This window comes from Talpa europaea, assembly GCF_964194135.1.
Source record: "Talpa europaea genome assembly, chromosome: 9".
NCBI lineage: Eukaryota > Metazoa > Chordata > Mammalia > Eulipotyphla > Talpidae > Talpa > Talpa europaea.
In genome coordinates, this window is record NC_140076.1 from 28,876,380 (window position 1) to 28,948,150 (window position 71,771).

The 71,771-nt window shown below is 46.1% G+C and overlaps 3 protein-coding genes across 6 annotated transcripts in view; all 3 read right to left on the reverse strand.

Moving 5' to 3' along the window:
- Window positions 1-4,211: 4,211 nt before the first annotated feature.
- On the reverse strand, window positions 4,212-29,087 carry MKNK1 (MAPK interacting serine/threonine kinase 1; the record flags this gene model as incomplete). The annotated part of the gene is given in 13 exon segments (XM_084243178.1): window positions 4,212-4,238; window positions 4,240-4,450; window positions 5,753-5,796; window positions 6,966-7,130; window positions 7,758-7,952; window positions 9,767-9,862; window positions 14,640-14,695; window positions 17,907-18,011; window positions 20,037-20,110; window positions 21,649-21,728; window positions 23,763-23,860; window positions 26,723-26,824; window positions 29,072-29,087. Coding segments are annotated over 13 exon segments (1,269 nt in total).
- A 20,952-nt stretch (window positions 29,088-50,039) lies between these two features.
- On the reverse strand, window positions 50,040-53,349 carry MOB3C (MOB kinase activator 3C; the record flags this gene model as incomplete). 2 transcript variants are annotated; one of them, XM_084242915.1, is made up of 3 exons in its annotated part: window positions 50,040-50,107; window positions 50,463-50,624; window positions 52,932-53,349. In XM_084242915.1, the coding sequence occupies 3 exons, from the start codon at window positions 53,347-53,349 to the stop codon at window positions 50,040-50,042; spliced, it is 648 nt and encodes a 215-aa protein (XP_084099041.1). The 2 variants fall into 2 exon arrangements, with proteins under 2 accessions (XP_084099041.1, XP_084099040.1); XM_084242914.1 differs by having other exon boundaries at window positions 50,078-50,107; window positions 50,422-50,624.
- A 14,976-nt stretch (window positions 53,350-68,325) lies between these two features.
- ATPAF1 (ATP synthase mitochondrial F1 complex assembly factor 1) overlaps window positions 68,326-71,771 on the reverse strand; it is a gene marked incomplete at both ends in the record, with an annotated part of 20,264 nt that continues 16,818 nt past the window's right edge. For all 3 annotated transcript variants that reach the window (XM_084243914.1, XM_084243915.1, XM_084243913.1), the window contains one exon: window positions 68,326-68,520. In XM_084243914.1, coding sequence (XP_084100040.1) covers window positions 68,326-68,520 — 195 coding nt within the window. The remainder of the gene's footprint in view (window positions 68,521-71,771) is intronic.

Here is a 71,771-nt window from a genome sequence, read left to right on the forward strand (position 1 = left end):
CATTGTAAATCCCTCAGGGCAGAGTCAGAGGAGAAAATATGGAGGAGAGACACATTAAATCATTATCAGTTACAAGCTCACAGGCCCCCGGAACCAGCTCAGCTCATCATAGAGTGGACGGGGAAACCAAGGCACAGGGAGGCACTTCCCCAGTGCTCCAGGCAGGGCCTCTAGCTCAGCTGGGAAGTCCTCTAGCATATCTCTGGTCCTGAATTTCTAACTTGTCTTTTTTGAGGTGGGAGGAATTGGCAGCCCCACCATCAAAAGGAGGCATTGTGTTCAAAAGAATCATTCCAGCCTTCATCTTTTCGTTCATGACAGGAGGGTGTCATTAAAAACTGCTCAAAACTTTTGTGATGCCTGCTTCTCCTTTGATTACAAATATAGAGAGCGAGGCTTGCCAATTCTTTCCTCAATATAGGCTGTATCATTTCTGAAAAATAAAATACATGCTTGTCCTTGGGTGCTGCGTTTATTCTAATAGGTAAATGAGTTAAAAGAACCCATCTATGTGGGTGATGGAGCTGGAAGCCAAGGCACTGGAGCCTGACCACCCATACACTCCCCCTCACAAGCCTCAGAGCCCTCCTCCCTGAGGCCTGGCCCCCCACCCCCCCACTCCCTCCCCCAACCCCAGCTCAGGGTGTGGTTAGACCCTGGGTCAGGCCGAGCTGTCACAAAATCTCTCTTTGTCTCTGGGAGAGGCCAGGGCTGGAAGGTGCCTGCCAGGTTCTTTCCCTCCCATAAGCACCAAGTCCCAGTGCGGGTGGGGGTAGAGTGGGTGAAAAGTACTCGGCTTGGTTTAGTTCTGTTTATTTTCCTTGAGGGTTGAGGACCCTGGAAGAGCGTGATTAATTCACTGATCCCCCGGGGCCAGGGCTTTCCTGACTGCTCTGAAGCTGAAGTCAGGAAGCGGCTTCCAAGGCAACTGCTACCATGGCAACAAGAGTGCCAGCTATGGTGGGGGGTTGCTCCTCACTCCCCTCCAAACGGAAACAATCGGAGCAGTGGGCACAGGACCAAGGCACCCCTGGTCTCGCAGCTGGCCTGGGGCGGGAGAGTCGGCCAGCAGGTGGACACCAGAGTCTTGCTCCCTGTGCCTGGGGCCCCAGAGGTGGCTCAGACAGGAGTCCTCAGGGTCCATTTGAACCAGGAGGGGCTGCGGCCAAGGTCCGCTGACTAGATTTGAGGCAAGAGACCTAAGGTCTGGAACATTCCAGCCAGGTGGAACCAGCTCTCCCTTAAGTCTCAGTCCAAGAGATGGAAGCCCTAGAGACAGGAACTGGTTGCCATGGTTCTAGGTGCCACAGCCTCCTGCAGTGTGTCTGCCACACCTGCCTCTGCCCAGCAGTCAGACATACAGCCTGGTTCTCAGAAAGGTCACCTAGTGGACAGTGGCAGGACTAGAGAACCCAATCAGGCTCTTGCCTGGCACCACCACTGCCCCTGGAGGACAGGGGCTCCGGCCCACAGGAGCCGAGCAGCCAGTCAGCAGCAGCAGCCCGCAAAGGACAGAGGCCAGCCCATCTGCAAAGTCCCTATCCATTTCCACCCACACAGCCCTTCTGTAGACAGAGGGCTCTGGGAGCCAGAGGAGGCAGAGCTCGTCTCCATGACAGCAGGAGCTGAGTAATTCTGCCCCAGGATACAATAAAAACCACCATAGCTAACATTTACCAAGCACTCACTGTGTGTGCCTGGAATTGCTCTAAACACTTACTAATTTGCAATTTTCACAACAGCGCCATGAGGTAAGCATGGTGAGTCACTCAGAGATTAAGTGACTTGGTCAAGGCTTAAAGTTAGTAGTGAGAGAGCCGGGATTTGAATGTAGGCCACTGGGTGCTGCGATTCTCTGGGAACTCTATTTCTCCCATCTTTAGGTGTAGAGCCCCGGCAAGCTGTTTCTCCTTTCTCTACTTGGTTTCTATGTCAAGCGGGATAATAGTGCCTTACCTTAAGACCGCTGTGAGAATTAAAGCCAATGAACTTCTCAGAATGGACCTTTTATCTAGTAAGTGCTAGCAAAGCCAGAGGGCACAGTGGCGTTCAAACAGTGCCTTGGAGCAAGTGAGTGGACAAGATGGGGGAGGCCAAGTGGTAGAGGGCACAGCCTAGAGAAAGCAGAGGCAGGAGAGCCTGCTGCAGCCCCACACAGGGCAGGGAGTGGGGAGGGCTCGGTCCAGGCAGCTCTTGGAAGGCACATTCCTGCTGGGCCAACCTGGACGAGGACTGAGCCGTGGCTGGAGTCTGGAGACAAAACTCATAGCCTGGTTCTGATTCGCCAGGGACTAGATTTTGCGCCAAAGGCTCGGATCCCACAGGCGTATCTTTCCAGCCCATCCCGCTCCAGGTAGATAAAGAAGGGAGGTGAGGGTTACTGCAGAGGGGGGTCGGTCACCAGAAACGATGCCATCGCCAACAGGGAGGCACCACGGTGGAGAAGAGCAGTGGCCCAGTGCCCCGCCTGCCCTCAGAGCCAAGAGCGCCAGCCCCGTCTCCCCTGCGCTCTCCAGGGAGAAGGGCTGCCAGCAGGGCCCAGTCTACTGCCCCCTCAGACCTTTCTTGCCGCCTCCTTGAGAACAAATGAAGGTCCTCCCCACTCCAGCCCTCTCCCCTGGCTATTTGGCGCCACACAGGAGTTGTCTGCCGTGCACACGGGGCTGTGGATGTGAGGCGCTCTTTCCCGGGCACACAACATCGCCTCAGGAAAGGCTGTGTGCCTGCCAGGCAGGGCCCGTCTGCTGACGCGCTTTTTAAAGCTGGTCTGTGAGATGGTGGCTGCACTGCCTGGTCCAGCACTTGGTGGGGAGATCCTGAAGGGCGGAAGGAAGCCCATTCTCATTCATCTCTGAGCCCTGACCCGGAATAGGAGATTGATAAATGTTTGATGAATTTCATGTCCTCATCTGAAAAAGAAAAGCAGTGATGTCTCCTTCACCTTGTTTTATGGATCCAGTGAAGTGCTATATTTAGAGGGTCCTGACAGGGGCACCTTCTCCCCGCCCAGCTGGTCTTGGCCCCTCTCTGGAAGGTCTGTCTCCTCCTCAGCTCTGCTGGTAAAGAAAGGACTGCCAGGAAGACCAAAGCTGGAATTTAAAACAGTTTTATTAAAACAAGCACAGTGTACACTAGCATCACGGTGTTACACAAACTTCTGTCTGACTTCTGTGGATCAGTTTTCTCCAGGCCACTGGGCAGGGCAGCTAATCTGCATGGATGTGCCCTCGGGCTCCCTGGTAGCGAACGGTTCCCCTAGCGGGCGCCACATTGCTCAGACCAGGCAGCCAGGCTGCCTCTGACCTGGCTCCACATCTGGCACAGAGGCCTTGCACTGCCCCTGGCAGGTCCCACCCTGTACACCAGACCTGAGGGACATGGCAGACATGGCCTCTCAGTTGCCTATCTTCTTAATAACTTAAAATCCGGGTAAGAGGGAAGACCTGATTAAAACCCCGATGCAAGAAAGTCCAGGAAAGAGTGACCTACATGCTCTGGAAAGTCTGGGCTTGCAGTGGGAGTTTAAAGTCTCATCTTGACTGGAAAAGCATGGTTTAAAAAAAAAAACAAAACAAAACAAAACGAAGTAATACTGACTTTAGCAGCAATCCCAAACAAGGGAGATGATGATAAATGAGGGATTCATTCTGGTCACGGCAAAGAAAGATTATGTGCTTCTCCGTGCTACAGACTGGAAGACTGATCTGGCTTCCGGAACGCAGATGCTCCCTGCCCTTCCCTGAATTGAGGGTAGCTTTGCTCGGCAGAGGGGGAGGACATCCAGAGGACAGAGGAAGGTGGAAAGACTGGAGGGGGGCAGGCTGTGTGACAGCAACGAGAGAGGGAAGAGGCCTCTGTCGGACTTCTCAAGTCCAGCTCCCTGAAGGCTGCGGGCGCAGCCCGCCACTGCCCTGAGCACAGGCTCCATTCTGGATCTACGGGCAGGCAGGCGAGCTGGTGGGCAGAAGCCTAGCACAGACAACACTGCTGCAGGCGATTATGCAAAGTGACAAGTGATTGCTTTCCTTTTCAGAGACAATCCCTTTGGAAAAAGCCTTTTCCTGAAGGTCTCTGGGGCCTTTGTGGACAAAAAGGCCTGAAAGGTGTTATGGACCAGGTCTTTCTGCCTGCTCTGCAGACTCTGACCACACAGTTTTCCAGAAGGGCAATGCCTGGACGGGCCTAGGGCCTGGAAGGTGCGAAGGAGTGTGTCAGAGGGCTGGGGGTGTCGGGCACGGTGACTGCCGTGTCTCCGCTGCGGCCTGCCTGGGCCAGGGCTCTCCGGCGGGCCAGGCGTGACTTCGAAGGAGGGGAAAGTTTCACAGAGCAGAAGCCCTCAGTCAGTGCCTCTGACTCTTCTGCCAGTTCGTTCTCCTCGTGCTGAGATAGCTGGCGGTTAAGGGCTATGGCCTCAGCTGCAAAGAGAGTCAGGTCCATTGTGCTGCTGTTTCTGCAGGGGCAGGGCAAGGGCACAGAAAAGAGGCGATGGGGCTCAGTGGGGTCAGCCGGGTCAAATCCTGACACCACCACCAGCTGCTGCTTTTCATACTCCCACCAGATTTGTCTGAGCTGGCACAGACTGCCCTGCAAAGTAGTTCTTTCATGGGGTTGACTCTCACTTCACTGAGGCTGAAGTGGCTTTGGGCCTTAAGTACAGTCCTTAGCCTGGGGAGTCAGGCCAAATGCCCCCTTCTGTTTCACGCACCCGCCTCTGAGCTCCCGTGGTTGTGCACACAGCTCTGCCCAAGGAAGGGCCCTGGCAATTGAAACTCACCAGGTATGCCCTGCTCCTCACCAGGGAGGGAGTGCCAAGAGCTGGGGCTGTGCCTTTGTGTCTGTGTCTCCAGAACCCAGGTCAGGGCCAGCATATAACAGGCACGTTGGACTCAGCGAGTAAATTTTCTAAGGTGGATCTGAGGTTTGGGGTCTTAGGATATCCGGAGGTGTAGCTCTAGAGAATTAGGTGGGAACCCAAGCAGGGCAGTGGCATTTTGGCTCAAATGAAATTGGAAATGTAAAGGTGTAAGACTTCTCTGTGTAGAAACTGGCTATGAGGTTGGTTCCCACAAAGCTTTAGCCTTGGCCCTTTGGGATTAGGGCACTGCAAGCTGGAAACACAGTCTAGTGTTAGAAGGCACCAGAGTCAAACAGATCTGGGTTCAAAGTTTAGCTCTCCAGACTAGTGTGTGGCTTTGAGTAAGTTAGCTGGAGCTCTCTCTGGTTCGCTTTTCTCATCTATAGGAGGGATAAATGTGCTGTAAACACCACAGAGGTAATGTATGCAAAGCCCTGAGCCCCACATCTGGCATGTGCTCTATGCTGTACAGTGGCCAGCGTTATTGTCTAGCAGTGTCTCTAACAATTGGTCCCAGTGGCTTCTACGTTCCTGTTTCCTGCTGCTTTCACCAACCCAACGCAGAAGACAGCTTCAGTGTCAGTAGCCAGAGAGGCCTCTCTTTGGGTGTAAATGCTGATTAATAGTTAGGATTCAAGTGGATATACACCACAGCACAAAGAGAGGCCTGAGAAGTACTGGAAGGCAGGGGAACCAACCAAGTAGAAGAGAGGGCGACAGATCTGTTATAGAGAGAGGAAGAGAAACGGGCAGAGAGGCAGGGAGCCCCTTCAGGAGGAGGGTATCTGAGCGTAGTGATGTGTTCTCTGCCCCCACCTCCACCCCAGTGTGTCTGAGAGCAGGAGGGTAAGTCACAGCCAAAGAAAGAAGAGTGCTGAGTGTCGTGGGAACATTTACCTCTGGAGGACTTGCGGCGTGGGGAGTCCCCTTTCTGGAGCTTGCTAGAATGGGAAGGATAGATGTGTGGGTCAGCAAGGCTTCCTCTTCAAGAGCTGCCCCCACCCAAGTCAGCACAGAGGGGGTAGAGGCCCTGGCCCAGCACCAGCCTTAGGCCACATGTGCTCCAGGTCAGACCTTCCAAGGAGGGAGGGAGCAAGGTACATCTCCAAGCCACCTGCCCCTGCCTGCAGAGCATCTCTTTGCCAGGCAAGGTCCTGCTCCAAGATCCAGCTCAAGGGTCACTTCCCCTGTGACATATTCCCTCTTCCCTGCTACCTCCCTAGATCCTGGTCCTTTGGGGCCCCTAGGACTTTTGATGAGCATCTGTCATGTCCGTCCTGTCATTTATCCCTCGTCTCCTTCTCCCCATAAGAACATGAAGGCAGGGGCAGGGTCTTACTCATCCCAATGTCTGGCATGTGGTTGCTGCTCAGTAAAGAGAATAACTCCGGGGTGGCTGGGAATGAGCTGCTAAGAGACTCTTGGATTGGGTCCGCATCGGGTTGTAACACAGGGCAGGTGATGCTTGCTTTCTTCCACTGGCGGGGCCACAAGACAGGCTAGGGCCAGGAGACACAATAAACCACAGCAGGTCTGGCACACCCCCTGGAAGGGCTGAGGCCAGGAATAATGATTAACCAAGGAGGGATGGTTAACATGGTTTCTAGTGAAGAACTGGAGGCTTAATTTGGGGATAATATAACGTGTCCTTCAGGAATGATGTACCCAGACCCACAGGATGAGAAGAGCCAACATGCCCACAGTGTAGCCACACAGCAGGGCAGCAAGGCCGTGCTTCTGGATGTCCCCAGCTAATGATATTTTTGCATGAAGGAATGGTACTACAGGCCTCAAATATTGAAGCCACGCAGTTTTCTGGGCTGTGTGCCTCTACCAAAGTGTGATGGACATGCCAATTCCCCAGAGACCTCTGTCCATTCCAGAGAAGCAAGGTTAGAGCCAAGTCTGTCACAGCAAGGGGATCTGCCTGGGCTAGGTTAGTCCCCAGTCCACCCAGGTGCCCAGGAATGGAAGCTGCTACAAGATTTCCCTCAGTTCAGCTGATATCAGCCACCTGGGCTACTGGTCAGCGCTCCCTGGTATGCGACTTCCTCATGGCTGTGCCACAGGCCTGAAGAGGTGGACCATCACCCCTCCCTGAGTCACTCACCCCCTGCACCCATGGGTGCTGCAGAACTTGGGCAGCACTCAGTCTCTGCTTTGCATCGCGAACCAGTAGCTTGGAGATGAGATCTTTGGCCTCCTTGGAGATATGTGCCCAGTCCTTGTCAGGAAACTCATACTTGCCTTCTTGGATGCTCTCAAACAGCTTGTCCTAGGTAAAGAAGATTCCTCCTGAGGCCAGACTGCCAGGGACTGGGCAGCTGACCTCGGCTGAAGCTGCAGCTCATGTCTTGGGTGCCTTCCCTGACACCCACCCCCCAAGTCATCAACCATACAGCACACCCTCGGAGGGCCAGGGTGGTCATGCCACTTGGTGAGTGAGGTATCGGGACTAGAGAAGAAAGCCTACACTCCTTGGCCCTTCGTGCTGGCCCACCATGAGAGGGCCGTGGCCTCCTCCCAGGTCTCGTCTCCCACCATTAGCTTTATCCCACTCTTCTTCCTGCACGCATGCAGCTGTTGACATCTCTGTGCCTCTGCTGTTCCTTCTTGTATTTCTCACTCCTTCCTGGGGCCAAGACTCATTCTTTACGACTCAGCTCAGGTGTGATCCTCTTGAACAATCCTCCCCTGAACAACCAGATGGGTGGAGGGCACGATTATCTCGACTTTGCAGCTGTCCTCGGATAGCAAAGGGAAGTGGCACTATAAACCCCCTTCCAGATCAGGAACAATTCCCAGTCCTGTCTGACATTGGACAACCGCACTGAACGCCCCTCCAGGCCCCCCACTTTCCCCCACGCAGGCCTATGCAGTAGGGTCCCGGGGCTGCACTCACCTGGCACACCCTGCAGACCTCTCCCCGGTCCCAGCCACAGTCAGCCCCACAGTGGCCCACGAAGGGGGGGTAGCCGCTCAGCATGATGTAGAGGACCACGCCCAGGCTCCACAGGTCACAGCGCTTGTCATAAAAAGTGGCCTCGTCCCTGAAAACCTCCACCACCTCGGGGGCCATGTATTCCGCAGAACCGCACTGTGGAGGTTAGGGTTGGGAAAGGGAAACGGCAGAGACGAGAGAGGCTTAGTCACAGGGGGAGGACATGGCAAAAAGCAGAATGTCACAGGACTTGAACAAGGGGATGGCGCTGCAGAGGAAGCTGACAGGAAAGTCAGAGTCTGCCTGTTACCCCAAAGCACTTAGAAAAGTTGGATCGGCTCGACATTTGTAAACTGAGTCCTATGATGCCCCACAACTGGCGATCTTGTCTTGTCCAGTCCTTCCCCTAAGTAGGCGAGACTTAGTCAAGAAGCTCTAGGAATCTGTCCCTGCCCCAGTTCTCGGTAAGCAGATACTTCCTGTCCAGGTACCTCAACAAACCAGGGGCATGGCTCTGGGAGGGAGATCTGCAGACACCCAATTCCGTAAGGCAAGGGTTTCTTAAAGTGACGTTCTGCTAAGTTTCCCTGCTAGCTCAGAGCAAGGAAGTATATGAATTTAAATTTGAGGCTATCAAAGCTAGGTGAGCTCTTGGAACAAATCCAATCTCCCACTCTTCTCACTTACAGATGGGGAAAACCCAGGCCTATGAGGAAACAAGGCAATTGGCTCAAGCATGTCAGTGGCAGACCCAGGACTGGAATCCAGGATTCTTTCCTTCCACCCTTGCAGAGAAAAATACTAAGATGAAAAATCCAATTCTTTTTGCTCACCTCTTCATTATTTCACCAAGAGATATCTTCCTCTCCCACCTACCCAACTAATGTGATGGGAGGATGGTAAGTGGAGAAAGGACGTTTTCTTTGTTATTGGCAATTAGAGTTAATAACTTTGAGAACAGGGCCTCCCCGGTGGCGCAGCGGGTGGAGCACAGTGTTGTGGAGCTGTACACAGCCTCTTCAGCACCAGTTTGATTCCCAGCCAGCCAGGGAACAACCCACATGGTGCAGCCGACCTCTCCTGACTCTCCCGCTCAGCAGTGTACTTCGGTCAATCTGCCTGTTCTGTTCCCCACTCTGTCTCTGGTGAATCCTCTCACCCCCCACATCTTGGGCCTGTACCCTAGCTCTTGTATGCATAAATAAATAAATCTTTAAAAAAATAACTTTGAGAACAACGTAGCTCAGTATAAAAGCTAATACAGAAACATTTCTAATAATGTTGTTCAGAATAAAAATACGGGCACATTTAAATGCATGCCTTAAATAAAAATTATCAGGAAAATTTACTTATGAAGCATATGAATCTCAAAGAATCATGATAATTATAGTGTATCGAGCATGTACAAGAGATGTCTTAGGATGAAGGAGCCCCCAGCAGCACTGTGTGAGTGTGAAATGTGAACTGAAAGCAGCATTGGATTGGAGCAAAGATAACAGCCAAGCAATCCTGCATGCATGGAGCCTGGGAACTCAGTTCCCACCACAGAGAGACCATGCGCTCCGTGCCCCACACAGGTGGATGTGCCATTTGTCTGAACGTGAAGAGGACCTGGAGCTGTCTGCATGCTTGTATGTGAAAGGGCTGGCCTGGGAGCAGGGCCTGTCTTTACCTGGTCAGGAGTCAGAGCTCAGCCTCTTCTGAGAGGCACAGTTTGTCCGGTCATTGCCAGAGGACCCACCCCCACCTAAAAGCTCTAATGTCAGTTTCACTAGCAATGAACCACTTAGGAGGAAGGGTTTTACCAACATAAAGCAGTGAGTCAAATAACCCAGGTACCAGGAAGCGATGAAGATACACCTGATTTTCCTTCTTTAGCCCACTGTCTGGGCTCCGAAGCTTGGGTCAGGGGTGCTCTAAATGCACAGGAGCCCAGAAGAAAGTGGCCCAGAGGGCACGGCCATACATACTGGTGTAGTCAGCTCTGGTGTGGTGATGGGGGTGCAGGAATTGTTCAGTTTCACCTCACTACCCAAGTCAAAGTCACAGATTTTCACTGGAGACACCTAAAAAAGAAAGCCGAAAACAAAGATTACAAATAAAAGAAACTAAAGGGCTTAAGGAGCCCAGCATGACCCTGGGGGCTCAGGACTGCATGCAGCCACTGCAGCTTCCTGTCACATCACCGCTCCCCTCTCTGGGTTGACTAGAATCACCTGCGGGTTTATCCTAAGTCCTCTTCCCCACACTCTTTACTTCCTATGCTGTGTGAGCTCATGGTGTCAGACTGCTGCGAATTTAGTATGAAACGTAGCAAACCTATGGAACTCTTGCTGACCAACAACTTGTAAGCAGAGAAATTAATACATATTCCTGAAAGGTGCACTCCTACAGCCCATTCAGTGGAGGGCAGAAGAATCTGAGTAAAACCCCTGACCATCTCAAGTGGCTTAGTGTGACTGACTCATTCTGGTTTGCTTGCTTGGCATTTTGTGGGTTTAAGCATGGAATGTCCTGAGGTCCAGGAAACCCCTTGGCTGCAGGCAAACTGGGATGGTTGATATCCAGGTGATATCAACACAGCGGCCAACCCCCCAGAATTGGATGTGTGCTGCCCACAGACAGCAAGATTCATCTCTGGGGCCAAGTGGGAAGGCAGTTTGTGTGCACAGAAAAGTTGGAAGCTATATAGTGAGTCAAAAATGCTGGTTCTGTGAGTCCCAGCTCAGCTATTTACCTGCTGGGGAAGCCTGGACAAGTCTCTCAATTACTCTTTCTTTCCTTCCTTTCTCCCTCCCTCCCTTCTCTCCCTGACATTCTTTCTCTTTCACCAAGCTTCTCTTTTAAAAAAGAAATTGGTAAGGGCCTCCCCGGTGGCGCAGCGGTTGAGCGCTGGGTTGCGAAGCTCCCCGCGGCCTCTGAGATGCCGGTTCGATCCCCGGCTGCTCCCCGCCCACCGGAGGAGGGTCCCACATGGCGCGCAGACCTCTCCTGCCGCCCGCTGCTACCCTCAGCAGTGTGCTTCGGTCCTTCTGCCTGCTCTGCTCCCCGCTCTGGCTCTGGTGAATTCTCTCACCCTCCCGCGCTTCTGACTGTACCCAGTGCTTGTATAAACAAACAAACAAACAAATAAATAAAAAAAAAAGTAAAAAAAATTGGTAAAATATCAATATACAGAACATAAAATATAGCATATTTCACCATTTTTGGTGTACAACTCACTGTTGTATAACTTGTACCACTGTCTGTTTCCAAAACTTTCTATCACTCTAAACAGAAACCCTGGATCCATGAAGCAACAACTCCCCATGCCTCTTTCCCCAGTCTCAGTAACATCGAATCAACTTTCCACCTCTATAAATGTGCCTATTCCAGATATTTCATACAACATTTGTCCTTTTGTGTGTAGCTTTTTTCACGTAGCACACTGTTTTCAAGATTCCTCCATGTTGTAGCTTGTATCAGAACTTCATTTTGTTTTATGGCTGAATAATGTTCCATTGTGTGGTTATACCACATTTTGTTTATCCATTCATCTGTTGATGGACATAGGTTATTTCTAGCCTTTGGCTATTGTGATTCATGCTGCAGCGAACACTGGTGTTTAAGTCTGTTTTCAAGTCTTCTGGGCATATACACAGGTGTGGATTGCTCAGTGCTGTGCAATACTGTGTTTAGTATTTTTTTTTATAAAGTTGGGGCCCCAACCCCATAAGACTGGTATCCTTTTTTTTTTTTTTAAAGATTTATTTATTTATGCATACGACAGCTGGGGTATATAGGCCAGAGATGCGGGGTGGTGAGAGGATGCACCAGAGACAGAGTGGGGTACAGAACAGGCAGACTGACTGAAATACACTGCTGAGGGGAGCAGCAGCGAGACAAGAGAGGTATGCTGTGCCATGTGGGTTGCTCCCAGCATGCTCCTCATGCTGCAGAGGCTGCGGATTGCTTCATAGTGTGGTGCTTAACCCCTTGCACCACTAGAGTGGCCCTATGTTTAGTTTTTTGAGGAACTTACAACCTCCACACAGATTATACCATTTCATGTTCCCACAAGCAATGTACCAGGGTTCTAATTTCTCCACATCCTTATCAACACTTGTTATTTTCTATTTTTCTAATTATAATCTAACTAGTAGGTGTGAAGTGGTATCTCATTGTGGTTTTGATTTGTATTTCCCAAATGACTAAGGATGTCAAACATCTTTTCATATGATTATCAGTCATTTGGATATTTTCTGGAGAAATGTCTATTCAAGTACTTTGTTTTTAAATTGGATTTGTTCTTTCGATGTTGAGATTTAGAAGTTCTTTCTTTATTTTGGATATTAAATTCTTACAGATAGATGATTTCCATATATTTTCTCCCTTTCTATGGATGGCCTTTTCACTTACTTGATAACGCCCTTTGACACTCAGTCTCTCTTTATTTGTTTTTCAACCACAAGAAAAGGGCACCAAACCTGTGCTATGAGGATCAAATGAAACAAAGGACAAGAAAGTCCACTGGCAACCAGGTAACATAGTAGTTTAAAGCACCTCTGGAGTTCTGGGGCTAGACTGTCTTAGTTTTAATCTTTATTCTACAACTGGCCAGTTGAGGTGACTTTGGGTGCATTTCTTTTTTTTTTTTTTAAAGATTTATTTATTTATGCATACAAGAGCTGGGGCACAGGCCAGAGATGCGGGGGGATAAGAGGATTCACCAGAGACAGAGTGGGGAACAGAACAGGCAGACTGACTTAAATACACTGCTGAGGGGAGCAGAGGGCGAGACAGGAGAGGTCTGCTTGGCCATGTGGGTTTCTCCCTGGCTGGATAGGGATCAAACTTGCGCTGCAGAAGCTGTGGATTGCTTCATAGTGTGGTGCTTAACCCCTGGCACCACCAGGGAGGCCCTGGGTGCATTTCTTAATCCACCTGAACTTCAGTTTCCTCATTCATAAGAGGAAGATGATAATCATAACTACACCATGAGATTTTACAAGTACTGAGTAAAATGAGTGCTGGGCACAATGAAAACATTCAAGAAAATGTTAGCTATAATAATCATTAATGATCATCATGATGATAAGGATAAATCATACAGTTATATATGCTGGAGTCACTGACAGGAAGTCATAAGATCTTATTTGAACCAGCACATTACTGTTCCCTAAAAAAGGGTCTTGAGCACCAGATGGCTCACACATCTATGCAGTCATTCCTGATTTAAGAGGTATCTCTAAGTCCAGACCAAGATGTGTGTGTTCATGCACTGGCACATGTATACACACACAGAGCTATGAATATGGGCTATGGGAACCGCCACGGCCTACCAAACAGAATTGTTGAATTCACACATGCTAATGGAAATACAAACACTCCCATTTACTACCAGACTGAGTTAAAGTTTAAAATAGGTTGCATTTGTTCAATACCAAGTATAAGTGTTTGTTTGTTTATTTATTTATTTACTTAGATTTATTTATTTATGCATATGAGAAAGGGGGTACAGGCCAGAGGTGCGGGGGCTGAGAGGATTCACCAGAGACAGAGGGAAACAGAACAGGTAGACTGACTGAAATTCACTGGTGAGGGAAGCAGTGGGTGAGTCAGGAGAGGCCTGCTGTGCCTGGCCCGGGATCGAACTCATGCTGCAGTGGCTGCGGATAGCTTAACAAGCTGCATCTTAACCCCTTGCACCAACAGGGAGGCCCAAGTGTTTTTTTTTTTTTTTAATGAAGGAAAAGATAAACAGCTGGGACTACATTAAAGTAAAAAGCTTCTGCACAGCAAAAGAGACAATAACCAAGATGAAGAGACACCCCACAGATTAGGAGAAAATATTTGCACTCCTATGTTCATTGCAGCATTATTTATAATAGCTAAAATGTGGAAACAACCTAAATGCCCCAAAACAGATGACTGGATCAAGAAAATGTGATATATATATATATATATATATATATATATATATATATATATATATATTTACACAATGGAATACTATTCAGCAATCAAAAAAGATAAATTTATGCCATTTAAAGCAACATGGATGGAGCTGGAGGGGATTATCCTCAGTAAAATAAATCAGAAGGAAAAAAAATCAGATGGTTTCACTTATAGGAGGAAAATAGGGAAACCATACAAGGGATTGGAAAAAAAATGACAAAACTAGCAGGGAAACTATAAATCGAGACATTCATCAGGGGAGGGGGAAGGAGAGGGATAAAAACAGGAGGGAAGAGCACAAGAATCTGTGGTGATGGTTCACGGGTGCCTTGGTGTGGTAATTTTATGGGGACAACACCTGAGAGGAGAAATCAAACACTGCATAAAAATGAACAATGATGTAAAATTATAGAAATGAAAATGGGGAAAAAAGTTTTCTTATTAATAGGTCACTTTGAAAACAAACCCTTCTCAAGAAACTGCTTCCTAATTATTACTTCTGGTGGTAGACACCACCTGGCATATATACTACAACAAAAACATCATTTATAGGCAGAGATTTGTTTAATATAAGGTTGGGTGATTTCTTTGTGACACACATCAACCGCTCTAGGTAGATGCCTTGGACTAGAAAACATTCATTTTGTGAAGGTCTCGTATATTTTAGAAACTCTCAGACTTAAGCCAATCACACTGCTGCTAAAGAGCAAAGAAAGGACAAAGATTAGCCCTGCTTGGAATGTAGAAACACTATACATCAGGCATAATGTTCCCACGTATTATTGCCATGATACTCAGTCAAGTTGGTCACTGAGGCTGAGAACTGCTAATGGCCTAACACTGAAAGCAACGGTGGCTTCCCTGCATCGGTGTAAACTGTAACATCCCAAATCGGGCCCCAGGTACCTTTTCTGGAGATTCACATAATATATTTTCTGGCTTCAGATCACGGTGAGCAATGCCTGAGAGGACAAAGAGCAAAGAAATGGTTAACATATGCACATAATTATCAAACATTCCACACACAATTAATTTTTTCCAAATGCTGCTGTTCGCAGATTAATTCCCAATTATGGTACATTAAAAAATCAACGAGCTGCAGGAGGCAGAAGGAGCCAGAGACACAAACCAAAAGCACAGTTGATTCTGCAAGTTCTTGAAGCAGAAGCTTTAGAAGCCTGGCAGGGATAAGAAAGCTAAATGAATCCCAGCCAGTCTACCTTTCAGCAATGTCAACCAAGAACAAGAAAGCCTAATACAATGACACAGAGCAAAACGCTCTGCAAATGGCAATGCTTGGAACAGCAATGCAGAAATAATTAGTGCCTTGTTTGAGAGCATCTCAGGGGGCTGAGGCTGCTCTACCTCATTTCTTCTTGTGTGGCCGATTAAAAAAAAAAGATTCCTTCAGTGGGACTCCCTGAATGTTCAGAGGATCAAGTGTTAGTTAACAAATGCCCCAAAGCTTGTCTGATTCCCTTTCTCACCTGCTCTGCAAGTCCAGGACAGTTCTGCCAGAAGCTCAGCAAGGACAGCTTTGGCCTGAGAGTGCTGTTCTTAAGAGAGGCCACCCCTGCATTTTGGCCAGAGACCTCTGAAGGAGTGGGCAAATAGCAGCTTACCCTGTGAGGGGTTTAAAAGCTACTGATCTGACTAAGGTGGCACCTGGGGTAAATCACCTTCTAGACAAAGACAGGGAAAAAGAATCGACTCATAGGGTCATGGTGATCAACTGGCAGACACAGGAACCTCCAATTCCTCTTTCTTCCTGCAGAATGTACAGCTCAGAGACAGAAGGGTGGGAAGGTTGAGCAAAAGCCAAAGAGCTACTGCCTGGGAGTGCTGGAAAGCAGTAAGGGTTTCCTGGGCTAACAGGAAAAGCAGAATCTGTTTTATGAAAACTCCCTCATTCAACTTCTCAGGCAGCCCTCCCATTCCCTACAGGAGGGCAGCGGCCCAGCCCACCTGAGGCACTTCACTAGAGAGGAAAAACCTGAGCTCCAGCAGCTAAGTAACTTCATCAGTCACCTAATTGAATGAGAACCCAGAGCAACTCTGCCCAGGCTGCACAAATTGAGTCAGGCTACAGCTCGCCGCACTAAAAGTGAAAGATATTTTCCATTACAGCAAGTGCTCCCACAGAAGGATCACGAGCCACACATGGCGCCTTACTCTCCAAATAGGTGCCGATGGCCCAGTCGGCCTCCAGCCGGAGAACTGAGAGCCACGCTGTAATAATGGGCCTGCCTCGGTGAGCATACCAGCCATCGAGCGGCTCTGGTTCATTTCCCAGAGGTTAAGCTGCAGTGTGTCCAGTATTTAAAAGTATGGAACTTGTTTCAGGGCTGACCCATTCTTGCCCAATTCATCTTCCCAGCGTGAAGTTATTTAGAAAACAGCCAAGTTCGGCTAGAAATCGTTTTTCATCCCCTCCAACTTCTAGTCACGTGGGCGGCTGGCCAGCTAAATGTTAACAAGCACTTCAGAACTCCTAAGACACCACCAGCCTCGTTCCCTTTAGTGCATTATTGTAAAAAAATAAATAAATAAAAAATAAAACCGCCTTTACCCCCCTCCGAGGTATGGATCTTGTAAAAAGCGTGACCCAGTTTTGCAATCTACAGAGGCAGCTCGGGGAGCAGTTGTAAATCTTTGTCAGGCAGGTGTTACCTACATGCATCCCAGCTTTCAGAAACAGAACTACTGCTATTCATCATGCTGTGGAAAGTACAGGCACCCCCTTCTAGGAATTTTCATCCCATGTGCAAGTCAGGCCCCCAATGTGGGTGCTGTCAATATGGAGATCTCTTTCAGCCACTGGAGGAAACAAGATGGAACCAATGAACGTGAGCCCCCTGCCCACATGCCGCATCAGCCTGCACCATGGGGCTGGCACAGGCGGGACACACCAACAGCCTGTCTGCCAGCTGCACTGAGCATGCACACCTAGGGCGGCTGCCAACATCCACAGTCGTGAAGGGGACAGAGCTAAGTTACAGGTTATTTGCTCCATCCCACCCCTTACCAGGTAGAGTGCTTTATTCTAAGGGAATCTGTGTAAAGAATAAAAATGCTGGGCCTCCACTGGTGGCACAGTGGTTGAGCACTGGGCTGCGAGGCTGCCTGCAGCCTCTGCAGCACTGGTTCGTTCCCCCGCCTCCGGCGAGGGTCCCACAAAAAAAAAAAAAAAAAAAAAAAAAAGAATAAAAATGCTTTCTGCCTGTAGGGATGAGGGTGGAGGAGATGACGTTATTGAAGAACTACTATGTGCCGGGCACATAGTGCTAAACAAAGCAATACATGTGTATGATGCACACAAGGATAAAAGGGTTAGAACAGAGCATTGCACATCACAAGGGTGACTAAGTGTTAACTACTGCCCATGATTGATGTTATCATCTCTCCTAATTCCCATCATAACTCTGTGGAGCAGGCATTATTACTGAGTAAGCACACAGCTGGTAAAAAGGTGAAGCCAGAATTCACTTTTTTTCCCTGAGAGTGCTGTTGGGTGAGTTTTAAAAAAAATGCATGGAACAGTCCAACATATTTATGAAAAAGTAAATATGTCTATCTTGCAAAAAAGATTTAATTTACCACACAAATACATATATAATCAGTTCTGGATAAGAGATTGTAAACCTAAGTGTATCTCAAACTATAGCAGTTTGCTAGTTACTATCATGATAGTCAACGGACATCTCTAACTTTACCTTGTTAGTAGAAAAATGCATTTTCTATTTATTGTGAACAGCTATGGAACTACATATATACCATCATGTCAATTTTGAAAAAGGAGATAAAGGTGATGTATTTTAACAGACTAGGAGGAATAACACCCAAGTAGTTATATTAGAAAAGTCGCATTATGCACAGGTTTGCAGTCCTCGTTTGGCAAGGAAAAGGAGATCATCTATATATGCGCACATGCACATATACCTTGTTCAACACAAAATTTATTCATTCTCTTACCTGCCCTTTCTCCTGTGTTTCTACCCTGCTCATTAGCTCCACATCTAGCCACCATCAACACCAGAAACCTAGGTCTTCCCTTGCTCTCAGGGGTGGTCTGCCAGCTGCACCAGTTCCCAGTCTAGCTGAGCCTGTCCCTCTCCCGGGGGCCCTGGAAGCTGGCCAGCCCGACCCACCAAGCAAGGCAGAGGCTTGGCTCACCTTTGGTGTGCAGGAAGTCAAGGGCAGCAGCAACATCCCGTACCACTCGGCTGGCTTCTCGTTCATTGAAGTGCTTCCGCTTCTGGATGTGGGTTAGGATGGAGCCTGGAGAGCAGAGGGCACAGGAATGCCTCTTCTGGTTCTAGGCAGTATGACTTCTCAGAGGCCAGGCATTCACAAGTTTGGGATGGGGACATAGGTTTATTCATCTCTAAATGTCCAGCACCAAGTGCGGTATCTGGCACAGAGGAGGTGCCAGCACAAAACTGTACTGAACAGATCTGGACTGCTATCTTCTGCTATCTATCTGGTATCAGCTATGAAGAACACAGAAGGGAGAGAGAACAACTATTTAAATGACCAAAAAATATAAATGTCATTGGGGTACATTTGAATTCTGAAATTAAAAAGAACTAAAAGCGAATCCACACAGGGTTGGGGGACCTTAGGAACTTTTCCTCCTCTGCATCTGATCTTAGATGCACACAACAGTACAAATTTCTAAACCGAAATATGAGAACCTCACTGGATATGTAAGACTCTAGAAAAGAGAAAAAAGCTATGTTTCCCTCAACTTTCTCATATTGTTATCACTATCATCATTATGTTAACAATGACTAACATTTAGATAGTTACTATGTGCCAAGTACTACATAATACTCTTTAAATAGATTATCTTATCCTTACAACTGTACAAAATATAGTTATCCTCATTTTATATGGAGAACCTGAAGCCATGAATGGCTAGGCAACTTGCTCAAGATCACACACCAGTCAGTGGTGGCATCAGGACTCAAGCCCATTAAGACCAGCCTCTGTGAAGATGGCCCTCAGCGGATTTGTGCCCTGATTGCTGGGGGGAAAGGTTGCCTTGAGCCAACCACATTCCCTTTGCCCACTGGGTATGGCCTCAGTGGAACTGTACTCTAAGCGATAAGCTCCCAGATAACCCCGTTGCATCTCGTATTCAGACACATCATTCACAATCCTAGTGCTGCTGGGCTGGGTGGAGGCGGACCCAGGAGTGAACATATGGTTCGTTCTGTGGCCTTTGCTCACGACCAAAAGTCAGGGTTCTTATCTCTGTATCCTAGAAATGGCACACGTTTACTTATTATCTCTGGTTCTTGACATAGGAAGGAGATGAAAGATCTTTCATGTGTCATATTAATTAATCAAAGGACCCAACATGCTAGGGAACATTTGGGGGAAACAAGCTCTTGGCTAGTTCTCAGGCCTAGAGTCTCTTGTTTCCAGCATACCCAATTGGTTTAAAAATGTTAAAGGCTAATGTGTCACTATACAAAGGATTTCACGTAAACTATCTTCTTTCATCTCCACAGCAACCCAGGGAGGTAGGTGCTGTCATCATCCCTATGTTACAGATGAGAATACTGTTTAGAAAGATTACATACTTGCCCAAGGTCACACAGCTGGAGTTAGACTTAAACTTAGCTTTGATGGTTTCCAAAGCATGCTCTGCACCGAGCCCCTCTGCAGCCCTCCACTCAGCCCCAGACATCCTCCTTAACATTCACCTTGCAAACATGTCCTAGGGGTTGGGTGAGTGATGAGGAAGAAAAGGGCATTTCTATCCCTTTCTCTGTGTCAGGAAAGCAACTTTAATATCCATCCCAGTGATTACATATGTGGGGGTGACAGCAATGGTGGTGGTGAAGAATGGCAGCTCCCATCTGAAGGATGGCGCATTCTCAGGCCTCCTCCCTACTCTGGGTCTGTGTCCTAAACAATGGGACCTTCCTCCCCTCTGGTGAGCCTTCCTGGACTTCGCAAAGTATGCAAGAGCTTCCGGCCCATAATTAATTTAGTTAAATAGTGAACACACCAAAACAATGGATTGATAAATTGATGACTGAATGTATCTATATATGAGCTCTATTGTAATGAGAAGGTTTTTGTAGAATGCCCACACAGGTGACATTCTAAGCTCTGCAAAATGCTAATTATCATCCTTGCCTCCGGCCTCCCTTCTCCCAAATCAAGGGCAGTTTTAAGTCCTTCATCCTTTTTATTAGCTTGACTCGTTTTAGAAGTCTCTGGGATTCATGATGGATGATCTCCATCCTGGATCTTAATCAGAAGTCCAAACACATACTCAACAGTAAGTACCTCCTTGCAATTTCTCAAAGACCAAGTAAAACCTTGTATCATCTTCAAAGAACTCAATCAGCTCCAAAATGTTCCTTAAATAGGGGAAAATAGGAGGAAGGGGAGAAATGGTATTACATATTAAAGCTTAGAAATATGCAATGAAAATATACAACACCCTATAGCAGGGCAGAAAACAACTTAGAATCAAAATGCTTATTAAAGGCCCATGTTTGAGAAGTAGCCAGTGGTGTTAGCAAGATTCAGGTCACCTTATCTTTCCATAATGTTTAGTCTCTGGTGTTTTCACCAAGTCTGTGCTGTCAAACCCCAACCCTAAAACCCACTAGGTAGAGTTATAAAAAAGTCTCGGTCACATTAAACTGAATAAAATCTGCAGCCGACTGGAAGCAATTGCGGCTAATAACACTGAATAGTAGGTGTGTGTCCTGGAGGCAAGCAGCAAATAATTACTTGCCCTCCCTCTTGCCCATAAATCACGGGGCAGTATTTACATTGCCTGGAGAAAATGGAAACATCTGTCAAATAGACTTGGGGCCTAACGTGGGCACCGCTAGACCCTAACTGCTAAGCGCTGCTTAATGAAACAGCCGCGTTCTGGCCACCACAGCACTTGTGGCCTTCCCCCGTGAGCACTCTCTGTCTGCCTGAGCATTACCGTGCTCTGCCAACAAGGTCGTCTTGTAACTCAGTAGGGAAGTCACCAGCCTGGATATCGGAGGTGTTGGGGGCTTTTTTCTTTTAAAGAATGAAATAAACCAAGTAGAGTCTCTAATGCTGAACTCAGAAGCTGCAGGGTTGAAAATAAAAATCTGTCCCTCATAAAAAAATGCTGACCACTTTGGGAGATACCAGGCTTTTACTAGTGTGAAGGCGTCCAAATAAGATGGCCAAAATGGCCTAATTTGAAAGAAGATTGTAGAGGCACTGCCTGGAGTTAAATCAACAGCAGCCCCCATCCTCCAAGCTTAATGACAAAGCCATCAATACTGGGCAGGGCCACTGGCTCCCTGCTGACCCTGCTGTGGAGGGAGAGGGAGTGGGAAGCAGAGTCTTAGAGGTGACCCTGATTTAAAGCCACAGTGGGAGAGCCACTCATTTGGAGCTGGAGGTGAACAGACTAAGAGTGGGCTAAAACTACCTTGGCCCAGTTATTGAGTACAGGGTGTTACACAAGGGTTCCTAACTCGGCAGTAGATGCACGTATGTATATATTCTAGGGACAGAAAACATCAAATACTTTTAATGGTTCTTTACATTCCAACTTATTAAAACAGGTCCCAAAAGATTTCTACCAGGTAATACTTAGTCTCATTTCCAGAGACACTTGAAAGAAATAAAAGCCAATTCTGCCCCCAAACAGACACCAATTCAGATTCCTCACTCCTTTAACTTGCCTGAATTGTTAATACTTACAGTATCTCGGCCTAAAGAGTTCCTTTGCTGCTGCTGCTTTTCTCCATCTCTCATTGAAAGATGAAAGGAGCTATATGCATTTGGGGCGGTGTGGGGGGAGGATCTAAATGCTAGAGTAAGCAGGTGGTAATAAATAACCTTTTCTGTGTCCAAGCATCCCCTCAGAGATGCACAAGTTACCCAAAATTGTACTCACTCGTTTCCTTGACACTGATAGAGCGTCTCCACCTCTCGAAATACCCTGCTCCGGCTGTGCCCTGCTTGTTTTTCGATGATCTGTGGGAAGAATAAAATTTGTCATATACACTCACCTGACCTCAAAACACCCCCCAGCAGGGGCCCTCTGGGAGAAAACATGGCCAAATTCAGGCCAAACCCTGAGTAGGCTTGGAGTAGCCTGGAGTAGGCCTGGGTGACATGGCACTGTGGCTCCCTCAGCAGAGCAAGAGACTGTCCGGAGGGCTTTCCAATCTGTTCTACTCTGAAAAGTTACAGAGAAAATTCAGGATCAGATTACCTTGAAATTCCCTCCCAACCCTGAGACTCTAGGATTCTTCAGTTGGATGCTGGTAGGGAAGACCCTAACAAGACCAAGAACTGGGGAGTCATGCTGGGAGAAGAAGCCTGTCTCCAGGGAGCTTTCAAAGACCAGGAAAGGCATAGACAGAACTTCTAAAACCAAAGAATGGTCAAGTCAGGGGTCAGTGTTTGCACAAAGAAGCTAGAGGGCAAGGAGGAAGATTTTACTCTTGTGATTCAACTTTGAAGAAAAGGTCTATCATCCATAAATGTATTCAGATCTTTGAAAAACAATTCATATTTTTAAAATGTGCTTTTTACCATGCTGACGCATATTTTAAAAATAAATTAGTAATTTATACTAATCTGTTTCCAAAAAGGAATTGAGATGACATATATTTTTTTTAACCTATGAAGCAACGGCTTCAGCAAAAAGGAACACAGCTCATCAGAAGTGTTCTCCTTTATAAATCCATAGCTAGAACGATGGCCACTTGGTTAAAAGGAGAAAAAAAATGCCTCTTTTAGGAGCTGAAATTTGGCTGTGCTTCGACCTGGTGGATTTGAAATAGCATGAACCCTTCAATTCTAGTTCAGTGGTTCCCATACTTTGGTGGGCATCAGAGTCTCCTGGAGAGCTTGGTGAAAATAGACTTCAAGCTCTATTAAGCCTCAGTTCCCACATCTCTAAAATGAAGATACTAATACCCGCCTTCCTACTATTTCATGCAGTGGTTTCAGAGATGAAGATAAAGTGAACTGGTTGAAGTAGAAATATTTTACAAATTACAAAGTGCTATATTCTATATCAAGAAACCAGGGCCTCTGTGGGCTGTGTTAGCATTCCAGGTAATTCTGATATACATGCAAAGTTTAAAACTGCTCTACACCTGGGACTCTCAAACTTTAGTGATTATCAGAATCATCCAGGGAGCTTGTTAAAATTCATATTTCTGGGCCCACCCCTAGTTTCTGATTCAGTAGGGTTGGGACAGGGCCAGACTCCCAGTACTTCTAGTCAGTTCCCAGGCAATGCTGATACTGCTGGTGCTGGGGCCACCCTTTAAGAACCACTGCTCTAGCTCCATCCCTTCTTCCATGGGGAGTTGGCAAATGGGAGCACAGAGGGGCCAAGTGAGCCACTCCAAAAAAGCCATGCAGCTAGAAGCCACCTTCCTGACCCAAAGCGGAGTGCTGGGTGCTCATTATCATGATTCTGCACTTCATTTGTACAGCAATTTGTAATTTGTAAAATGTTTCTACTTCTACCAGTTCACTTTATCTTCATCTTCAAAACCACTGCATGAAACAGGGAAGGAGGGTATTATTATCTTCATTGTAGAGATGTGGGAACTGAGGCTCAAGTCAGTGACTTGCTCAAACTCAAAGAATAGTAGTTTGTCCGAACACATATTCATTCTAATTCCACATCTGGTTTTCTGTTCCCTGAAGCTGACTTCATCTGTCAGAATAATAAACAGCAGCTTACCATGAGTCAGGCACTTTATACATACTAACTTACTAAATACCCACAAAAATACTATGTAGATTCTATTATCATGACTGTTTTACAGATGAGGAAACTGAAGGACAGAGAGGTTAAACACATTAATTTGTCCAATGTTACACAGTAAATGATTACAGAAACCAAGATTTGAAGCCAGTGAATATAGCTTTGGAGCTCTCGTTCTTTCTGGCCACTGTATTATGAAATACTAAATTTATCTGGCTTAGAATGAGCTAGGACTGATCATTTTCAAAGTGAAGCCTGGCATCCAGGGAGACACTCACTTTGACAGCATACTCTTTGCCATTCTGCAGGCTCACTGCACCTTGAACTTTGGCATAGGCTCCCTCTCCAAGCAATTCAGAGGTCAGCTTGTACACATCTAGAGTTGAAATGGATGAGAGGAATAACAAGGTGAGTCACCCTTTTGTAAGCTAAGATGGAAATAAGAGTTTCTGTCACTCAGCTTCCCTGGCCTGACAACACAGGCACAGGGTAACTCCACTACACTCTTAGACCAAAGATGACTAGGTCTTCCAGCCTCTCAGAACCCCGCTTCTCAACAACCAGACCACATGGTAGGCATCTTGTTCCTCATGTCAGAAATGAGGTCAGTGGAAGGGTTTCAACTTGACACACACATCCTGAGCACCTACCATGTGCCAGAAAACATATTAACCTCATACTAGGGACAGAGTGAAAAATAAAACATAGTCCTACCTTTGAGGGTCATAGTCCACTGGGGAAGATAGATAAATACAGAGGTGACCCCAGAATAAACCAGGCTGGGGTAGGTACTACCACACAGGGATAAGACACAGTAAAAAGAGCAGGGGGTGGGAGAAGTTATATCTCTTCAGGGAATCTGGAAGATCCTCATTGATGGGGTATGATCAGTTGAGCTCTGTACTAGCATTGGTGACACAAAGGGGGATAAATCACCATTTTATTTTATATTACACTCAAATGAAGTCATTGGAGATTTTTAAGAAGTTTCTAGAAATCAACCACAGGAAACAAGAGACAGAAGATGCAAACAGATGCTTTGAGGTTTTTAGGGTACTGAGTCAGAGGTTTTAACAGAGTAATAGGTCTGGGTTGAAAGAACATTTAGGTGACCTGTCCAAGCTCACAAACAACACAAGATCTTTGAGTTCCCTCCAAAGGCAGTCACATTTCCATCATGGCCTCGGGGGAGCTGACCTCTTCTCCTCCTTTGGCCTCCATTCTTCAATGTTTTCCTCTGGAGGTGGCCTAGCTTTTAAACCCACAGACTGAGCAGAGTACTTTTTGACCAAGAAATTAGATTTTATCACTCTTAGTCATGGGAAGTACTATAATTGCAAAAGCTTTCCTTGAATAACAGGAAATACTCTTGTGTTCATCAAAAAAGAAAGACCTGTTGATTTGGAAACCATTCTAGAAACCTTTGGGTGTTTGTACAATCCCCTGCATCTTTCCCTGCTCCAGCTACTATTTAAGTGAAACACAGGCAGCCAGACAGACAAATGCTGCACTATCTTCTTGGTTCCATCACAGTTTGGTCTTGCAGCTGTTTATAAGAACATACTACTATTTGTGAAGTATTTTAAATCACATGCTTCTCTCACCAATGAGATATGAGCCTTTGATATGTCAGGATAGGCTGGTGGTTGAAGGGCCAATATTTCTGACTCATAAGAGGTTTGTTATTAGAATAACTCTACAAAATAATCCATTCATGGCTGGAGAGTGAAGAGATTCAGGAAATTTACAAGCTGTACCTTTACAGTGGGGAAGACTTTTGGGTCACCAGCTAGTCATCCCCCTGATAGTCCTTATCTCTAAAGGGAGTAAAACTGTGGACTAGAGGATGACATGCGACATGACTTGGGGATACAGGTGCTACTGTATTGAAGGACTGACTGGCAGCTTGCTTTTACACTTAAAAGCATTTGTCTAATAAGGCCTGCTCTCACCTGAGAAGGCATCCACCCACTAAATCGTAGGGCCATCCACCAGGTGCTTCTCAGTTCTGAACTGTAACATGCCCCCTTAGTGTCTGTGCTTTCCTATCATCTACATTTTTTGGGCATCTGCTCCTACCTGTTCTTCTTTAACCACACTTGGGGACCTGACTGAATGCCACTGTTTAGGAAGAAACACAGCCCCTCCTCCAAAGGAAGGGTCTTTTCTGACAGCAACTGAGCATGAGGTTCCTTCCCCCACAATTTCCAAACTGTGACCCAATACCTCCTATATCTCATTTTTTGTCCTGACTTCTTTCCTCAGTTTCACCTACCTGCCAGGCACCCCCTTCTTTATGTTCCACTTCCTGTTCCCTGCATCAGCAGGCAGCACCTGCCCTCCAGTGATCCGTGCACAATCCTCCCCATGCACCAGCCTCACCAGGATGAGGGGAGGGCGGAAGATAAGAGAAGGTCTTGACTGTGAACTGTAAGGGCCCCTGTCTGGCCATTCTTGTAGCCCCTACTTCTGGCATGGAGCCAGAGAACACAAAACTAAACATTTACTAAGTGAGTGCAGAAACCAACCAACCAACCCAATCAATTCACTAGTGTACCTGCAGAAGAGGGACCACAGAGGGAAGCTATTTCAGGTCTCACAATGAAAAAAAAAACCAAAAGAGATGAAGGGGATGTCACATCTAGGAGATGAAGGGGCTTGTCACAGCAGTGCTTTGCAGGAGTGGCTGGCGATTCACTTTACCTATCACATGTCCAGTGATAAGAGGACCACCACTGGCTCTGGTGCCTCCCACAAAGAGAGAGTTCAAAATATCTGAAGACCCAACATCATGTCCCCCCAACACGACATATATTCTTAAAATGGAGTCAAACTCACAGCACAAGTTGCTACAATCTCTAGAAGCCAAATCCTCTGATTATAGAAGACTAAAATTTTATTTGCATCATGGCGCATGCTATCCTCCTCTTATAAGGTTTCAGCAGCCCCTCCAGGAACAGCTGAGGAAAAGATCACTTTATATACGAATCTGATAGATTGGTCTTACTGTCACTGATGAAGGGCTCGAACCATTTAAAGGAGGCCTGTGCATCACATGAGAGCTTTTCCCATCCCTGCTCTCTCTCTGCCACTCCCTCGTATAAACACTCTGACCCTTGTCACACAGATAACCATGAACTGACTTTAAGATGGTGCACTCCATGATCTAGGCCCACTGGCTACCAGGATGCTCCTCTCACGCCTGGGGAGTCAGATGTAAGAAAGTTGTGTGACCAACCTTCAAACTTTCCTGGCAAGGAGTCAGTCGCTCGGGCCTTCCGCTTCTTCTTCCTCCTCTTGTCGCTTTGTGTAATGGGGAGAGGTTCACTGCTGCCCATCTCTGTGAGAAAAGAAGAGATGTAAGGGAAATATCACGGCACTGCTCCTGCTATAAATTCACCCAAAAGGGGGAAAAAAAAGTGTGTGTATATGTGTGTGTGTTGGGGGGGGGGCAGGGAGGACCTTTATGCTGATGGTTTTTAAATATCTGTGAAAGGTATTGATTTGTTTTGACCCAGAAGGCAAAACTAAAGGCAAAACCATTATAGAAGATCATTAACTTGTGGAAAGGAACTCAGAAAGACAGGTTGGATTAAAAGAAGATAGCAGAAGTCTGCTTTAATTGAGCTCATCAGCACATGGATTTATCTCTGCTGTTGATCAAACAGCGGCACCTAAACAGAACCACTGGTACTTAAAATGACTCCATAGGCAGAATCCCACCTGTGACATCCTCCAGTCTCAGCACCAGTAAAGCAGCACCCAGGGAGCTAAGCAAAAGCTTGCGTGTACATATCTGTCTTCCTCACTGGCTTGGGAGAGGGGCCACACAATGAAACCATACGTTCAGCACCATCCCTATGGATGTGCACAGGGAAACAAAAGATCTTCGATGTAGACCACCTCTGAGGAGGTACAGGAAGGCAGGGGATGGGTTTGAGAATGGCTCTAAATTACCTTCTGTGGAGACTTGAGTGCCTATGGAGCCTAGAACATACTCTCCCTACCTCAGATCCTTACATAAGAGGAGGCAGGTAGAGTCCCTTCAGAAGTCTGTAGTTAACATGTCTACACTGAATTGCTGGATGAAGTCATATACATATAGCAAAAACATTATTATCTCTCATGGGCAAGCCCCTGGGTCCCCATGTTAAAGGAAGGATTCGTGAGGCAAGTATTCAGACGTCAGGCAGACTGGGCAGGAAAGGTGAGGGACAGAAAAAAAAAAGCAGGAGACTGAGAGGGGGAAAGAGAAAAAGGAATAATGAACCAGTGCCCAATCATAGTACTGTTTCTAAGACACTCTAGTAAGGGCTTTCCCCTGTTAAAGATAAATTACTTATAGAACATGTCATGCCCCTGATCCAGAGTGGTGCCTTAATACTCTTTGCCTGCAGTTAGAAATAATAAGATTTCTCTGAAGTCTCTGGGTCTAAATCCCCACCAGGGTGATTAAACCTTTACATCCTTCTAAAATAGAGGCACTCGAGTGCTGATGGGGCATATGATGTGAGAGACTTTTAGACCAACCTTCAATAAACACAGGCTCTGGATTGTTGAATTTTTTTTTTTCTGAGATTTTGAAATGGAAGCTGGCTCTTTGCCCATGGAGGGGAAAGGCCCACGCTCTTCTCAGAGGACCCCAGCTGAACACGATCAGAGAAATGGCAAGTCTGCTCGGAAGATTGATTAGAGCCGGTGCACGTCTATACACTGTTCTCAGAAGCAAGTACACAACAGCCATTAGGAGAAAGCACACAGGACAGGACTTTCAACACCACAACCCAAAATGCATGGTAGGCAGCCAAGTGTCTGACAGCTCAATTTAGGTGTTCTTTCCTTCCAATTCCTTTTTCCACTTTGGGTACCCGGTGACAGCCGGTTTTCATTTATACTTTAGAGAACAGACAAGCACCCAGATAAAAGGAATCCACAGAGGATCTCAAAATGTTACTCTTACCAACAGCTTTAAGCATATGGTATATCTGGGGACTGCAACACACTATAAATTAAAAGAATTAAACTTAAATATCGGCACTGAACTATCCATGCTCACCAAAGTAAAAGGCAAAAGCTGCCCAACATAGTGAGGAGTCTACAGAAACAAGACACATGGTCACTCATCTCCAGGGGTGACCACTGGGGGAGGGGGCAGAGGCCACTGGGACAGCAGGCTGAGAAGGAGGAGCCACGTCCCTTTGCCTTGCCCTTGCGTGCAGTCTGCGTCAACCCTCGTCCCCATCTATTTTCTCACCAGCCCTGGGAGCCAAGTGCAGAGTGGACAGATTTTGGGTTCACTTCCCATTCTCCTTTCTCTGCCCACACTCTGATGGAGAACCTAAGGACAAGCAAAACAGCCAAAGGCTGGCAGTGTAGACAAGCAGCAAGAGAGCTGGCGGCATTATATTTCACAGGGGATGCTCAGACATACTTATGATTCGAGCTAGAAAACCTGTTAGCGGCAATTTACGCTTGGTTTTTACCACAGCAGGACTGAGGGAGCCTCTTGTGGAAGAAGCATACCTCTGAGCACTGCCATACATTCAACATTAGATTTTATGACTTCACACACAAAAAGATAGAATACCTGGTCTATTCTGCATGGATTTCAATGGAAGAGGGTACGCCAGGAGGGACAAATGGTTAAGACTTTCCTTGGAAACAGAATTTGTTGAAGGAAGAGTTGTGTTGGAAACTAGGAAAAAAAATGTAGGAAGACGGTGAAATGAAATAAACATGTTTAACTTCCTTTTCTAAACATTGGTGGGGAGCAGTTGATAGCTCCCCATCTGGATGCTGTCCACACGCTCTATCTTAACACAGTCCACTAGCAGGGTCTGTGGGACCTTAATTCATTATGCTGCAATCATTTGATAAATGTGTTTTCAAGATGCAAGTCTCCGCAACCAAGCTGGCTCTTAGCTTACCTCCTTCACTTGGCCTAAAACTTCTCAGTCATCAAAACCCAGCTCAAAGTCTCCTCCCCTATGAAGCTCCCTGATAATCCCAGATGAATTAAGGTTTGTGTAAACACTTCAGAAATCATCTAGGTGCTATGCAAATGGATGGTGTTAGTGTACAGAACTAATCCTCTGCTCTCAAACACCCTGTTAGAAGCTATATTAGATCACTAACTTTTTAAAACTTGGCCTTGAACTCGTCCCAATGTTCCTAAAGCACAGGACTGCCTCCTGGTCATCTTCATCTCCCGTAAGTCATGGCATTGTCAGATACATAGCAGCAGCCATCACTAAATGAAAATGATATGAAAGGATGTACTTACTCAGTGCTGGGTGCACTGGATTCACCCAGGTCTTTTAAGTACCAAGTGCACACACTGAAGGAAATATGGGTACATCTTTGCCCTGCAGACAATGCAGAGTGAGGTTATTTGGTTCTATGAATTTCCTGATAAGCTTCCTCTCAAAAAAAAGTCCTATAATCCAGAAAGTTCTTAACTTTCTAGTCAGAAACCTTGTCCTTGCTGGAGGATTGGGCAATGTGTCTGTTATTTCAAAAGAGGAAGTGAGCACTTCTTTTGACACACCCCAGTTGGTGTGGAGGATCCCAGCACTTCCACTGGTCCAGCTCTTGCTTCTTCCTGGGCAGGGCACAGAGGCCTGCATTTGCATATACAAGTGGAGTTAGAACTAGAGAAGAAGCACAATGCCGACAGGAAAGGGCTTGGCACCAGGAAAGGCAAAGTGGAAGTCCTGGTTCGGATACTTCCAGACACAGGACTAAAGTCCACTTACTTTTCTTCTAGAGTTTGTTTCCTTACCTATAGAGTAGGTTTAAAAATAACACCTGCCCTTTTCCAGAAACCTTGTGAGGACCTAGTGATACATTTATTATAAATATGCTGCAAAAAAACGTGTATGTGCACACATATGAACACACAACACAGCAGCAAGGCTACAGAAATAAGCAAAAATGTTGATACTAACACAATTTGAAAGCATGTCAATTGTGTGCCAGGCACTGTGCTGGATATTTTATATGCCTTATCTCTAATTATAACAGAAATCCCAAAAGAAAAATATTTTATCATATTTCAGGTACGGGCAACCGAGGCTCAGAAGTTAAATAACCTATTAAATACTGGACATCTCTTAGAGTTTTAACTGGGATGCAAACTGAATGCTGCTCTTTCAAGTCCAGGTCATTCTAATCAATTGTTTTCTCTGTATGATGAGTGGTCCTTATTTTCAATATTTGTAATATTCTCCAAATTGTATGCAACTGAATTGATTACTTTCATTATGCTATTATAATTTTAGCTGTTTAATTTTTCAATAAAATATACAATACTTTTTCTACAATGCACACTAACAATACAGTTTTTTTTTTAAGATTTATTTATTTATACAAACACTGGAGTACAGGTCAGAGGTGTGGAAGGGTGAGAGAATTCACCAGAGACAGAGCAGAGAGCAGAACAGGCAGAAGGACCGAAATACACTGCTGAGGGGAGCAGCAGGGGGGACAGAAGAGGTCTGCAACACCATGTGGGAATCTCCCTGACCGGCTGGGAATCAAACTGGTGCTGCAGAGGCTGCGGACAGCTTCACAGTGCTTTGCTTAACCCGCTGTGCCACTGGGGAGGCCCCTAACTACACAGTTTTTAATATCTTATCTAAATTTCCTTATAATGAAATTCAACATTCAGCAAAGAAAAACATTTTAGGAATACTGGTGATTTGAAGAAAATATTTTTTTAATCCTGAAAAACAACAGATGCTATTTTTATCTTTTTTAAATGCTATTTTTTAAAAGAAAAACATTTTGTAAAAACAAAATAACACAATGCAACAGTGAACATTCAAGCCTCAGAAATACCAGTTTAAATACTGGCTTTCTACCACTATGTGAGTTTTGGCAAGTTTCTTAGCTTCCCTGAATATCATATACAAAATGAAATTAGTATAAGGCCTGAGTTGTCTACATCATGAGGATCAAATAAGAAACTAGGTGTGAAAGTACTGCAGACGTATTCATTCAGTAAATGCTGTATTTATTGGACACCTACTGATTGCCTGGTGCTAGACAGTGAAACTATAAGAGAGGGTGGGGATGGAGAGGCTGGATTAGGGTCAAAATAAGGGGGGATGCAACTGTATGGGGAATATAACCAAAATAAAAATGCATACATTGTGCAAAAATGAAACATGATGTAAGAATTATACAAAGTAAAATATTAAAAAAATATATAAGAGAAGTCACAATCTCTGTCTTCAACTCTTATGGAGTTGAAATCCACAGGGACAAATGCAGTGACAGGGAAGGGCAGGAGCTGTGGAGCAGAAGAGAGGCATGTAACTCAGTTTGTAACTAAAGGAAGGGACAGCGAGGCTGACAAAGGATGAGTGGGAACTGGCCAGGGTGGGATCTGGGAGAGAAAGAGGAAGAGTATGTGCTAAGGTCTGAAGGAGAGGCAGCAGGGCTGGTTAGCCACTGAAAACCACTGGGGCCAGCTGGAGCACAGAGAATGTGAGGAGAGAGAATGACACATCAGAGGACGTGGTGAGCAAGGGCAGATCATAAGCAGTCTCACCATCATAATATTGTCACCGTCATCAATAATAATAGATATTTCTACCTCTCCACATATGTTCATCTTATTTCTCTATTAAAATAAGAGTAGGGGGCCTCCCTGGTGGTGCAAGGGGTTAAGCACAGCACTGTGAAGCTATCCGCAGCCTCTGTAGCACAAGTTCGATCCCCAGCCTGCCAGGGAGCTACCCACATGGGGCAGCAGACTTCTCCTGTTTCGCCCGCTGTTCCCCTCAGCAGTGTATTTCAGTCAGTCTGCCTGTTCTGTTCCCCGCTGTCTCTGGTGAATCCTCTCACCTCCCTGCATCTCTGGCCTGTGCCCCAGCTCTTGTATACATAAATAAATAAATCTTTAAAAAAAAAAAAGAGTAGGCATGCATGTGCTTCTCTTTTTTGTAAAAATGTTAGCCAACAAATATTGATTGTACTAGAAGTATAAAAGGTGTGAAAGAGACAGATTCAAGAACCAACTTGGCTCCTGCATGGGAAGAGGGTCCCAGGGAACTCACAGGGCAGATGAGGAGGGACCAAGGAGTCTCACCTGTTGGGCTACAACAGCATCAGATATTCCTGACAGGTAAGTATCTATTTACTCTTTTCCCCATAAGGCCTGCTTCCTGAAAGACCAGTGGCATTTCTCCATAAACTCTTGTGAGCCACACTGCCCCCAAAGTTGCCAGATCTGTTCTCCATATTCTGGTAGGGATTTAACCAGCTCCTATATCTGGCACGTGATACCAGATTATCATTTTCCTCTAAGAACATGCCTTGCTGGCTAACTCAGCTCTGCTAACTTAGCTCACGCTCCTCTCCCAACCATTCTAAAGTTGTCTTCAAAGCCTATCATATTCCTCTTCCCAACCTATAAGAGTTATTTCCCCCAGTCATGATAAATTTCTAGAGAAAGATTAGTAGTGAAACCAAGCTGATGAATATAATGATCAATTCAGCTACCTTCTCAGTCATCAGCTGGTTGAGGGACCCAAAACAAGTGAAAAGCTGAGAAAATGAAAGAAAACTGAGGAAATGAGAGGAAGGGGAATAGACACTCTTTTTTTTTTTAAAGATTTATTTTATTTATACAAGAGCTGGGGCACAGGCCAAAGTCATGGGAGGGTTAGAGGATTCACCAGAGACAGAGCAGGGAGCAGAATAGGCAGATGGACCGAAAGCGCTGCTGAGGGGAGCAGCGGGCGTTCTTAAGGAAGAGGCCAAGACTAAAAGGTGTGAGCTAGAGAAGGCCCTGGGGAGACTGAGGCCAAGCCACTTACCTCTTTGAAGTAGTAGCAATAGTAGTTCCACTGTACACTATTACTACTAGTTATAGAGAACACAAAACTTATATGATGCTCACCACATTTTATATAAACTAACAATTCTATGAGATAAGTATAATCATTACCCACATTTTATAGATGAATAAACTAAGGTACAAAGAGATTAAGTAATTTGCCCAGGGTTACACAGCTAGTAAGTAGCAGAGCTGGGATTTAAATCTAGACAGTCCAGCTCAGAATTCAAGTTTTTACTTACTGCACAAAATTTAAACATTAATGTTGACAGGCAGAAGGAGGCAACCAGAGTTAGACAGGCACATGCTAAGATATATAAATCTTGTGATGTGCTGGGATTGAGATATTGATCATCTCATCAGGCTGAACAATATCATTTTCTGTATGTGCTGTGATGTTAAAAGGTTTTGCAGCACTGCAACAGCTTACATAGATATAAGGGCATTGTTACCACATTATCATTACTTCATTAATCTAAAATCTAACCAGAAGTTTCTTCTTGCTCTGTGAAAGCTTTGTACTTGGGGTTTGGGCATATTATTTAGGATGAACTACAAACCAGTCCAACCACACTATTTCATGGCAGTTCTGGTATCACGTACATGGCTACCTTCTTCTTCTGCCTAACGTTTTGGCTGCTTGTGGTTTCTGATGATATCAGTACTAGGTAGGGGACAAGGTCAAAGAAAGGATACACTCACGCAGAAGCTAGTCAAACTTAATGCATGATGGATGAAAGGAGCTACGTGTAAAATAAGCTCAATCAAAGGATGGTCTGTCTGTGATTCCAAGGGGTTAAGATAGCTCACAGTTCTTTCCTGAGAGTTCTGTGTGTAGTGAGACTGGGTGGTAGCTGCAGCTTGCAGTGTCTCACTCAAAAGTGAAAGCGGGTGGTCTGAGGCCTGCTAAGGGGCCAACAGGGTGATGATTCAAACAGGCCTCCGCTAGGGCTTGGACAGAAAGAATCTCAGAAGCCGGTCTTCTCCCTGCTTTCTGATTCTGGGGCTACTAGCTCTAAAGCAGCCTTCAGAGCTGCCACTGCATCTCTTGGTGGAGGAATGGCAAGGAGAAGGACATGGATGGAGCAAAGGAAGTGTGCATTTGGAAAATACCAAGCAGCAGCAGAGGTCTAGGCTTGTGTGAGCAGTATAGTATAAAAATGCCTTAAAAAAGGCAGGCTGAAGTCATATCACCCAAGGTTATTAATATGGCCTACAAGGTCCTCCAACATTTGGTCCCCATCTACTTCCTAGCCTCACCAACCAACAGTCAGTCACTCTTTCAAATAAAAATGAAAACGGTGGCTAGTGCAGCTTGCAATTCAAGCAACTGCACAAGTACTTTTCCTTAAGACAACGACTGTGCTTTAGTATGAGACGTGCTTTGTAAGTACTTCCATTTAGTCACACAGAATATTAAAAAGATATGTACTCAAAGGTTAATATTCAATAAAATTTTTACAGTGTCATCAAAGACATTCTTAAGTGAAATGACATTTCTAGGGAAGAAAACAACAAACTCTAAATGTGTAGCAATAAAGAATACAGTGATGGCTAGTACAGTTCAATGCCACTGCCTTGATTTGTGATAAGGCACCAGCAGTTTACCCACTGTTGCTTTGAAACAACAAATAACATCTTAGTACTATCGTGAAAATAGTTTTGACCTTGCAGATAGCCTGAAAGGATTTCTAGGACCCCTGAAGTCTGCAGAACACATCTGGAAACCACTGTTGCAGGCAATGGAGGAACTGGGTATGACAGGAATCATGCTTTAGGGCCATCACACTGGCTGTGAAGTGCAAAAAAAAACTGGAGACTGGAGAGGGGCTGCAGGGCTGAGTAAGGAAGGCCTATAACTTAGGAGGGATAGAGAAAGAGGTGAGGAGTCTTACAGAAGAATCACTGTGGTCAGAATGAAGCCAGAGAGGCAGAGCTGATCTAGTCCTGCCAAATGATATGATGGTAGAGAAATCACAGACTGCTTGCCTCTTTGAAGGAAGGGATGGTGTCTAATTCTTCTCTATACTCACTAACCAGTATGGAGCTAGGCAGAGTCGAGGACTGGGTATATGATTATAAATATGTGTGTGTGCATGAGTGTGTGTGTGTGTGTGTATGAATATATAACCAAATATATATATATATATATATATATATGGTTAATTTATTAACCATTCTGATAATCAAGAGAGCAGTAGTACCATCAAAGAAGAAGAGAATTCAGGGGTCTCCCTGGTGGCACAAGGGGTTAAATCTCAGCACTACAGAGCTATCCACAGCCACTACAACACGAGTTCAATCCCTGGCCAGGCAGCTACCCACATGGCACAACAGACCTCTCCTGTCTCGCCGGCTGCTCCCCTCAGCAGTGTATTTCAGCCTATCTGCCTGGTTTGCTTCCCACTCTGTCTCTGGTGAATCCTCTCACACGCCCCTCCCCCCCACCTCTGGGCTACACCCCAGCTCTTGTGTGTGTAAATAAATAAATCTTTGGAAAAAAAACTGTGCCTCTGGGAAGCTTCAGAAAAAGAAGGGCAACAGCAAAGGAGTAAGAAGATTCACAGATCAGGTTAAAACCATTTTTACCCAGTCCACATCTGACCCAATCTACAAGTAAGGCATTATTTGTACTTGCCAGGCATGACAAAAACTTAGGTTAGCATGTAAGGTGGAACAGATGATATCAAAATATCATCTATATATTAAAAAAATTTTAATAACCTGAAAAGATGTATCTCAAACTATTATTAACAATGGTTGCTTAGGGGGGATAAAATTGGGGGGATGTGGATGTACAGAATTTTACTTTTCACACTTCTGCTGTATTTGTTTTGTTATGATATATTTCTTTTACTTTTAAAAGTAAATAAATGTTTTACCTTGTGCTCTTCCTTAATACCCTCTCTTTCCTTTTATTCCTGGTAGAAATGTGCTCCTCTGTACTGAGTGACTATCTTAGGCATGTCAGGAAGCCCAGTGAATCCTGTCAAACTGAATACTGAAGTCTCTGACCTACCCCTTCTTCTGGAAATATCAGATCATTTCTTGACTTGAAGTAATCTACATGTTTAAGTAAAAGGTGCATCCACTCTTACCTATAGTGTTGCCAACTTTTGAGAAGTGAATTCTCTGTAAACTTGGAATTCCAGATGAAATAGCACTGGTTGGGGGTTGCTGTCTCCCAGCTAGAGAAGTGTTTCAAAGTCTTTGTATGAAGCAGACATTCTTCAGTCTTCCATTGTCCTCTGCTTCATCATTAACTGGCATGAAAATCTTCAAAATGCAGAAATAGAAAGGATATCAAAATGCTGACTTGTTTAAAAGGACCAGAGAAAAGATCACCCTAAGTGTTCCCAGGCCTATGCCTTATCAAAGTAAATAGATATACAAAAGACAATCACAGATTTCCGAAGTCTTTAAAAAATCACATTTGAGGGCCTCCCCGGTGGTGCAGCGGTTGAGCGCTGGGTTGCGAGGCTGCCCGCAGCCTCTGTGGCGCCGGTTCGATCCCCGGCTGCTCCCCGGCCACCAGAGGAGGGTCCCACATGGCGCGCAGACCTCTCCTGCCGCCCGCTGCTCCCCTCAGCAGTGTACTTCGGTCCTTCTGCCTGCTCTGCTCCCTGCTCTGGCTCTGGTGAATTCTCTCACCCTCCCGCGCTTCTGACTGTACCCAGTGCATGTATAAATAAATAAATAAATCTTTAAAAAAAAATCACATTTGAACATGCCGAGAATATGCATTTGGAGATTTAACAAGGGTCTGGGTTTAAAGTTCTCAGATTCTGTTTCCTTTGTGGGATTCTAGACCCCAAAAGTCATAACTGGACCCAAATGATAAAGACACCCCTGTTCACTGAGGAGTCTCATGCAGAAGGTGAGGTAAAAGCTGACACTTCTGCTGTCCACTTTTAGAGATGAAGGAGCTCTGGCTCTGTCTCCTAGTGCCCAGGTCCAGGTCTCACAGGGAGGAGGGAGCTGAGCCAGAAAGATAAAGTACATGCTGAGAGCCGCAGTCTACCAATAGGAACAAGGTTTCATGCCAAATGCACAATTACTGCTAGTTTTCTACCCGAAGACTTAATTTTCTGTATGTCCACTGCTTTTTTAGAATCTCTTGTCTCTAGCTATCACATGTCAAAATTAACTTGTCGACTTCTCTTCCAAATGAATATGCATGTCCCCTTTTCCCAATGGAAAAGCTCTGAAAATGTGGTTAACATCTGCACTGTGGCCCTTGTGCCAAGATTTCTAAAAAGGTCTTCTAATTGGAAGCAGGATGTGTTTCACCATTAACTCAAGTCACGAGTCTCAAAGTGCACTTGTCCCCAACCCCCACCTACTGATTCCTTCCTCTTTGCTCTTCTTGGTCAGATGATATCATCCACCCAGCCACAGAACCTTTAAATTATTTCCAATGTCTCTTTCTCCTCCAACCTCATAAGCTCCAAACACTCATATGGCCAGATTTTTCTTCAACCTGGAACACAGCTCTTTGAAAAATAATACACATTCACCTTGCAAGACCCACCATCCATTGCTGGAAGTCCCACAAGTCACAGAAGCAGTGTTTGACTCTCCTTTCTACACTATCCGGCATTTAGTCAAACCCATAGGATACTATTCTGATACCTGAAGCTGGCTATACACACAGATATGTGACTCTCCCACCAGACCAGAGGCTTCCCAGAGGCAAGGACTTAACCTTTTTTATCTTTGTATTTATGTCTAATGTAGTATTGGCACAAAAAGGTGCTCCAGTCAATATCTAAACTACTTCATCTGCAAACTATTTCTTTACTGTAGAATAGAGAAGTTAGCACATAGAATGTAATTCTTCTTACTGTGTTTTCTTATCTGTTTTTGTTTATTTTTATCTAAACAAATCCTGCAGTCCAATGGAACTATTTCCCATGCCTAAAAGCAGCTAAGGTCATACTTCTTGTCCTTAAGGCTGCAACACTTCCAGGAACAACTTTAAACACTCTGAACTTTAACTTTTTGTCTTTAGTCTTGCCACAGATTTAACTCTCTTGGTCCCTTCTTGTTGCTTGTAGTAGAGTTTGGCAAGTTTGTTCTGCCAAGGACCAGAGAGTAAATACTTCAGGTTTTATGTGTCACATGGTCTCTGTCCTAACTACCAGATTTTGTTTCTGTAGGATGAAAGCAGTCACAGATAATATGTAAATGAAAAGTTGTAACTATCTTTCAATAAATGTTATTTATGGATACTGAAATTTGAATTTCATGTCACAAAATATTCATCCTCTTTTGATTCACCCCCCAACTATTTAAAAATGTAAAAAATATTCTTAGTTTACAGTGCATACAAAAACAGTCAGTGAGCCAGATATGGCCTGTAGGCCACAGTTTGCCAACCCAGCTCATGTCCAGGCTCACCAACAACATTCCTCCTGCCCACTCCTATTCTTTTCCACCTCTGGTAGGCCCACAGCGAAAATAACCCACATAATTCCTCTATGGACTTTGTGTTCTCACATTTGGAGTCACTCTAGGGCCGAGGACATAGAAAGCTTGTGGACTTTCAAGTCATCAGGAACTAGATTCCAATTCTGGCCTTATCATCTACTAGTGAGGTAGCCTTGGACATAATATTTAACCTCTCTGTGCTTCCCTGGAGGCACTAACACGTCACAATGTTATTGTGAGAATTTAATGGTCTAATATGTGTCAAGTTCATGGTACAACGCTTGTCATTGAGTATGAGCTCAGTAAATAATCACTATTATTCTAATTAGGGACATGGCTTCCCATGACAACTGTGGCCCCAGAAAGAAACCCAGCTACTCTGTATACCACGACTGGGAAGGCGGAACATACTGAGAGCAAAGTACAAAGGCAGAGAAACAGGCTATGAGTAGGAGGTTTTCAGGTATGTGACATAGGATTCCCAGTGCCTGGTCAGTGGTGATTCCTGCTGGCACCATTCCAAAGTCCTCTGACCTCTTTTCCTCCTCCACAAGAACTTCTGATTCTCGTACTACCTAAACCTTCTTAGCATCCCTTATCAAATACACAGATGAGCCCTGGAAACCACTCCTCTCTCTTGCACCTCTTCTTGTTATAGGGCTGGAAGAGGGTACATGGGCCAGACCAAACAGATTGGCCTGCAGTGGGTCTTACATAGGATGGGTGGCCAATTCTCACAATTCTTCATGAATTTTCTGATATATAAAGAATGGAATTTTTCGAGAGCTCAAGAACTACACTTTCTGTAGAAGTTTTATGGCAAAACAAAACAAGTATACAAACAGGGGAACTGTCATACTACTTTTAAGACCAAACATCAATGCAAGACAGATAAGACTAAGGCTTGAGATATCTTGGTCCTTGGTCTAGAAGGTTACATCTGAGCCTCCCACTTCCTTGCTCCAAAATCTCTAAAAGATGTTCACCACCTCTGGAATAGCCAAGCTCCTATCCTCCACAGTCATGGCCCTGGTCCACTCCTCTTGCGTTATATCTTACCACTCCTCCACAGGGCCTTGCCCTATAGTCCAGACAAAATGTACTATTAGTTTCTACCTACCTGCCCTAAACAATTTCTCACTCCCACACTTGTGCATAATTCACTCACAGCACTGTAACATTTTAGTGCATGGTAATAGCTAGTAGTAGGGCAAAGACCGGGTAACCAAAGGTTAAAGAATGAATGGAAACACCTGAAATTATCTTTCCTTAAACTGTTTTAAAAGTTGTACTCTTATTAGCAGGCTAAGCACAGTCTGGGTCACTGCCAAAAGACAGAGAGAGAGAGAGAGAGAGAGAGAGAGAGAGAGAGAGAACGAGAAGAAGCATGACCAATGTGATCCAAGCAATAGAAAATAGATTTTAAGAGTGTAGTAAAAGAAACCACGGCTGTTGTTTAGCCTGGAGAAGAGAAGATGAGGCCTAACTCAGTTCTGGTTTTAAGTACACAAAAGGCTCTTATGAGAAAATCTTGATCTCCTCTTCCCTTTATAATCACCAGGAACTTCTCCATATTCATGGAAAATAGAACAAGAAATTCTTAAGCTAAGGTCAGATGGGTTTATGCTGACAGGAAAGAAGAACCAAAATTAGGTACCATTTTTCCAGAAATACTGCTATTGTACTTTTTGGCAAGTGAACTGGAGGGGGTCTTGCAAGGCACTTTTGTTGAATGCTGTGCAAAAGGGAATAAATATGCTATTGTAGCTCTGTTCCTTTTCTGTGGAAAGAGGTGTGTAAAAACCCAAGCCATGTAAGATTTTCTAATCAACCACTAATTTTTTTTACTGACCCTTTTCCTACCTGTATTTTCTGGCATGTCATGACGGGATAATTTCATATTTCGAAGTTCACTGATGAGTAAATGCAAAGAAGAGAAGGTAACACTATCAGAGTAAGACAGTAGGGAAAAAAGCCTAATACTCTCTATCAAAAACAATACTTAACTGAACATTAGAATTAATATTACTATTAAAGTTAAAACATTCATTGAACCCCTCTTCTGTGTTAATTGTTTAACATAAATTATCTCAATCTTCATAACAACCCCTCATGCAGGTAGTATTTGTACCCCCATTTTATAGATGAAGAAACTGAGACAGGAAGATTAAAAATTTTCCCAAGTCACACAACTAGGGAACATAGAGCCAGGACTCAAACCTGTGCAGGCCAATTCTAGAGGCTATATGCCTACCTGCTGTCTCTAAATAAAAAGGATGAGAGGCTGGAATCTGAACCCTGGTTTCACTGTGTCCAGGTTCATATTCCAAGTCATTTTCTTATACTTTCCCAAGGCAGGAAGAGCACAGCAATGCATGACATTTGCAAGAGAAGAGATCTCAGAACCTATATTGTGGAAAAAGTATCTGAGATTGAGGACTCAGAGATGATAATAAGCAGAACCAGAACCTGAATGCCAGCCTCTTGATTCCAAGTGTAGTCCTCTTTCATTGATTCGTTTGTGGAATTTAAGGGGAGAAATTGAACAGTATGTGCCAAATGGGTTACCTCTCCAGACATTTTCATTATAATCTGCTAATCTCACATTAGAACCTGTGCCTAAAAAGGGTGACAGCAGCCTCTGCAAGCCAATTATAAGATTCCACCAGCTAATAATGACAATGAACTGATTTATGGTACAAAAGGAGCTACTAAAATACATACTAAACCAGTAAGCAGATTTAGACCAGGAAGCCCCCATTCTATGTCAGTGGTTCACAGTTTAAGCCCGAGACTGGACTTTTCCAACAGCCTCCTCACTGATGGTGCCCATTCCGGGACATTCTTTGCTTCAGTCCAGATTCCATTCTATAGCCAGAGTAAACAGTATCCTGGTCATTTGGAGCCTTGCCTAGAACGGGTCTTGAATCCAACACTCAGTTTGGACAGGGCCACTAGTATGCTAGTAAATTATAATCATTTAATAGCGACCTGACCTTGGGCAAGTCTCCTTAATCTTTCTGAGGTCTGCCTTCTTCATTTTAAAATTGGAGCTAAATATCCCCATATTACAAGATTATGAGGATTAAATAAATTATAGTGTGCAAAGCATCTAATGTACTGCAAGCCACAAAGTAGAGCAAACGCTAGATAGATGTTATTTCTGCTCTCCACTTCCCTGCCTACATTGTGGCCACAATCTAACAATTCAGCTTATTTCTCCTCTCCACCAACTGCCTTTGTTTCCTCAAACACACACACTCACACTCACTTCATTTCCACCTCAACACCACTGCTCAAGTTGCTGCTTCTCACAGGACTGAACTATCTCCAAAGCCCAGCATAATTTTTCTACTTTCAGGAATCCTTCTCTAGACCCCCTTAGGTGGTGTCGGGATTGATTTCTCTGTTTCTCAAACTCCCACTTTGTTTACATTCTTTACTACATCTGCTACGGTCAGTCTGATTTCAGTTATTTATGTACTTATCTATCCTCTCAACTACACTGGAGGGAGAAGCTGAGAAGACAACTTCTTATGCGGCAGGAAATGTGTGCTTTCCTCTGTGTATACTTCTCAAAACCAGGGTCTTGTACATAACAAGAGTTCAATTATGTGTTTATTGAAGTGAATCTTTCCACCCTTGTCTGGTAATATTTACAAAAGAATCTTGGACTGAGTTTATTAGAAAATTCTGCATTTGCTGCCTGATTTGATAAACATACAATTTTTAAATGTTCCTAAACTAAGATCCACTAATACTCATGTTTACTCGTTTCATTCCTTCATCCATTCTTTTCAACGTATTCTAGACTCCTCTCAAAACATCCTTCCAGGCTATAGAGACACTGCTAGAGGATGCATCTGACTTATAGAGGCAAGGTGAGCTGGGAGCAAGTTCTCTGGAGAACTGTTTCGCCCCACTAGTTAGGAGGACTACCATTAAAACCATACTGAAAGTCAGAGCTATGGAATCAGAAAGTAGATCCAAATGATTTCTATCTGCCTCAGTTTCCAAGACTATAAAATAACAGTTTTGAGATGATGCATATAAAGTACTGAAAACAGTCTCTGCCACATAGTAAGAACTCAACAAACGCTAGATATGATATTAACAATGTGGAAGAGTAGAAAAAATAGTCAGGACTTCTTACTTCTAGTGCTATCTCCACTGCTGATTCCTTGTATAATCTATTATTGATCATGTCCTTTCCTTCTCTAGGTCTTTCCCGAATGTGTAAAATTAAAGCAGTAGAGCCAGAGGGCTCCCAAGGCCTTCTACCTTGAACAATGTATCTATCTATGATTAACAAAGAGCCCTCTAGTCTCTATGCTAAAGCTGTCAGCAAGGGAAAATGTGAATTTGTAGCTGCTGGACCCCAGATGAGAGTCCCATTCCCAGATGGGATGGCCAAGGCAGCACCTGTGAGCTTTCCCCGTGTGAACTGGCTCACACTCGGTGCAGGTCCCTGAACAGAGCCCCACCTCCCTTTCAGGAAAAGTAGGCAAAGCAAGACAAGAGCCTTAGAGCAAGAACAGCAATAAGAACAGCAATTTAAGTTCTGCCTTGCACAGAACTCCTGCATTTTCTTGCCTTTTATTCTTATAATTAGGGCATCATCAATCTAAAATAGGGTTCTCCTTAGGCACAAAGAGAAGGAAAAATACAAAAGCCCACTCTGAACCTGAAAGCTCATAAAACAAAAACCAAAGCAAGTAAATAAAATATGTCACTGACTCATTCAACTATAAACACTGCGGAGGACTATTATGTGCCAGGCAGAGGAGGGAGGAGAAAGACGTGGGCTCTTGCCACCAGTGTTATCATTATATATGGGGTGACATCCCCAAGGCAGACAGTGATAAGAGTTATATGCTTTGCTATAGAAGATGGAAATTGGAACAACTAACTCAGTAGGAGAGTCAGAGAAGCTTCAAAGATAACAAGGCCATCTGAGACACAGCTCTTGAGAAAGAGGGAACTCGAGGAAGAGGGAATACAAGCAAAGGAACATGTAGGGAGTGTTTGAGAAACAAAAACTAGTTAATTTTGACTGGGGCACAAGGTGCAAGTTTGGGAGAACAAAGGGAAACAATGCAGAATAGAGGTTTGGGAATAGATTATGGAGACACCTGTCTATGAGGCTGAGGAGTCCAGCCTCTACATAGTAGGCAATGAAGCCCTCCAGGGTTTCTGAGTGTATATATATATATGACGAAAACACCATCTCAGCAAGATCACATGGGCACCCACCGAGAAGATGCAAAAGGAACCAGGTTACTAGATTACTGTGGGACCACATAACAGGAGGATCACATGCACTTCCTAAGCACGCACTGGAAACCAACAGTTCACGTTCACAGAGCTTCTCTCTCCCGCTGTTTAGTTTCATGCAATCTGAGTTTAAAGGTACTCACATGCCCCAGACTCTAACCATCAAAATCTGTTAGGGCACTAGAGTGACAGGCCTCCTAGACCAAGTCAAGAACTCAGCTAACCCTTTAGATTACAAAGGGAAGAGCTGAGGTGGGAGAAGTTGAGGGAGGGGACACCAAAATCTCTAGCTGGCCCAGCATCTTATACAAAACCCAAATACTAGGTGTCCTCCTAACATCACATGCAGCCTAGTTCTCTTTAGAGCTAACGCTAAAGGGAGTAGGGCTGAAAGTACCTGGCTGATGGCTCTGAGGATCCAGTGAAACAATATACATCAACTGCCAACCACAGTGGTTGGCACACGGGCAGTTGTCAATGAGCATTACTTCCTTTTCCACCCTGCAAAGTCAAACTGTCAATCCCACACCGGAGCTTCAAGACCTAGATCGCCTCACCCTCCCCCCAGGGCCTCTCTAAAGTACCTCAATCCAAAGTGACCTGATTCCTAGAAGTCACAGCCACCATGTACTCAGCACTCCTTTCATGACAGGTGCTACACTAGGTGACACATGGAATCTTATTCAACCTCCGCGATGACTTCCTATGCCCTTTCCCTTTCCTAAAAGCTCTGTGAAGGGAAATGACTTGCCCCAGAACACACACCTAGGAAAGGTGAAATCTGAAGCCAGGACTGCCTGACCCCAAGGTCAAGCACTTCCAATACTTCATTCCTGTCACCTTGGCCTCTGATCTGCTACTTTCAGAGAGGTAGCCTGCAAACTCCCAAAAAAGAGACTGCATCTGACACTATGATTCCCCCCTCACTGAGCCGCCCACAAGTCAGGAGGTTTTAAATGAAAACGGATAACTTTAAAATTAGGTAGCACACAGATGCTATAAATTCCTCACAGGAAAAATTAATTCATGTTTTGAACTGCCTGAGCCTTAAGCCCAGCCAGAGAGCCCGACAGGGACAGAGCTTCAAACCGGCCCCACACTGAGCTCCGACCTCGGACACCTGTCACAACCCCAGCCCCGGGCTCGGCACACTCGGCGTCGCGGAGACAGCCCTAGGGAAGCGTCCTTCGGCTGTTCCCTGGGCAGCAGAATCGGGTCGTGACCTCGGGCGGCTCTGACGGCCCTGACAGCCCCGTCCCGACTCGCTCACAGAGCCCCCCCAGCCCGGTTTGCTGAGAGGGCTACCTCGCTGGCTCGCCGTTACCTGAGCTGACTCCAGGCGGCACGGGTCGCGCGCACCCCCACCTGCAGCTCCCGCGGCCGAGAACGCGGAAGAGGCGGTCCTAGGCCCGGGGGGTGGGCCCGACCGCAGAAGGGCGTGGGGAGGCGGAGCCGCGCATGCGCCCAGCGGCCACTCCGGGCGAGGTCTCGCTACTGCGCAGGCGTAATCGTTGAGGGGTGGGGCGAGGGGCGGGGCGAGGGGTGGGGCTGGGAATGGGGCTGGGAATGGGGCTGGGCTCCTTTGGACGCTGTCTTTTCGGTGCGAACGTGGGGAAGTTGGGGAAGCGCCTGGAGGGAGGAGACCAGGCAGCAGCAGGTGTAATTAACATTTTCCGAGAGCTTCTGCAAGCCAGGAAGGAATTTTTCAAGTGCCTTTTATCTCTAGGGGCTTCTGCCAGTCTTTTCTAAAGTGAGAGCTGATTCTGTAAAATTTCTCAAAAGGTGTGGGCGCCTGCAGCTTCACTCCTTGAGTAAAACAGTACCTTTAAAAAAATTGTAAGTTCCTTTCTTGGATAAAAACATGCAAATAAATGGATGCCTCAGCCAGCCCCTGTCACGCCCTTAGGCTGCAAGTGTGATGAAGTAATGTGAGTGTTGACTTGGGTTTATTTCAGGTCCTGACTCCAAGTGTGTTTCTTCCTTGGTGAAATGGAAGTAAACATCCCTTCCCTGCCTGTCTCAGGATTGTTGGGGGAGCCTGGTGAGCAGTGCTAGTTAGAGAGACTCTTGGACTTCCTTCCCATTATCCACCTGATGAAAGTTTGTTCCCTTGGGTTTAGCCTTCTCATCTGTGCTATGGAAGGAGGTCTGGAACTTTAGGGAACATGCAGGGCTTTGCTAGATTTCCCAGTCTGGGTGAAGGCTAGAGAAGGAGGCCTCCTGGGCATCTGTTCAATCAGCTCCAGAGTTCCTCCGTCCAACCTAAGGTCCCTGTGTACCCTGACGTCTCCCACCTATCACTTCCAAGCCCACCCAAGCTTCATGTTATTAAGACCATAACAGCCAGATTCCCCCTCTGTCTCAATGTCTCAATAGCCAGCTGGTCCTCAGTCACACATGTCTGTTCCAATCTAGGTTCTCAAAGGTGCTATCTCCTCCACGGGGCTCCCATTAGCCTCTGAGATCAGGGTTCTGGGAGGGCCTCCCAAATCAGGCAAAGCACCAGCCAAGCTGTGACTCCATTTAACACACCACGCAGTTCCCAGGGGTGGGGTAGTGGCAGCAGGACACCTCAAAGAAGCTGCAGGGTTCATGAGGGCCAAGGGTGTTGGGGCATCCTTTACTCAACAGGTGGATGCCCTGCCTAAAGGTGGGGACAGTGGCTTGCTTCCTCATTCCCTGTTCCAATTATTTTTATGGATTTTGAGCCAACAGAAAAACAAAGTCTTCTACAGTCTGTCTTTTTACCCACAACACATAATCTCTCCTGCAACACATAACCCTCCCCTGCCGTTTTCCCATGTGGGAGTTCTTTTCTTTGTATTGCTGAGCCCCAGCTCTCTCCTTTTCCTCTACCTCTGTCCTTTCTAAGCACCCCTCTCTGAGCTTCTCAGAAGAGTTCTGTGATTGGCTTCTTGATGTATTCAGACATCCCCATGTAAGGTACAGATGTTGGCCTCCCAGTTCTGAGAAACCTACCCTTACTGCCAGGTATATTTGAAAACAACCCAGAGCCTGAACTGAGAGTCCAAGCTGCCCAGTAATTGAGGAGGCAGTGAGTGACCTGTCATAGGAGGTCTGTAACCAGAGTTGCCTCTTAGAATGCTGGACTGGGGCCTCTGATGAGCCAGAAAAAGGGACGGCAGAGCGCAGGGCCTTACAGGCCCTAGAACAGTGAAAAAGGGCATACTGGGCACCAGGGAGACAGGCAGATAGTCAAGGCCCAACTTGATTCAGTAAGCTATTTTATGTTGAGCATTTAGAATTATACCGAAAACATAGTGAGCACTAGCTATTATTATTGTCAATGAACCACAGACTTTGAGTAATGGAGGAACTTAAATCAGCTCCTTACCCGTACCTGTCAAAACTAGATAAGAGAAACTGAGGAAAGGCAAGGCAAAGAACCTGCTGTAGTACCTTGGGGGCTGGGCTGTAAATGGAATCCCAGCCTCTGCTTCCCAGGAAGATCACTGCACAAAGCCTGCTGTCTCCTTAAGTAGAGGGGAGAACCTTAGGTTGACCTTGCTGGCTCTTGACAACCAAGTCATTTTTCAACTCCTGTCTGGGTAGCCTGTGGGTTAGGGCAGTGGAGTAGCAACAAAAGCTGAGCTAAGAGAAGCATATATTTGCTGGGGAATAAGCTCAAGGGTCAGCCCCATGTCCAGCCATCCCCATTTTGAACTCTAACAAGTACCCAACAAAGAGCCTTCTCTTAAGCAGGGTATCCTCTGCTGTGATTAGGTATGGGACTGCATTTCAGCCTTGTCCCTTAAACCACTAGCCCCTATAAACCACCCATATTAGGGGATGGGGTGAAAATAGACCATGAGTGGTAAACAAGGGAAGACTCCTCCAAGAGACTGAGTTTCCACAAGGCAAGGGCCAGCCCCCCATGGGTCCTAGCCCAGCCTGGCCCAGAATTTCCCGATCCTTGGGAAAAGCTTGGTGTCTCTACCCTGGAGAGCTGGGCCAGACATGACACACCAGTCAGCCTTTCATGTGGCTTAGGATCTCAGGACAAAAAGCCCTCCCTGCCCAATTCTGCCCAGTTCCTTTCAGGGTCTGCCTGGAGCCATGTGGCACCCAGACCACAGCAGTGTCACTCCAGTTCTCCTCCTTTATTTTACCAAAAATAACAACAAAATCTTCTGTTTCACAAAATTAGCTCATCCTCTCCCCCCTCAAGATTAGCACTGACCACAGCCTAGAGTCTATCATCCAAACCCCAGCCCACCCTGGGGGAATCTGATTCCCCACTCCAGAGCCTCTGACAAAACGACTGGGTCAGTGTGTTTCTGGAAACTTCTCTGGAAGCAGCAGTCCCAAGTCCAGCTGGCTGGTCCCAAGAGTCCCATCTGCTTCCTCAGAGTCAGGCAGTTGCTGGGCCACAAAGAGAGGCATGATTTTGGAGGCATGGGCTCAGCAGACATCCCCTGAAGACCTGAGGGGGTGGTGGGGCTCACTGGCCTCAGGCTCTAAGCAGGAACAGCTGTGTCCTGGAAGGGGGCTGTCAAACCCTCTTTCCATGTGCATCTGATCACCCCATGTGGCATGCTGCAAGCCCTGGGGTGGGAGTCAGATCCCTGGTTTCTATTTCAGTTCCACAAAAAAGCTCTGCTGCGAGGTCTTGGCCAGTTTCTTCCTCCTCTCCTCTTGGCTTCAGTTTCCTCCTCTGCAGGTGGATGATCCTGCGAGTGAGACTGGGTGATCCTCACACATCTTTGCTGGTTCTCCACGCTAGCCTCCCATCATGGAGGCTCTGGAAAGGGAGGGCCCATTCCTGCCCCAGTTTCCCCCATGTGGCTCTGGGCAGTGGGTTGGGCATGGGGTGCTGAGTATTGGAGTGCTGAATGATCATTCCAGTTTCTCTGGGATAGCTATACTCTGATATCCAACCAGTTGATATGCCTCAGGGATGATTGGAAAGGAGGAAACTACTTGTAGCATGGGGCTCTCCAAGCCTAGAAAAGTCCACTTGCTAGCTACAAGGTCCTTGGTGTCCTGAGATGGGAGACAAGACTCTGGCGTTTCCCAATTTCCACTAGCTCCTTGGGTTGGAGGATTATCTTGTGGTAGGCTTCAGATCCTGGGAGCCAGGTCTATAGATTCTGGGAGTTAAAATGGAACACATGCTTCCCAATCGAAGGGTCAGGAACATGAGGGACCACTCCCAAGCCCCAGGAGGCTCTCCATAATCAGGCCTTCCTGGAGGCAGAGGGATGAGTGAAATGACAGTACATACACATCTCTGGCTCAGCAAAATCAGAACCTGTGTCTGTTCTGGGCCAGAGGTTTGATTATTCATGGCAAGGCTCCCTTTTCTATCACCCCACAGCAACCCAGAACTCATGGTGACAGGAGACGGCAGCCAGGAAGGTTAGAACATAGAGATATATCTACAAGCACATCTTATGCACTTACACACATGGTCACACACACCAGGCAGGGTCGCTGACCTGTCATTACTCCCACAGTGGCCATGGTCTAATGGTCCCAGTCACTCCTCCTTCCATCCATCCACTTATGGAGTGCCTACTTGTGCCAGGGAGGGTCTAAGGTGGCTGGCTTTCACAGCTAACACACCTCACAGTCAAGATCTCTCTCTCACACTCCCGCGCATGCACATGCACACACATACACACACACACACACACACACACACACACACACGGACCGCTCACTCATTTGTTCCTTTCTTACCATTACCTCAGCCACATCCAATAGGCTTGGGAAGCCCCATGCAAGGGTCAAATATCAAAGCAAAAACTCCCGAGCCAACCCTGCCCCAGACTTCATGCCAGAGGTTTGACTCCTCCTTCCCTTCTGTTTGCCCACCTTTATGTTCTCCCCTTCTCATTCACAAGTAGTTAGAGGACACGTGGACTCACTCCTGACAACCAAAAGTCCAGGGGCTTTGGGTGTATGGAGGGGTCCCAGGGCATGAGAGTCATCTGCCACCAGATTCCTGAGGGTCCCTGGCCCTAACCACTCTGTATTCGGATGGTCAATCCAACAGGCAACAAGGTCCATGCTTGGTCCATGTCAGTGACAGATCCGTTCTGTCATCTCCTTCTGCAGAGACACAAGGGGGGAGTCGTCAGTTACAGCTCAACTGCCAGGCAGCCCCTTCCCATGCCATAGAGTCTGGCTGCTCTTCTGCCTGAATCTGGCCCCTTCCTGCCCCCAACTCTAACTCCAGTTTGCAGATCTGAGTTTGTAAACTGACACGTGAATGAATTCTCTATTAAGTACTGAATCCATGTTAAGTGAATTGCCTTCAACTAATTCATCATGAGTATTGGATTTTCTTAGAGCAGGTAGCCTTTGGATCTAAAACTCATGGAACTTAGCCCTGCTGGGGGAGGGGAGTGTGGGCTGGGCCTCACCAGTGGCTCCAGCTCCCGCTGGTCCACCAGGCTGAACTCTCGGATGAAGTAGTAGAAGTGCTTGTAGCAGGTGTTGACGTGTGCCTCGGCGCCCATGCTGAGGATGCTGTCAAAGTGGTGGATGTAGACGTGGACAAACACTCGAAAGAGGCGGGTCAGGATCTTGGTGCAGACCTGCTGGAAGTTCTTAGGGAAGGGAACTCCTGGAGATGGGGATGGTCACAAGTAGGGGGATCAGCATCTTAGTGATGAAGCTCCACCCAGCTCTGCCTTCCCCTCTGCTAGGCGGCCTTTACCCAGATGGCCTCTTCCCTAATATACTTCTCTGTGGGAGACACGAGAGATCATGGTTTGCTTTCTCCCACACTTCCCTTTTTTAAGGAAGCAGGCCTCTCCCCTGCTAAAATACAAATCATTGTCCACATTTTCCCATCAAGCAAAGCAGGACTTTATAACCTTGTTGGGGTGACTAATCAACCCTTCTTAGATTATTATGAAAGTTGTGCCTAAACTCTCCCCAGAAATATATGCATCTGCAGGTAAATGCACGTGACACCATTGGATACACTTCCCAGGTGGAGTTCCTCAACACCTGAGGTCCACTTTTTTTTTTTAAAGATTTATTTATTTATACAAGAACCGGGGTACTCGCCAGATATGTGGGAGGGTGAGTGGATTCACCAGAGACAGAGCAGGGAACAGAACAGGTAGACTGATGAAATGCACTGCTGAGGGGAGCAGTGGGCAAGACAGGAGAGGTCTGCTGCTCCATGTGGGTTTCTCCCCACCCCGCCGGGATTTGAACCCGCGCTGCAGAGGCTGCGGACAGCTTCACAGTGCCACGCTCAACCGCCTGCGCCACCAGGGAGGTCCTGAGGTCCATTTTTAAAAACATGGGCCATCAGAATTAAATCCTAATTTCTTCAAGCAATGCCTGATCAAGACTTTCGTGATCTGAGCCTGACCTCCCTCACCAACCCTACCCCAGACCTTCCTCTTTTTCCCTGTTCACACAGAAGGTGCTACACCCCAATCTTAAATATTAATATATCTTCAAGAACTAATTCAGATAGCTCTCATTTCTTCAAATATTCAATTGCACTTACAAAGAACCTTCTATTTATGAACCTGGCCCTGTGTTATGTGCCCTTTGCACCTGTGGCCTCTAATCCTTAAAACCACGCCACTGCTGGAAAAGACAGTCATTCCAGAAATGATAAAACAGCAATGCACAAAGATAAAGCCACTTGTTCAAGGCCACAGGACTATTAATTAGAGAGCATATTTAAGCCTACTTTGACTGCACTGCAGCGCCCCTCAGAGATAAATTATATAAACCCTGCTTGAGAGAAGCTCTAACATCTGAAAAAAAGACACAGTTTTCGTACAGTCCCCCCATTCCTTAGGTTGGGGATCTTTTGGTGACTATGCTTTCTTTTTTGCTGTGGCACAGCCATTCAGGGTTAAAGCACAGAAATCTGGGGTCTCACTGGCCAGGGAGTTAAGGCCAGGAGGGAAAAAGGGCCCAGAAGCAGCCCACACTGGCTCAGCTTGCCCCAGAGGCCTTCCCCTTTCTGACGGAGTCCTGCCTCCCTGTGGGCCCTTCCAAGCTCAGCCCAGATCCCTATGACTCGTCCTGCCCATCAGACCTGGGATCTGAGCTCCAGTTCTGAATCCCTCCTAGTTCGGTTTGCTGTCCTTCTCTTGGCCTCAGTTTCTTCCCATGTGAAATGAAGATACTCATTGTTGGGCATGATAGTGCAGGAAATAGCTGGGGAGGGGCCGTAGGCACTGAATTGTGACTCAGTGCCCGGCTTTCCTCAGCAGGCAGACTTCTCCCCTCTGGGCTTGACCACTCTGCCCCACCTATGTCTGATTCTCATAGCTGTAACAGGGAAAACCAGAGGCCAGATGGGGCTGGGGCAGCTGTGATGCACACAGTGTCATGTCTACTCTGCTCCTGGGCCAACACTCCCTACTGCTGCTCTGGGTTGGGGATGCAAGGCCATCACTCATCTCTCCTCCCCACCCTTACCCGCCTGTGCTGTGCAACTCAGATAAGAAAAGACCTGCGCCTGACAAAGGAAAATTCTGCCCTTCAAGCCCCTAGAGGTGAAGATACCATCCCATCCGGCCCACCCAGTCCCCACCCTTCCTTTTCCCGGGGCCAGGACTCAGAAGGAACTCCCAGGAGGCTGCAAGTCAAACAGCCCAAGCAGGCTAGGAACACACTGAGGCACCTGTACTGGAAGATTCTGAAAATCATAATATACATGGTCTTGCGGGTGGGGGCACACTCAAATTTCAGACAAGAGCCCCAAACTGAGTGTCAGGAAGTCCTAACTCAAGATGCCAGCCCTTAAGCAGGCCACCTGATTGAGCCTCAGTTTCATCTTCTATAAAATGGGGGTGAAAATCACACCCCTTCCCCCATTATAGAATTGTTGCATCATACTACACGCTTCAGCTGACCCCAGCTCCCTCCTGCCTACCCGCCTGCGGGCACTCACCAACACGCGTGGGAAAGACATCCTCATCGTTGATGAGGCCCTCGATCCAGTCCATGAGCAAGGCCATGTAGCGCGGCGCGGAGAGCTTGGCCGGCCGCCGATACTGGCGCTCGTCCTGCCAGCGGTACTCATAGCGGGGCCCTCCGGCCATGACCGGACAGCTGGTCTCGCTGCAGCGCTCGGCCATGGTGCCATAGATGAGGTTAATGCGGTTGAAGAAGTCCACCACGTGCACGGCGATCCAGTCGTCGATGTTCTCCCCAGGAGGCAGCCTCACCACACTGCGCAGGTCCAGGCCGGACTTGAGCGATGCCTGGGCCTTCTTGTACAGCTCAAAGCGCTGCGTGCCCGGCTCGAAGCGCTTCCGAGGCCGGAACGTCTTGTCCTTGGCGAACACCTGCTTCAGGCACAGGGCCATGGCCAGCCAGGGCTGAGGGCCAGGTGTCCAGGGGCAGGACTTGCGGCTGCCCTGTCAGGGACAAGAGCCCGGGAGCATGTTGGTTGGGTTCTTACCAAATGGGCTTCCCACCACACTTCCCTCTCACCTCTCAGCCTTTGGCTAGACTCTGCAGGGAATCTAAGTCCTCCCATCCCTCAGTCCAGCATCTCAGCCTTATTTCCAGGTGACCCTGAGAGTCCCCCACCAAGCACGCAGAGCCCTCCTGCTTTATTTTTTTGCCCTTTCATTGCATCTTACAGAGGCCGGGGCTGGGTTCCAAACAGGTGCTCCTCCACTTGCCATTGACCATTAGAGGCTTCCTGCAGGCCTGCCAGGAGGCAAGGACGGATGAGGTGACCTCTGCAGGCCCCACAGGCCAGCTGGCACAGCGTGGGAGAACCTGGTTGCATTGTACTAGGCGTAAGGAGAGGGTTCTGCCTTCAGCTTCCTCTGGGATATCCCGCAGTCTATCCGGCCACCGGGGATTCCCAAGGAGCGGCAGGGACTTTTCTACCAAAAATGTCCTTTCCTTTCATAACCCTGAAAGAGGAAAGGCCCTCATATGGTCAGCTGGGCAGTCTCTGTGGCTGCAGAAGCTGGAGGAAAGGGGGAGGGTGGTACCACTTCCTCCAGCAGTAGCTGGAGAGCCTTCCCCACAGCCAGCCTCCTCCGGCCTGAAACCAACAAACCATAGGCTCCACCCCCTGCACCTGACCTGTATATTCCTGGAGCACCTACTATTGTGCCTGGCAGTAGGAAGGATGAAAATGCAGTTGATCACCCAGCAGGGACCACCTAGAATTTAGATGAATTTACTTTGCCTCTAGAATTGAAGGCTCTCAGACACAGAGCAGACTTTGGAGCAGAGCCCCAGGCTTGGAGGAAGGTGTCCTGGGTTCCAGTTCCAGCTGAGCCATATAGAGGGAATGGATTTAGCCCATGCAACTTCCTGGGTCACTCCTTTATAGGTCAGGTTCTGGAACTCTCGGGGTAGTCATCTCATCTCCCCGGGAGTGTGTGAGCTTGTGAGAGAAATGCAGCTGCAGGTACTTATGAGACTGGAATTTAGCCACGAACTGAGCATTGATGAGACCCCAGACTGATGCGAAGGCTGAGTGTACCCCAAGCACTGGAGTTCTGGTTGCAGGCTGAACTTTGACCTGGCTCTGACCCTCCTCAGTTTGAGTCCTGAAACCTAGCTCTAGACTGAGGCTTGAATATAGCCACGAAGACTGGCCTTGACCTCAGCTGACACTGGAGCATTTCCTTCCTCACATCTCTAGTACTGCTGGGACAGGACTGGGGAAGAGAGGATGGGATCAAGGTGACAACTGGGGATAACTAAATGTACAGCACGTAGGAAGAGGTGTCCTGTCAGGCAACAAGGCAAGCTAGTGGAGAAGTTTAGAACAAGGATTCTTCCTTGTACTTGCATCAGGAGAGGCCAAGATGGGGGCTGTCAAGTAAAATGGGAGGAGATGAAGAATAGGGGCAGTTCTCCTCACAGGATCTTGTCTCTTGAAAATAACCTCAAAGATGTGGAAGGTCACCTCATCCATCCCCTGTCCTCAGACTGGAACCTGAGCCTCCTGACCCAAGAGAAGGAGGTTTCTCTGCTCTGCTTGCTTCCTCCATTCTAAACTCTGGGGCAAGAGCTTCCAAAATCACTCACACTGCAATTAGGTGGGGTTCCTGGGCTCTCCAGTTTGCAGTTACTAACAGACCCTCACCCTGGCATTTAATACCTCATCTTACCTTTCCTGACCCCTTCCCTGCACCAACCAACCTGGACTTCTTCCTGATTCCTGACTGTACGCCCCACTTTGCTGTGTCTGTTTTTTTTTTTTTTTTTTTTTTTTTTTTTTTTTTACCCTCTGCCTGACTGCACATGGCCAGGATGGATGCTATCCCTTCCCATAGCCCCCTCTACTGAACCCAGGTCTCTATCTCCTTGAGTGGAGGCTGCTCCCCCCAGCCTGAGGGCCTGGCGCATAGCCCATGCTCAGGCTTTAAGGAAAGCTTAGAATCAAGAGCCTTAGAGTTGAAATAGCCCTGAGAAAACAACTGGCCCAACCCACTTCTTGTACAGATGGGGAAAGTGAAGCCCAGAAGAGGACCTGAGGTACCTTCACATAACAAAACCCGTGCAGGGGCTCTCCAATGTCAGAATTGGGAACTGGGACACGGCAGGGCTCAGTAGGACAAGGATCATTTTCTTGCACGGGCTGGCCTCTGGCCTGAGGAAGGGGAAAGGCAGGGAGCAGAGGACGAGAACATCACACACTGATCCTCTCCCACACCCCACAGCAATTTGGGTGTCCTGACTAGTGAACCCCACCTTCCGTTGTAGAACTTCACAGTCTGGGTCTTTCAAACCCAGGAAAAAGTAAGCTCAGCTGGGGTGGGAGTAGAGGGATCTATCTATGCCACTTGTGTCTACAACTTCTCTTCCCACCTGACCTATATGCCCTGAGTTTCTATGCCTCACAGAACCTTTCTGTCCCTTTCCCTGAACCATGGTCATTTCTCCTCTTAGCCCTTGTTTCCTAACTTTGGGGATTCTTTTACTCCTAAAGTGGGCAGTCTCTCGCGGGTGGGCATCTGGATGTCCCAAATGAAGACCCAGAGTGGCCCCGGGCCTGTTTCTGACCTTTAACTCCCTGACAGGGCCACACCTGCCACTCCCAGGGCCTGGCCCCAAATATCTGTAGGGGCTGGCCCCAGTTTGAGCCCAGAATCCAGCCCCAGCGCCGTGCGATGGGGTGACACGGGGGGCAAAGATCCGAGGGAAAAGCGAAGGCGGAGCCCCTGCTCTTGCCTGCCACACTCACCAGCCAGGGCCACCCCTCGCCACCCGCTGCACCCCTTACTCCCGCTCTCCCCCGACAGCCAGCAGGAAGGTCTGGCTGTAGGACCCAGAGGAGCAAATCTGACATTTCCGCTCCTGAGGACACGCCCCCGCAACCACGGCCACCCCCAACTCCAGAGTTTCGCCGCTCGGAGCCCGGGACCTCCGGCCGAGGACCGTGGGCAGCCGCCCCTCGCGCCGAGGCCGCCCCCCCCGACGCCGCGCCGGCGCCGACGAAGAGCTAAAGGGGCAGCCGGGCAGCCGCGCCGTGCGCGCCGCGGGGCGAGTGGGGCCGGCGCTCACTCACCCGGGGCGCCTCGGCGGGTTGGCGCGAGGCCTCGCGCGTCCGCGGGGTCCAGCCCCAGCGCGCCGGGTCGCCTCTGCGAGCGCTCCGGGCCTGCGGGTTCTCTCGCCAGTCCGCGGGTGGCCGGCCTGCCCTGCGGGGCCCGCGGTCCACCTCCCGCCCCGGAGTTGACGCCAGCTCCGCCCCGGCCTGCCCGGCCCCGCCACGCCGCGGCCTCGGGGCGGGGGAAGGGGCGGGGATAGGGGACCCCCACCCCCGGAGTACAGATACACGCCCGCCTTTCCGGAAAGGGCTTATCGTTGTCCCAGCTTCCCTTTGGGTAAACGACTGAGCTTCTGGCTCGTTCCTTGTCTCTGGTTGCTAAGGAAGCCGAGAACACTCAGCTTCCTTGACTGTAGAATGGGGACAAGCCCAGCTCCTCTGGAGCAGAGACAAGAGCTCTGAGCGGTTTCCTTGCTTCCTAGTGTCATCTGTGTCTCACTTGGCCCTGAGGACAGTAAGGGATCAGGTCTGTCCTAGCATATCCCGGTTACTGGCATAGTGCCCGGTACAAATACCCTGTTTGCCGAATGAATGAATGAATGAATGAACGAATGAACGAATGCGTGCTTGCATGCCTTGGGAATGATGAGTGGGTCCTTCTCCCAGAACTGAAGACTGACCCCAAGAGTGCTCAAATCACAGATTCCCACCTCCTTGCCTTCCGGGGCTGGCATATATTCCCAGGCTGAATTGATCCTCCTGATTCCTCACTTGAAGTCACCTATTTCCCACTGCCAGACCTTTGTTACGGCGGTTCCCACTGAATATTTTCTTTCCCTACTTTCCTACCTAGATTCCTCCCCTGAGGACATACATAGATCCTGCACCAGTATTTCGTGCACACTTGTGGGTCTAGGCCCAGGGACCAGTTGGTTCTGTTTTGGGTGGGAGGGAAGGTTGGAGGCAGACAGATGGGTTACAGAAGTCACCCATGGGGTCTGGGAAGAGAACAGGTGGGTTAGGGGAGAGCTGGAGGAGGATGGTGGGCATTTGACTTGGCACAGATGCTGCTAGGGGCTCCTCTTTTGTCTGGATCTTCTGCTTGCTAGCTGGCATGAAAACACACTGGATCCTTCAGGTTCTTAGTTCATGGAACTGAGGATTCATTCTTATGTTGAGTACCTATTTTTTTTCCCAGTCTAAAGTTCTCTTTATTTTGCTGAGTCTTAATGCGGCCCCAAATCCCCTGAAAACAAACATTTGTGTATGCAGAAGGAGTTCAGATCTGGTCCTTCATTTGTTTGATATCCTAATCAATACCCTTGAGAATTAACCCTGCTGTGAGAGCATGGAATCAGGTGATGAAACTGACTCAGTTGTTGACCTCTGCTGACCACAGATCCGTAGGGGGGCGAGGGACAGCGATAACACAAGGTCAGTGCTCAGTCATCCAGCAGTGAGAACATGGTTATGGACTAATGGCCAGCACTTTGTAAGAGTGGGGTTATCTGCAGGAAACACGTGCAACATCCAGTCTGGGCAATTAAAGGGTTTAAAGGTGGCATTATTCAGAGCTATGATCATGGTGTAGTGATACCAAAGGCTAGCAGCGAGGCCCTATGTTGTCTGCTCTAGGCTGAGGCTGTCACCCCTAGGCTGAGGGGTGCTAGGAGGGAGTGATAAAAGTGGAAGCTGTGAGGAAGGGGCTATTAATGGGAACTGTTCCCTAAGCTTGAGGGGCATAGTCAGCTCACAGCAACTATATTGTGAAGAACTGGGTGTATAAAGGGGCCTCATTTCCTTTCCTTTCTCCTTCTTTCCCTCCCTCCAATCTCTGGCCAGGTTTCCCCACTGGCCAGATCCTACCCAAAGTTAAGCATGAGGAAACCTGTTGATTCAGCCATAGAGGTGGGTCTTTGGGAGCCTAGAGCTGGACGGAGGAGGGTAGAGAGTGCAATGGAAGGACAGTGGAAGATACTCAGCACATGTGCTTAAGGGTGACTTTACAAAGGAAATAGAAACGGCTTGTGCTTTCCTTATCATTCAGTTCTAAATATTTCATAATTTCATTGTCATTTCCTCTTTAACTCATGGATTTAGAAGTATGTTTTTCAGTTTCTCAACCTATGGGAGGTTTATGTTTTTCTTGTTGACTTCTAATTATATTGCATTGTGGTCGGAGATCATGGTCTGTAAGATTCTTTGGAATGTGATTTGACTCCCTCTGTGGCTTTATACATGGTCATTTGCTGTACCTCCAGGACGGATAGGAATTCACTGGGTAAAGAGTGGAAAACATAGGATCTTACATGGTGGGAATTACAGATGATACATTTTAAAGACACTTTAGATGTTCCCAGCTCATTCATAGAGTCCCGGGGCATCTGCCTCAGTATAAGCTGATGGGATGGCAAGAGGGGGTTAGGAGAAGCCAGAGATGCCTCAAATACCTGTACCAGCTTCCAGTGGCTATTGGTTTGAGCTGGAGAGATTGTCTTTTTCCAGAAGGCTGTTTTGGCTGAGAATACCCAGACCTTAAGGTCCTGTCTTTCCCACACATTGGCTTTGTGACCTTAGGTTACTCCTGCCTCTCTGATGGCATGCTGTTACCCTGCAGCATGCACTGCACAGGACAGTCACTGTCCCCTGCCACTGTGTCCCGAGATAAGTGGCTCAAATAAGGCCCTCTCTAAGAAGTTTGGTGGGTGCCTTTTGAGGACCTAGGAAGGGAAGCACCCTCTTCCACTGCATAGCCCAGACACCTCAGTTTTATAAAACTATATGCAAAAGGAAAAAAAAAAAAAAGAGAAATGCATGCATATAAAAACAGGCAAAATGTAAATGAAGTCTATAGTTTTAATTAACAGTGTACTAATATCAATTTCCCAACTTTGTTAATTATTTTATAGTTATATAAGAAATAGAGTGAAGAGTACACAGGAACTCTATGTACTATTTTTGCAACTGCTATATGAGTTTTAAATTATTAATATTAAAAATAAAAACTGACAGGAGACATCTCCAACTGTAAGGTTTAGATCTTGTATGGATCTTGATTTGAAACAACTTAAAAGTCATGAGCCAATTGGGGAAATTTGAATATGATGGCACATTTGATAATAGAAACTATTATTTGTTTCAGGATTTTTTTTTAAGTACTTCTCTTTTAGCAATCTATATAGAAGTATGTATGGATGAAACAGTGTGATGTCTAGCATTTGGAGGGAAAGTGGATAGGGTAATAAATGAAACCAGATTAGCATTTGTTGAAAATTTTGGTGTTGGGTGACAGGGACTTGGGGCTCTAATTTTGCAATGTGTGAAAATTTCAACAATAAAAGTTGAAAAAGGAAACACATACAGAATGAAAGATTTTTTGTTTGTAAATGGTCACATTGGTATACACCAATAAATGTAAAATCTCAACAAAAAAGGAAAGAAAAAGGGAACATACAAAGGGAAGATTTCTGGGCCATTCTTTTTTTTTTAAAAAGATTTATTTATTTAATTGTTTGTTTGTTTATTTATTTATGCAAGCAAGCACTGGGTACAGTCAGAAGCGTGGGAGGGTGAGAGAATTCATCAGAGCCAGAGCGGGAAACAGAACAGGCCGAGTGACACTGCTGAGGGGAACAGCGGGCGGCAGGAGAGGTCTGCACGCCACGTGGGACCCTCCTCCATGTGGGACCCTCCTCCATGTGGGACCCTCCTCTGGTGGCTGGGGAGCAGCTGGGGATCGGGGACCGAACCGGCACTGCAGAGGCTGTGGGCAGCTTCGCAACCCAGCGCTCAACCGCTGCGCCACCGGGGAGGCCCTCTGGGCCATTCTTACAGAGATTTTGTTTGAAAGTCTCTGGGGTGTACTAACTAGTAAACTCCCTAAATGATGTTACTACAGAAGGCTAAGGTTTGAGAATCTCTTCTATAGACTAAACGTGTCACCCCAAATTCATGTTGAAATCTGCCCCACAATGTGGTAGTACTTGGAGGTGGGGCCTTTGGGAGGTCATTAGGTAATGAGGGTGGAACCCTCACAAGTGGGATTAGTGCTCTTATAAAGGAGACCCCAGAGCGCTCCCTGACCCCTACCATGTGAGGGAGGACACGAGAAGGCAGTCATCTGTGAATCAAGAAGTGGGCCCTCAGCAGACCCTGAATTTGCCAGTGCCTTGATCTTGGACTTCCAGCCTCCAGAAATGTGAAAAATAAATTTCTGTTGTTTGTAAGTCACTTACTCTATAGTATTTTGTTATGGCAGCCTAAGATAACCTCTCCCTGTTCCCTCTATTACTCATGCGATGGGGTAAAATGGAATACCTCCCAGAGGACTGGGGTGATGTCTCTTAGTAATATTAGTAGTAAATTAATATAGTTTTAACATCTTAGAGAGGCAGTATGGTGGGGTGGAAATAGCACATCTGTCTCATTCATTCATTTCATAGTATTTACTGAGGGCTCATTAAATGTCAGGGGCTGTCTTTGACCAGGTGCAGACCTTGCCCTGGTTTTATGGGTGATGACAAAGGTCCCTATCTTCTGAGGAACTTCCTTCCATCAGGCCCAGGCATCTGAGATTGCAGAAGGTCATAGTAACCAACAGGGCAGGAAGGGTCCTTGGCCATCAGTTTAATCTCCTCAGAGCACATGGGAAAACCAAGGAATAGGGAGAGAAAAGGATAAGTGATGATAATCAAAACCATTCGGTGAACCCTCATTTTATACAGAGGGTTCTTGAATGTGCTTGAAATGTGTTGTCTTATTTCTTCCTGTCATCAGCCCTGGGAGAGAGGGAGGTTTGTTTTTCCAGAGTTGTTGTCTTGTCCTCCAGGGGGAGGGATGGGATACAGAAAAGAAAAAAAGGTGAAGGAACAGGACATGTTAGGATGACAACCCAAAACCTGCCCTGTGGTTCTCTCTGGGAGAACACCTTGGTTTCGTTTTAGCTTCAGTACTTGGAGGTCAGAAAATCATGTCCTCCACAGTCAGGAATCAGCAATCTAGGCAGTGGGTGGAGTCCACTTCCTTGTGGAGACACACACTGCACCCCATGGCATCTGTATGCCACAGTAAGTAGAGCCTGTGACTTCCTGTAGCTGCTATCCAGTTTGTCGGGCTTTTCCAAGAAGCCCCTCTAGGAGCTCAGTTTTGCCCAAAGCCAAGGGAACTCCTTCCAGCAAGTCTTCCGGAATTACATGAACTGCCTGAACCAAATCACCGCAGCATGGGCCCTTGGTACAGAAAGGTCTTAGTGCTTTGCATATACGATCCTTTATTGAGATTCTGGCTTCTCCGACTATGAACTCTGAAAAGTGGGTTTTTGTTTTACTTCTTTCCATGAATCCTGGTAGCCACAACTGACATAAGGAACATTCTGGTTTACAAAGTGCTTTTACCTTTCTGGTCATTTTTGAATCCTGAAACAACCCAGGATTGGTTTCAACAGGTGAAATGACTTGGCCGAGTGGTAGAGCTGGGACTCAAATCCAAGCCTCCTAACTCTAATCATGTGTCTATCCCCAGCCCCCACTGCCTGAGTGCTTAGCAGGTTTTAGAGCTATTGCATATGACCCACCGGTAAGTTAGGGAAAGAATAACAAATCAGTTTGAGAAAGAGGCCTAGACACTTTTCTACAGAAAAAGTACCATCTCCTGGGAAAGTAGATGATAATGCAGACATTTGTGCCTAGATCCATGTTAAAGCAATTAACAGTATTAAGTCCATCGATCATCCAGAGTAAACTTGTCACCACCTTGGATTTCTTGCTTTCCATACCCACGTAAAAGTCTGCTTGGGCAGGCCATAATCCACACTTTCTACAGATAGCACCCAAGAGAAAAGGCCATTTAGTGTGAGCTAAGGGTAGAAGAGGAGAGACAGGAAGGAGACCAAGTACAGAGAAGAGAAGGGGTTCAGGAAGCAAAAGGCTATGAGAAGGTTGCTTGGTTTCGAGAATGGCAGGTTGCCCGCCTCTAAGAAGAAGGCACAAGGAAGATCCCACTGAGACACCCAGAACTTCCTGGACCTTGACAGCAATTTTCTCTTCATAGAGATGCCCAGAGGACACAGTGCAAGGTGCTGGCTCTGAGACAAACTGAGAAGGGCTAGAAAGTTCTAGTCAATCAATCCCAGCTTCCAGCTGAGCTCCGTAGCTGAGTTCCCATCCATTCCCCATCATTGCTGCCTATCTGGCTCTTCAGACGTTATCCCCCTCTGCTCCTCACCAGAGGCAAAGCAAATGCGCCCTGGATGGATGGGGAGCTTCAGCCTATAGAGGCAACACACAATTCTCCGCATGGTGGCAGGGGCCAGGGACAGATAATCCTGGGCAACAGATAACCCAGAATTTGACTCCATGGGTGATGAGCCTGGGAAATTCTCAGTTCTCACAATCAAACAAGGAAGCCATCTGAACTCCAAGAGTCTGGGAAGGTCTCTGCTTTTCTTACGATTCAATGTCCTCACCCTAAGCATGCTGGGAACAGTGAGGCTCAGCCCAGAAATCTTCCCTAAAAGCAGACAATAACCATTTAAATCCTTTCAGATATTTTCCTGTTGGGTTGCCTGGCACCAAAGTGCAAAGAAAATTTGCAACAAAGAGAAGAATATTGCTACCAATACCACATGTGACCTCAGGGAATTCATTTCAGCTGATTTGGGATTTTCTCATGAGCTGTAAAATAAAAGTAAAATCGAGGATTTACTGCAGTGGTTCCCAAAACAGGCCGAGCTTTGGAATTACCTTAAGAATTAAAAAAAAAAAAAAGTTTTCCAGCTCCCATCACAGATCACCAGAATCTGTATTTCAGAAGCAAGGCCCAAGACTCAACATCCTTGACAAGTTCTTTGGGTGGTTTCTCTTAAACTGTAAACTGTTATGTCTGGGGAGTTGACAAGGAATTAAGTAAGGAGAGGGCTAAAGCCAGGAATAACTGGTTTCAGATAAGCCATCCACAGGCAATTAGATGGGTTCTGCACCTTGGTCTGGAACTCCACAAGTGTCCCTGGCTCCTGACCCAGATGTCACTCTCTGGGCCTGCCCATCTGCCTGCTCTTGTTCCTTGCTTCCCTTGCCCAGGTGTGGGCACTGGTCCAGCTGGTGATAGAGGAGAGAAGTAGTGCTCACGCCAACCTATATGATCAGGTCTGGATTTAATCCAGCCTTCCCCTCCCTTGCTCCTACCCACCAGCTGTGAATCCAGTTTTGAGATTTCCATTTTTTTTTTTTTTAAGATTTATTTATTTACGCATACAAGAACTGGGATGTAAGCCAGAGATGTGGAGGGTGGGGAGTGAGAGGATTCACCAGAGAGTAGGGAGCACAACAGGCAGATCTACTAAAATACACTCCTTAGGGGAGCAGTGGGCGAGGCAGGAGAGGTCTGCTGCACCATGTGGGTTGCTCCCTGGCTGGCCCAGGAATGAACTGGTACTTCAGTGGTTGGCAATAGCTTGATAGCACTGTCTTTAACCCTTGTGCCACCAGGGAGGCTCGAGATTTCCAAATGCTTCATGCCAAGCTCTCTGGCATGATTACTACTGTTTGAGCCTCTTTAAATTCCCGGAAAAGAATTTCTGAAAATGGCAACATAGTGCAGGAAAAATAGCACAATAGAAACTTGTGTTCTAGAAGCAGAAAGTCAATGTTCAGAAGTAGAAGGTCCCACATCCTCTACATAGATATGTGCCCTGAAAGGTAAAACACTTAATCTAACAGTTACTATTTTGAATTTTCACTATGTGTGACACACTCTACATAAACTGTATCATTTAATCCTTTTCTTCAATTTTGAGAGAGGACTAATATTTTTAATTCACAGATTAAACACAAAAGCTCAGAGAGCGTGTATAACTGGTCTAAGGTTAGTGAATACAAGGCAGAGCTGGATTCTAATTTAGACCTTACTCTTAACACCCATGATGCTGTCTCTGCAGTGTTGTGTTCTGTAAAATGGGAGTAATAATATCCTCACAGTATTGATGCAAAGATCAAATGAAAGAAATTTAGGTAGTGGAACAAACATCTTAAGAGGGTCTGTTAGGAGTCATTCACCAAGTGAGGGTCAGCAAAACACCTCTATGCTTCCTTGATTTCCCTGCAAAATCAAGAGTCAAAATATAAGATTTGTTAGCTGCTTCCCACGAAGAGGCAAGGTCAAAATGGGAGGATAAATGTGGGTTTAAGAAATAAGAATGCAAGATGGGGATCTGTGACAAATCACGAATGTAGGAACAATACCAACAAAAATGATCTGGGCATCATAGTGGACCACAAGTCAAATATGACTCAGTAGTGGTGTTTCAAACCACGATGTGTGCGTGTGTGTGCGTGCATGTGTGTGTGTGTAAGCAAAGCAAGGGCTGTACCCTTAAATCTGCCCAGAAATAAGTATCCTTAGCTTTAAGGTCTCAGCGCTGGCTGTTCTCTTTACCTGGTACTTTCCCCCAACTCAAGTATTAGCTGTCACCCCTGCAGAGAGGGCTCTCAGACCCATTAAGTTATTGCCTCCACTTCACCTTCTCTCACATTAAAAATTTTTAGCATTGCCATTATCGAAATAATCTTATTGGTTTATTCATGTGTTTTCTTTACAAAAATGTGCTCCAGGAGAACAGGGGCCACATTTGTCCTGTATCCTTCTGTCTCACCCACTTTCCTGTAACTACGCTAGGAATAAAATAGGTGCTGAATAAATGTCAACGCATGCTGAATTGAAGTTAGATCAAATGACTAGGGACCTGGGGATTTATACCTCTACTCGAAGAGCGCGCAAAGGCCAGTAGTGTGGAGAATACAAAAAATAACATGTGGCTCCCACTTCCAAACTGGTTGGAGAAGCAGCAGCAGCATAAACATCCTAAGAAAAAGATGAGGGAAACTCTTAGCAGGCAAAGAATCAGAGGCAAGACAGAAGTGGTGGCAGGAACAGAGTTCGAGAGCAGGAATAATCCTACTATATATTTCTGTGTCTGCACCTAACATGGTGGTTGAAGAGTAGGTTGTGAGCAACTGCTGAATTGCCCTGAGCAGACAGCCCACCAAAGTGATGCCAGCGGATTAGGTGAGAGACAGAGACTTCATGTATAATTTGGTACCTTGGTTTGCAAATATTCATACTAAGTTCATGGTCTATGTGTGTCACGAGATTCTCTTAAATTCATAGTATTAAATATAGGCACACACACAACAAGATAATGTTTTGGCTAAAATCTATGTCATTTTTTTATTCAACAAACAACTGAGTATCTTCTACGTTCTAGGCCATGTCCTTGACACTGAGAATGGAGATTAATCCTGGCCCTCAAGGAGCTCACAGTCTAGTGGGGAAAAGGGACACATAAATAAATAAGTATAATGTAGAGTATGCAGAAGGGACCACTGTGGGAGGCAAAGAGAAAAGGAACACAATCCTAAGGTTAATGTCCACAGGGAAGAAAGATCTGGCTGATGGGGCATTTTTTGTGAGGAATACCTAAGACAATGGTTCTTAGTGTGGCTGGCTCCTTACCTACATCAGAATCAACTGGAGCACATATCAAAATAGATTGCCCAGTGCGTGCTGCAAAAACTGACTCAGCAAATTGAAGGTCTGGGACCTGGCCAAATGCATTTCAAAGTTCTCTAAGCAATTCTACTATGTCTTAGAGCTTGAGAACCTGTGACATAAGGTTTACTCTTTAAACTGGAATCAAGAATGATCGGCACGCCTGAAATGCTAACTTGTATTGTTCTTGCTAACTTGTGTTATGGGAGTAGGGAAGATAAAAAGGGGTTGATATTAAACTCTATTATAGTCTATATATATTAATTTAATTCACACAATAATCCTATGAGGTAGATATCATCCCCATTTTTTACAGATGAAGAAACAGAATCAGAGAATTTAAATAATTTGTTCAACACTATAGAGCTAATGAATCCCAATTCAGTTAACTCTTAACTCACTTATCTAAAGCCTATCCACTTCCTATAACAGCATGTACCAGGAGACAAATTCACTGATTAAATGTTGTAATTTTCATTTGGTTCTGTGCCAGATCTTGCTACTGCTATGGTAAAATATAAAGAATAGCCAGATGGTACTTTGATCTTGTTCAGTGTAATTGTCAAAGGATACATCCATCTTTGGCAAAAGAAAATTTAGGGCAAAGCTGGGAGGAATAATAAAATGAGCAGCCAGTTCTTACTTCTTTTCCAATAATTTTCTCACCTCTGGCAGAGGTGTTATGAAAACATACCATGGCTAGGAACTGGGTCCATCTGGAGGGAAAAGCAAACATAACTGGATACCCACGAAAGCAACTCCATCTGATTTCAAAGATTCCTGCGACTCAATACATCCACACTCAAGTTTCTCAAAAATGAACTGTCAGAGCTAGGGACAGGTCCAGAGTTTACATTAGGAAATAGCTCAGCCTTCAGAGAAACTGTGAAAAATAGCAACTTCTCCAGATTGTTAAACAAATACTATCTGTCTTTCCCTACACATAGACTCCCAAGTACAACAAAATACACAGGTCAGAAAATAATGGTAAGTTCAATTCCATTTAAAGAACTTGGGGAGAGGCGCAACCAATAAAAAGTCTCCTGTGATAAAGAAAACCAACCACAAATATTGGTTAAACTCTTACTCAACATATTGTTACCTATAACCAGATCTTAGGCAGGAACTGCAAAGTGGAACATGACAGATTAAGAAAAGGAAATGCACAGTAAAACATGGTTGACACAATACTTGGGACCTCAGGTTCAGAAGGCTGGTGAGTAACCATCACCCTCTTTTATCTCTGAACTTGGAGTTACAATAGGACATGACAAGCCAAACATGAGTTTGCAGTGTTGGAGAGCTCTGTTCTTATTTTTGGCGTTTCAAGCAACTACTTGAATCCAAAGATGAGTTCTGATCAAATTAGTCCACAGCAGTGACACATGGACAGCACACAACTTAGACTTCACTATGTAGTGTAACAAAGATGGTAAACCAGACTTTATTTTATTGCTACATTTTTCCCACACCCAATCTGGGGACATTTGCTTCCACCCACTTTTTTATATAATACTGGCACAACTTTGAGTTGTTTAAAAAAACAAAACAAAACATGCAAATCTGGGTTGATCCTATCCTTACAAAAGTGTTGTTTATTTACACTGCACGTATTCACTTAGTTCAAATACACTTCCTTCTAACAGGCAGAGTCAAAGAAGCAGGTGCCATAGACTGTGGTTTAATAAAATACAGGCATTATACCTGTGTGGTTAACTATACCTGAAATCTACTGCTACTCTAAATCAGCTACACTTTAAAGGCAACTCTAGGGAGCATAGAGGTGAAGTTATAATCCTGATCTCAATACCTGGTTGTTCTAGAAGCAAATAGGATATTTGGGTTATACTTTTGGCCAGCCAAGTGGTGCACAGGAAGAATTTACAAAGCCTACACCTAACTACAGCAGGTCTTTAAGCTTATTATCGTGTCTTAAATTTATGATGAAGAACTAATCATCTGCAAGCTGTGAAGTCAAAAAAACCAAAATGCAAATGTGTTGTTACACTGTACCATCAAGTCAACCATCTTGTGGATCCTTGGCTTCTCTGGTTAGGAATTTAAACATTTAAAAAAGGAAACTTCAAGTATGCTGGGAGATAATTATCAGAATGTTTGGGTACCTTCATTCCTGAATATCAAGTAATAGGGCTCGCCTCCATGATTAATCCTTAGAGTCTGCTCATTGTAGATGTGGAGCTCCTTCCCCAGAGTTCAGAGGGGTGGGTGCTGTAGATTCTCCAAGGCTGAGCAGACTCTATCAGTAAACCTTTCGGCTTTAGGTTTTATCCTGGTTCTGGACACATTTCAGTTCTGCTCCAAGACCACTTTGCTCCAATTCAGCGATGACAGACATATATTTGAACTCATTTGGTCTGAAGTTAAAGGTTTCCACTAATTCGTAGGTCTCTTTGCGATCAGTAGCATAAAAGAGCTGAACCTGGTTGGCGATACACTGTGCCTCAGCAACACTCTGTAAGATAAAAAGAAGGGTGAGATCTTTCCTAGCACATGGTTGCCAAGTTTGATGTCTGAGTCTTGCAGTGAGCAGGGGCCCTCACCTAAGCGTCGCTGCTTCCAGAAAGCTGCCCTGACTCCTCTATCCCCGATCTTGATTAGATGTCTTTTTTTTTTTTTAAAGATTTATTTATTATTTATTTATACAAGCACTGGGTACAGTCAGAAACACAGGCGGGCGAGAGAATTCACCAGAGCTAGAGCAGAGAGCAGAACAGGCAGAGTGACAAAGTACACTGCTGAGGGGAGCAGCGGGCGGCAGGAGAGGTTTGCACACCATGTGGGCCCCTCGCCCGGCGGGCGGGGATCGAACTGGCGCTGCAGAGGCTGTGGGCAGCTTTGCAACCCAGCACTTAACCGCTGCGCCACGGGGGAGGCCCAATTGATTAGATGTCTTTTTCTGGCATATCCAAGTTACCCAGGCTTAGATCCATCATAGTATTCATCATAACATAATATATTTAAGCATTTTTTTTAAAAATTTATTTATTTATTTATACACGCACTGGGTACAGTCAGAAGCGCGGGAGAGTGAGAGAATTCACCAGAGTCAGAGTGGAGAGTAGAGCAGGCAGACTGACGAAACATACTGCTGAGGGGAGCAGCGGGCGGCAGTAGAGGTCTGCGTGCCATGTGGGACCCTCACCCGGAGGCCGGGGATAGAACTGGTGCTGCAGAGGCTGCAGGCAGCTTAGCAGCCCGGTGCTCAACTGCTGCGCCACTGGGGAGGCCCCTATACTTAAGCATTTTTACTCTTTTTTCTCTGTCTTTCCTAGTGTGAATTCCTCAAAGTATGTGCTTGTTTTACATCCCTGCACATAGTGACATCTGGTGAATGGTTGCTGAATAAATTAATGCTTATATTTAAAATTTCTCTTTCATTCACTTCTTTAAATAACTGTTGTGTTTCAAGGGTGAGGGGGGAAAAAAAGAGCAGAAGAGCAACAGTAACTACCCAGATCCAAGAACCAGTCTGTGAGTAGTAAGTTACGACTAACCAGACAAACTCTTGAATAAAACATGTTTCTGGCACCACCTCAGTCAGAAAACTAGTGTCAAAACCAGGTGTGTTTTGTAAAATTTTAGCTTTAAAATTTGTCCACTTTATGACACACTCCCCTTTGATGGCGCCCACTCTCCCTTTCCTAGAGAGTATGCTATACTGAGCAACTTGCTTGTAACAAAAGGACTATGGTGGAATGATGGAGAATGACTTCTGCTATTAAGTCATAAAAGACATAGCTTCTGTCTTGCCATCGTTCTTGAATCACTTGCTCATGAGGACACACATTCAAGTAATCTTAGGAAGAAGCCAATGTGTCAAAGAAAGGCGGTCTCCTACCCATAGCTGTGTGAGTAAAGTCAGAAGTGGATTCTCAAGTCCAATTAAGCTTCTGATGACCCAAGTCAACACCCTGACAGTGTTTCATAAGAGACTCAAAGTCAGAATCATTTAGTTACATTGCTCCTGCATTTGTGACCCAGATATTTTGAGGTATTAAATGTTTGTTGTTTTGAATTTTGCAGTAATTGCTTTGTGGCTGTTTATAATCCACCAGCAAGGCCCAGGAAAAAGAAGGGGCCACGTTCTCTAAAGCCTAGTAGCAGGTAGTGACCAGACCACTTACTCTGTTACCACAGGAGAGGTGAGCACACACTCAAAACTTGAATTACCTCAAACAACTCTAACTTTTGTTTCCTATATGATTTCCAGTTCCAGTTGGTCAGAAGCACTTTTTCATTGTCCCTGTGTTCAGATGGCCAAAATCAAACCTCAAAAGATATTGGAAAATTCCCACTAAAATGCACTGTCAAAAGTGTGCTGTGTCTAGGTACAGAATGATGGAGACGAGTTTATAAATACCCTATGCTGCTCTCCCTCCATTTCCTCCTGTGGGGCTTTCAGGTCATTTCTTACAAGCAGGCACTAATCTCTGAGACTAGATCTTCAATCAAAAGCCTTTTTCCAAAGTGCTGGCTATTTCAAATTAATAGAATTTTAGAGCTGGAAGGGGCCTCAGAGATCAGCAGTCCTCATTTAATAGGCCTAGAAACCAAAGCAGATGAGGTTCAGGGATAGGCCCAAGGTCATGTGCTAGCAAATGGCAGAGCCAGGACCAGATCTCTGGACTCCCAAGCTGGTACTCCCTCTACTTCATCTGATACTGTGTCTTGTGAGGCAAGATAATTAAGACTGTCAAGGTCAATAACTCTTCATCAAATTTTACTTTTCTTATACTCAAACATGCCTCAAGAACAAATAATTTCTAAAGTGCAATGCTATGATATGAGGCAGATAACCACTACTCTCTGAGCCTCTGCCCTGCAGGGATTCTCATAATCAACTTCTACATGAGGCAGAGGATGGTGGAGGTAGAGGTAATTTTAGCTGTGTTCACTCTAAAATAGTGCAGTTCGAACTATAGTGTCTTATGGGGCTTTGTGTAGATGCTTCAGATGCCTTTACCTGTTTCAGCTGTTATATCCTAGGGTTTTACATACCTAGATTTTGCTTGTGTAAAGACTTCTGACTACTAGCTTGAAGACCATTAGCATGGTGGACAGGAAGAGAAGACAGAGGGAGATGTATGCAGCTAGCTGTCTGTCATGGAGGTTATGGAAAGCATACACTCCTCTCCTTATTCACTCCCGTCTGTTCTCTTAATTCTTAGCATTAAGTAGTGGCCTTAAGGCTTTTCTAAGGTCCAAGATAAACATATTAAATCCCCGTGTTGCTCAGTAAGTTGGAGATACTTTCTGTAAAGGGATGAAGTTTGTATTTTAGGTTTTATGGGCCCTACAGTCTGATGAAATAACTACTCAACTCTCTGTTATAGAGCTAAAGCAATCATAGATAATAATGCATGGCTGTATTCCACTAACACTTTATTTACAGATACTGATATCTGAATTCCAAGCTTTTCACAGGCCACAAAACATTACCATTCTTTAGTTTCATCCTGCAACCAAATAAAGACGTAGAACACATTCTTAACTCATAGGCCTTCTAAAAACAGATAGTGGATTGGATTTGGCTCAGACTATAGTTTGCTGACTTCTGTCCTAGAAAACAATTTCCTATTTTCTCTTTTCAAATGTCTAACACCTATTTATCTATCCTTGTTCTCAGTTGATGACCTTTGTTTCCGAAGAAATCTGGAGAGAATGTCTATAAGCTACTGTCATTTTTATTCATTTAACTGTATT